Source organism: Lynx rufus, unplaced genomic scaffold (assembly GCF_022079265.1).
Source record: "Lynx rufus isolate CCGP_SWC_20201006 ecotype Redwood Valley unplaced genomic scaffold, mLynRuf1.p SCAF_5, whole genome shotgun sequence".
NCBI classification, from domain to species: domain Eukaryota; kingdom Metazoa; phylum Chordata; class Mammalia; order Carnivora; family Felidae; genus Lynx; species Lynx rufus.
Window position 1 is genome coordinate 45,059,961 of NW_025814867.1, and position 72,089 is coordinate 45,132,049.

At 37.8% G+C, this 72,089-nt stretch overlaps 3 protein-coding genes across 4 annotated transcripts in view; 2 read left to right on the top strand and 1 right to left on the bottom strand.

Annotated features, from left to right (window-relative positions):
- Positions 1-20,165: 20,165 nt before the first annotated feature.
- Positions 20,166-24,167, bottom strand: SERP1 (stress associated endoplasmic reticulum protein 1). The gene is made up of 3 exons (XM_047099584.1): positions 23,730-24,167; positions 23,372-23,447; positions 20,166-22,174 (listed from the first exon to the last, which is right to left on the bottom strand). The coding sequence occupies exons 1-3, from the start codon at positions 23,811-23,813 to the stop codon at positions 22,134-22,136; spliced, it is 201 nt and encodes a 66-aa protein (XP_046955540.1). The 5' UTR covers positions 23,814-24,167; the 3' UTR covers positions 20,166-22,133.
- Positions 24,168-24,488: 321 nt separating this feature from the next.
- Positions 24,489-55,577, top strand: EIF2A (eukaryotic translation initiation factor 2A). 2 transcript variants are annotated; one of them, XM_047099589.1, is made up of 14 exons: positions 24,489-24,541; positions 34,731-34,800; positions 38,578-38,652; positions 41,741-41,859; positions 42,861-42,960; positions 43,319-43,401; positions 44,980-45,053; positions 45,190-45,334; positions 45,528-45,644; positions 47,781-48,352; positions 51,721-51,834; positions 53,354-53,482; positions 54,512-54,577; positions 55,179-55,577. In XM_047099589.1, exons 1-14 carry the CDS (start codon positions 24,490-24,492, stop codon positions 55,242-55,244), a joined length of 1,782 nt encoding a protein of 593 aa, XP_046955545.1. In that variant the 5' UTR covers position 24,489; the 3' UTR covers positions 55,245-55,577. The 2 variants fall into 2 exon arrangements, with proteins under 2 accessions (XP_046955545.1, XP_046955546.1); XM_047099590.1 differs by lacking the exon at positions 54,512-54,577.
- Positions 55,578-69,731: 14,154 nt separating this feature from the next.
- Positions 69,732-72,089, top strand: part of SELENOT (selenoprotein T) — a 22,721-nt gene continuing 20,363 nt past the window's right edge. Inside the window, exon 1 of the mRNA XM_047099433.1 lies at positions 69,732-69,938. Within this exon, the coding sequence (XP_046955389.1) occupies positions 69,802-69,938 (137 nt within the window). The 5' untranslated portion in view covers positions 69,732-69,801. The remainder of the gene's footprint in view (positions 69,939-72,089) is intronic.

Here is a 72,089-nt window from a genome sequence, read left to right on the forward strand (position 1 = left end):
AGAAAAGAAAAAGACCTGTGGCCTATGGGAGGGAGAGTGATGTACTCGTTGCAGAGCATGGCCCCGAGAAGCAGGGATCACAAGGAGACCCCTCTGGGAACAAAGAAACTGGCAAGTGTCATTTCCTCCCTCTGCCCTTCAACATGAGCACAGGGCCACCTGTGGGAACCAGTTGAGCATCAACATTTGCTGCCTAACTTGCTTATACCACGCCCTGTCCCCCTGCACTTTGGCAGGTCTGCCCTTACCAGTCATGCTTGCCTCAGTCCCAGCACTGTAGGCCCCCTCCCCCAGAAGACTGGCACAAACTTCACCGGCCCTGGGTTTTCCGACATGCCTTGTGCATGGCCTCTCTTCTGGCAGCAGTGGTGGCAGGTTTCGTTTCACAAGCGTACCAGTGCACACCTTGTTAAAATGTGCCCTACCTGTCAGGGACCAAACACTGCCCACAACAGGCAAAGACAGCCTCAGCAGATGATTGGACTGAAGGAAAAAGAGGCTAGGACTCAACAGCAGAGTACACACAACACACATAGGACACACTCCCTAAAGTGTCACGTCCTGGGGAACAGGAAACACTGTACTACACGACTCTATAGTGTCTCTTTTTCATAAGGCCATTACCTTTGAGAGCAAGAGACATAGCTAACTTTCTTAACACAGAGAAAGAGACATAGAGAGGTAGAGAAAATGAAAAGACAGAGGAATATGTCCAAAATGAAAGAAGAGGACCAAATCATAGCAAGAGACCTAAGTGAAACAGATATAAATAATGTGTCCCACAGAGAATTTAAAGGAATGATCATAAAGATACTCACAGGACTTGAGAAAACAGTGGAGGACATTAGTGAGACCCTTAACAAAGAGATAAAAAAAGAACCAATCTGTGATGAAAAACACAATACGTGAAATTAAAAATACATCTGATGGAATAAATAGCAGGCTAGAGGAAGTAGAGAAACAAATTGAGACCTAGAAGACAGAGTGATGGAAAGTAACCAAGCTGAGCAAATGAAAGAAAAAAAATGAGGGGCGCCTGGGTGGCGCAGTCGGTTAAGTGTCCGACTTCAGCCAGGTCACGATCTCGCGGTCTGGGAGTTCGAGCCCCGCGTCGGGCTCTGGGCTGACGGCTCAGAGCCTGGAGCCTGTTTCCGTTTCTGTGTCTCCCTCTCTCTCTGCCCCTCCCCCGTTCATGCTCTGTCTCTCTCTGTCCCAAAAATAAATAAACTTTGAAAAAAAAAAATTTAAAAAAAAAAAAAAGAAAAAAAAAAGAAAAAAAATGATAAAAATTGAGAATAGTCTTAGGAAATTCAGTGACTCCATCAAATGTAATAATATTCATATCATGGAGATCACAGAAGAGAGACAAAAGGGAGCTGAAAACTTATTTGAAGAAATACTAGCTGAAAACTTCCCTAATCTGGGGAAGGAAACAGATATCCAGATCCAGGAGGCACAAGGATTCCCTCCACTCCCAAATCAACCCAAGGTCTATACCAACACATAGTAATTAAAATGCAAAAAGCAGAGATAAAGAAATAAATTTTAAAGGAGCAAGAGAAAAGAAGCTAGTTACATACAAGGGGAAACCCCATAAGGCTATCAGAGGATTTTTCAGCAGAAACCTTGCAAGCCTGAAGGAAGTGACATGATATATTCAAAGTGCTGAAAGAGTAAAATATGTAGCCATAATACTCTATCCAGAAAGCTTATCATTCAGAATAGAAGGTGAGATAGAGTTTCTCAAACAAAACCTAAAGGAGTTCATGACCATTAAACCAGCCCTACAAGAAAAATTAAAGGTGATCCTTTAAGTGGAAAAGAGAGACCATAAGTGAGAGTATTAAAGGAAAAAGCATAAAAACAGTAAAAAAAAAAAATAAGTATTTCTGTAAAAGTCAGTCAAGGAATTCATAAAATAGAAGGATATAAAATATGACACCATATACCTAAAACATGGGAGGGGAGAGGAGTAAAGAATGGATTCAAACTTAAGCAACTATCAACTTAATATACATTGCTATATGCAGAAGATGTTATATACAAACCTAATGGTAACAACAAACCAAAAACCAGTAACAGATATTCAAACAATAAAAAGAAAAGAATCCAAGTATATCACTAAAGAAAACCAACAGACCACAAGAAAGAAAAAAAAAAAAAAAACAAGAGAAGGAAGTATCAGGGGAAAATTGCAAAAACAACCACAAAACAAGTAACAAAATGGCAATAAATACATACGTATCAATAATTACTTTGAATGCAAATGGAATAAATGCTCCAATCAAGACATAGTATGACAGAGTGGATTAAGAAACAAGACCCATCTATATGCTGCCTACAAGAGACTCACTTCAGACCTAAAGACATCTACAGATTGAAAGTGAAGGGATGGAGATACATTTATCATGCAAATGGATATCAAAATAAAGCCAGAGTAGCAATCCTTACATAGAACAAAATAGACTTTAAAACAAAGACTGTAACAAGAGATAAAGAAGGGCACTATACAATAATAAAGAGGATAGCCTAACAAGAAGATATCTATGCACCCAACATGAGAGCACTCAAATACATAAAAGAGTTAATAACAAACATAAAGGAACTAATCAATGGTAAAACAATAATAGTTGTAGGGGACTTTAACACCTCACTTACATCAATGGACAGATCATTCAAACAGAAAATCAACAAGGAAACAATGGCTTTGAATGACACACTGGATCAGATGGATTTAACAGACATATTCAGAACATTCTACCCTAAAACAGTAGAGTACACATCCTTTTCAAGTGCACATAGAACATTCTCCAGAACAAATCACGTATTAGGCCACAAAACAAGCCTCAACAAACTAAAAAAGATTGAAGTCATACCATGCGTCTCTTCTGACCACAATATATGAAACTAGAAATAAATCATAAGAAAAAATCGGGAAAGGGGCACCTGGGTGGCTCAATCATTTAAGCATCCAACTCTTAATTTCAGCTTATGTCATGATCTCATGGTTCATGAGTTCGAGCCTCACATCAGGCTCTGTGCATACAGCAAAGAGCCTGATTGCAATTCTCTCTCTCTGCCCCTCCCCCACTATCTAAAAAAAAAGTGAACATTTTTAAAAAAGAAAATAAAGAAAAAATCTGGAAAGAGCAAAAATACATGGAGGTTAAGTAACATGTTACTAAATAATGAATGGATGGGCAAGACAAAATATCAAAGAAGAAATTTAAAATATACATGAAAACAAATGAAAATGAAAACACATAGGTCCAAAAGCTTCGGGATGCAGCAAAAGTGGTTCTGGGAGGGAAGTTTATAACAACACAAGCCTACCTCAAGAAGCAAGAAAAATCTCAAATAAACAATCTAATCTTACACCTAAAGAAGCTAGGAAAAAAAAAAAGAACAAACAAAACCAAAGCCAGCAGAAGAAAGGAAATAATAAATATTAGACAGAAATAAATGATATAGAAACTAAAAAAAAAAGAAGAACAGATCAATGAAACCAGGAGCTAGTTTTTTGGAAAGATCAACAAAATTGATGAACTTCTAGTCAGACTCATCAGAAACAAAAGGTGACAGAGACAGAGAGAGAGAGCCAAATAAAATCACAAATGAAAGGGGAGAAATAAAAAAACAATAAATACTACAGACATAAAAACAATTGTAACAGAATATTATGAAAAACTATATGCCAACAAATTGGACAACCTAGAGGAAATGGATAAATTCCTAGAAACATATAACCTACCAAAACTGAAACAAGAAGAAATAGAAAATTTGAACAGACTGGTTACCAGCAATGAAATTGAATAAGTAATAATAATAATGATGATGATGATAATAATAATAAAACCTCCCAACAAACAAGCTTTGCAGGTGCATTTTACCAAACATTTAAAGAAGAGTTAATATCTGTTCTTCTCATACTATTCCAAAAAATAAAAGAGGAAGGAAAGCTTCCAAATTTATTCTATGAGGCCAGTATCACCTTGATACCAAAACCAGATAAAGAACCACAAAAAAGGAGAACTACAGACCAATATCTCTGATGAACGTAGATGCAAAAAATCCTTAACAAAATACTAGTAAATTGAATCCAACAGTACATATTAAAAATTATTTCACCACAGTCAAGTGGGATTTATTCTCAGGATGCAAGTGTGGTTCAATATTTGCAAGTCAATGTGATACAGCACATCAATAAGAGAAAGGATAAAACCCATACGATCATTTCAATAGATGCAGAAAAAGCCTTTGACATAGTGCAACATCCATCAGGATAAAACCCTAAACAAAGCAGGTCTAGAGGGAACATACCTCAACATAATAAAGGCTATATGTGAAAAACCCACAGCAATCATCACACTCAATGGGGGAAAAACAGAGCTTTTTCCCTAAGGTCAGGATCAAGACGAAGATGTCCCCTCTCACCATTTTTATTCAAGATAGCACTGGAAGTTCTAGCCACAGCAATTAGACAACAAAAAGAAATAAAAGGCATCCAAATTGTTAAGGAAGAATTAAAGGTTTCACTATGTGCAGATGACGTGATACTATATATAGAAAACCCTAAAAACCCCACCCAAAAACCACTAGAACTGATAAATGAATGCAGTAAAGTCACAGGATACAAAATTAATGTACAGAAATCTGTTGCATTTCTGTACCCTAATAATGAAGCGGAATACAATGAAATTAAGAAAACAATCTCATTTATAATTGTACCAAAAACAATAAAATATGTATGAATAAACTTAACCAAAGAGATGAAAGACCTGTATGGTGGAAACTATAAAACACTGATAAAGAAATTGAAGATGACTCAAAGAAATGGAAAAACATTCCATGCTCATGGATTGGAAGAACAAATATTGTTACAATGTCTATACTACCCAAATTAGTCTACGCATTTAATGCAATACTTATCAAAATATCCACAGCATTTTTCACAGAGCTGGATCATACAATCCTAAGATTTGTACACAACCGCAAAAGACCACGAATAGCCAAAGCAAGCTTGAGAAAGAGAAACAAACCAATAAAACTAGTGGTATTACAATTCCAGGCTTCAAGTATATTACAAAGCTGTAATAATCAAAACAGTATGGCACTGACCTAAAAATAAACACATAGATCAATGGAACAGAACAGAAAACCCAGGAATAAATCCATCATTATATGTCAATTAATCTCTGACAAAGGAGGAAATAATATATAATGGGAAAGACAGTCTCTTCAATAAACTGTGTTGGGAAAACTAAACAGCCACATGCAAAAGAATGAAGCTGGACCACTTTCTTACACCAGACACAAAAATAAACTCAAAATGGACTAAAGATCAAAATATAAAATCTGAAACCATACAGATCCCAGAAGAGGGCACAGGGAGTAATTTCTTTGACATTGGCTGTAGCAGCATTTTTCTAGATATGTCTCCCAAGGCAAGGGAAATAAAAACAAAAATAAACTATTAGGACTACATCAAAATAAAAAGCTTCTGAACATAGGGCACCTGAGTGGCTCAGTCAACTGAGTCTCCAACCCTTGATTTCAGCTCAGGTCATGATCCCAGGATCTTGGGATCAAGCCCTGCACCAGGCTCCACTGAGCATGGAGCCTGCTTTGGATTCTCTTTCTCTCTCCCCTTCTCCCCCACTCTCATGCACTTGCTCTCTCCTTAAAATAAAATAAGAAATCTTCTGAACGGTGCAGGAAACAGCAAAACTAAAAGGCAATCTAGTGAATGGGAGAAGATATTTACAAATAACATCCAATAAAGCATTGGTATCCAAAATCTCTAAAGAACTTAAAACATTCAACACCCAAAAAACAACCCAATTAAAATTGGGCAGAATACATGAATAGACATTTCTCTAAAGACATACAGTTGGCCAAGAGACAAATGAAAAGACATTCAACATCACTCATCATCAGAGAAATGCAAATCAAAAGTACAATGAGGTAGCACCTCATACCTGTCAGAATGGCTAAAATCAAAAACACAAGAAACGACAAGTGTTGGCAAAGACATGGAGAAAAAGGAAAGCTCTTGCACTGTTGGTGGGAATGCTGATACAGCCACTGTGGCATGGAAAACAATATGGAGGAAAACAATATGGAGGAAAACAATATGGAGGTTCCTCAAAAAGTTAAAAATAGAGCTACCCCGTGATCTAGCAATTGCAGTACTAAATATTTACCCAAAGAATACAAAAATACTAATTCAAAGGGATACACACACACTGATGTTTATAGTAGCATTATCTACAGTAGCCAAATTATGGAAGCAGCCCAAGTGTCCACTGATTGATGAATGGATAATGAAGATGTAGTAGATAGATACACTGAGATATTATTCAGCCATAAAAAGAATGAAATCTTGCCATTTGCGATAGCATAGATGGAGCTAGAGAGTATTATGCTAAGCAAAATAAGTCAAAAACAAATACCATATGATGTCACTCATATGTAGAATTCAAGAAACAATACAAGCAAGGGAAGAAAAGAGAGAGAGGCAAACCAAGAAATAGACTCTTAACTATAGAGAACAAACTATGGTCGCCAGAGCAGAGGTGGGAGAGGGGATGGGTAAGATAAGTGATGGAGTTAAAGACTACACTTATCATGACGAGCACTGGGTAATGTATACAGTTGTTGACTCACTATATTGTACACCTGAAATTAGTATAACACTGTATGTTAACTATACTGGGATTAAAATGAAAAACAATGAAAAAATAAATTTGCAAAAAACATATCCATAAGGCAATTTATTCCAGTTCAGTTTGTAATAGCAAGAGAATGTAAGACAAATATCCATGAATAGGTTACTGGCTGAAGTTAAATAAATCACGGCACATCCTGATCATTCAGCTGTAAAATGAAGTGAGGAATATCTCTACATATGGATAGGGACTGAGGCCCAACATGTGTATTATTTTAATTTAATTTAATTTTTTTAGTTTATTTATTTTGAGAGAGAGAGAGAGCAGGGGAGGGGCAGATAAGGAAGGAGAGAGAGATTCCCAAGCAGGCTCCGTGCTGTCAGCACAGAGCCCAACACAGGGCTTGATCCCACAAATGGTGAGATCATGACCTGAGCTGAAACCAAGAGTTGGACGCTTAACCAACTGAGCCACCCAGGCACCCCGCACCCCGGCCCCAGCACATGTATTTTTTATTTTGTTTTCCTGGATATATTTTAAATGAAAAGAGGAAAGTGAAGAAAAGTGTATGTGCACGATCTACCATTTATCTAAGAAAGTGGTTGTGATATATCTCTAGATAAGATAGATGGACAAAAGAACTAATGGAATAAAACAAAAACTCTTTTTAAAAGGTTGTTTATACTCCTAGGCATACACCCAAGAGAAAAGAACACCCATATGCCCACACATAAACTTGAATATGAATGTTCATAGCAGAATTATTCATAATAGCCAAAAATAGAAACAACCCAACTCTCCATCAACTGATGAATGAATAAACAAACTGCATTACCTGCATACAATGGAATGTTATTCAGCCATGAAGAAGAAACTCTGAATACATTATGCTAAGTGAGATAAGTCTCTCACAAAAGGCAACATACCATATTATTCCACTCTTATGAAACATTCAGGATAGACAAACAAAGAAACAAAGTAGATTGGTGGTTGCCAGGGCTGGGAGGAGTGGGGAATTGGGGGTGACTGCTAACAGAGGTTTCTTTTGGAAGAGATGAAATATTCTGAAATAAGATAGTAATTGCTGCATAACTTTTAAAATATACTAAAAACCACTGGGGGCGCCTGGGTGGCTCAGTCGGTTAAGCGGCCGACTTCGGCTCAGGTCATGATCTCGCGGTCCGGTCCGTGAGTTCGAGCCCCGCGTCAAGCTCTGTGCTGACAGCTTGGAGCCTGGAGCCTGTTTCAGATTCTGTGTCTCCCTCTCTCTCTGACCCTCCCCCGTTCATGCTCTGTCTCTCTGTCTCAAAAATAAATAAACGTTAAAAAAAATTAAAAAAAAATAAATAAATAAAAACCACTGAATTTGTGCTCTTTAAAAGGGTAAATGTTAAAGTATGTTAATTATATGTCAATAAAAAAATTTAACTTTATCAATAGAGGCAACACAGTGGAAAGAGCAGTAATAGGAATGGATTTCTCTGAATATATCTTCTTCAGTGGATTTAAGTTTAGAATTGTGTGAATATGTTACATAGTTGTACAATCAATTTGAAAAAAATTAAAAAGCAACCCTTAAGGGTGTACTTCTGGCATGGCAATGTTAGGACCTCTGTGTTCCCTCTCCACAGTGAAATTGGTGAAAATCACTTTTAAATATTCATTCTCTAGAAATGCTCTTCAGGCCATATAGCAAATGAAGAAACATTTATTCAAGAAAACCTATTAAAACTTAGTAAGAACAATGAGAATTGGTGGCATCTGACCACCCTCTCCCTCTCCTTCCCAACTCGACGTGATAAAAACCCCACTCCAGACAGATGCAGCCAGGAACATAGGGTTCCCTTTTTTCACCCAGCTCCCACTTGTGGGACAGAGACTCTATGCTGGGTCTGGCACACCGAAAGTACTGGGATCTGATTCACCCTGCCCCAGTTCATTCATAAAGCAGAGTTTCCATGCCCAGACAAGGAAGCCAAGAATACCAATGGTTACAGAACAGAGATGAAAGAAATAAAGAATACAAAAATAATAGAGAAAATTAATAAACTGAAAAGTTGGTTATTTGAAAAGAACAGCAAAGTTGACAAACCTGTAGCTTGATTGATCAAGGAAAAGAGAAAGAAGGTTCAGATAAAAGGGGGGACATTACTATTCACCTTACAGAAATAAAAGGATTCTAAAAGAATATGATAAACACTTACATGCTAATAAATTAGATAACTTAGATAAAATGGACAATTTCCTAAAAAGACACAGGCTGAATCAAGAAAAAAATAGAAAATCTGAATAGCCTTAAATAAGTAAACAGATTGAATTTGTCATTTTAAAACTATCTGCAAAGAAAGGTCCAGACCCAGATGACTTCACTGGTGACTTCCTTTTTTTCTCCCCCAGTTTTATTGAGATACAATTGACATATAAGATTATGTAAGTTAAAGGTATACAACATAATGATTTGAGGTAGGTACATACTGCAAAATGATTACCATTCACTGGAGAATTCTACCAAATATTTAAAGAATAATACACAATTCTTCATAAACGCTTCCACGAAATAGAAGAGGGAAGAACTGTTCCCATTTTATCTTCTGAGGCCGCTATTACCCTGATACCAAGACCAGACAAGTACATCTCAAAAAATGAAAACCATACCAAGATCTCTTATGGACATCAGTGCAGAAAATTTTTTTAAATGTTTATTTGTTTTTGAGAGAGACAGGGAGCACAAGCAAGTTAGGGGCGGGACACAGAGGATCTAAAGCAGTCTCTCTGCTGACAGCAGCTAGCCCGATATGGGGCTCAAACTCATGAACTGCAAGTTCATGACGTGAGCCAGAGTCACGCACTTAACCAACTGAGCCACCCAGTCACCCCTGAATGCAATGTAGAAAATTTTAACAAAATAGTAGCAAACTAAAATCTCTACCTGAAAAAGTCATCTGCAAAAAACCCACAGCTAACATCCTACTTAATGGTGAAAGGCTGAATGCCTTCCTCCTAAGATCAGGAATAAGACAAAGATATCTGCTGTTGCCACTTCTAGTCAATATTATATTAGAGGTTCCAGCCAGAGTAATTAATTAGTCAAGAAAAAGAAATTAAAGGCATACAGATTGGAAAAGAAAGAGTAAAACTATCTCTATTTGCAGATAACATAATCTTGTATGTAAAAAATCCTAAGGAATCTACTAAAAACTATTGGGACTAATGAATGTGTTCAGTAAGATTGTAGGACACAAAGTCAACATAAAGACACAAATTGTACTTTTATATAGTAGCATTGAGCAAATAAAAAATGAAACTTAGAAAACAGTTCCATTTATGATGAAATCAAAAAGAATAATACTTAGGAATAAATTTAACAAAAGTTTAAAACATATACTCTGAAAACTAAAAATCATTGTTGAAAGAAATGTAAATACTGTATATAGAAAGATATCCCATGTTTACAGATTGGAAGGCTTGATATTGTTAAAATGACAATGCTCCCCAAATTGATCTACAGATTCAACATCATACCTACCTGAATGTAAGTTGGCTTCTTTGTAGAAATTGACAAGCAGACCCTAAAATTCATATGGAAACTTAAGGGAACCAAAATGGCAAAATAATCTTGAAAAAGAACAAAGTTGGATGACTCACCTCCTGATTTCAAAACTTACTACAAAGCAAGAGTGATCAAGACATTGTGTTACTGACCTAAATCTAGCCAAATAGATCAGTGGAATAGGATTGAAAGTCCAAAAATAAACTCATGTAGAGTCAATTGAGTTTTCAACAATGATGCCAAGACAATTCAAAGGGGAAACAGTAGCCTTTTCAACAAATGGTGCTGGGACAACTGGATAGCCACACACAAAAGAATAAAATTAGACGCTTTCCTTATACCATATACAAAAAATTAACTCAAAATTGATCAAAGACCTAAATGTAAAAGCCAAAACTATGACACCTGAAGGAAAAAACAGCAGTAAATCTTCATGACCTTAGATCTGGCAGTGGATTCTTGGAAATGACAACAAAAGTACAAGCAACTAAAGAAATAGATAAATTGAGCTTCATCTAAATTGAAAATTTTGTGCTTCAAAAGACTCAATCAAGAAAGTTAAAAAGACAACACATTGATTGGGAGAATATATTTGCAAATCATAATCATATATATCTGATAAAGGACTTGTATCTAGAATTACACAAAGACCTCTTACAACTCAATAACAAGAAATAAATAACTCAGTTTTTAAATGGACAAAAGAGATCTTACATCGAGTGTTCTTATTAAATTTAACTAAGCAAAGGACCTCCAAACATATTTCACTAAAGAAGATACGCACATGGTTAATAAACATATGAAAATCATCAGCCATCAGGGAAATGCAAATCAAAGCCACGATGAGCTACCTCTTCATACCCACCAGGATGGCTAGAATAAAAAAGACAATAATAACAAAGGATGCTGACATCCTTTGACAAGTGTTGACAAGGATATAGAGAAATTAGAACCCTCCTACACTGCTGGAATATAAAATGGGGCAGCCACTTTGGAAAACAATCCAGTGGTCCTCAAAAAAGTTAAAACATCGAGTTCCCATTTGACCAAGCAATTCTACTCGTAAGTATCTATCCAAGAGAAATGTAAGTATATGTCCACACAACAACTTGTACACAAATGTACAGTAGCAGCATTATTCCTAATAATCAAAGGTGGAAAAAAACCTCAATCTCCACTAAATGATCCACCAAATCTGGTATATCCATATAATGGAATATTATTTAGCCATAAAAAAATGAAGTGCTGTTACACACTACAATATGGATGAAGCTAGTCACAAAATACCACATATTAAATGATTCCATTTGTATTAAATGTCCAGAATAGGTCAATAGAGAGAGAGAAAATAAGTTAGTGGTTGCATTAGGCTATGGAGTGGGGGTGGGGGAGAATAGTTGAGTGTTCATAGCCAAAAAGTACTAGATTTCTTTTTGAGGTTATGCAAACGTGACTGTAGGTGATCATCACACAACTCTGAATATACTGAAAACCATTTAAATGCATACTTTAAAGGGGTGAATTGTATAGCGTGTGATTCGTATCTCAATAAAGCTGTTTAAAAAAAAAATCCTGAAAATCAAAGTCAAATGGAACAAATGATCCTAACTCAATGTCAAGTTAGTGGCATCATCACACAGAGAAATTTCAGATGATTTAGAAGCTTCTAATTTGGTTCTGTATCCCTCATGAAATATCACCTAAGGACAAAAAGAACTGCAAAGAAAACTGTTTTCAATAACCATATTGTTAATAAAATGGTTATTATATTTTGAAACTATTATATATTTAGTAGGATAAAACAACTAAATAATTGCATTAATGTTGTTAGGAACCAAGATTTTCAAACTTAAGGAAAAAAAGGATACAAATACAAAATTCAAGAAACAAGTGAAAACCTGTCATCTTAAGTTTAAACTGGAAACACCAATATAAAATCATGATGTACTTTCCCTTAAAAATACATATTTTGGGGGCACTTGGGTGGCTCGGTCAGTTAAACATCTGACCCTTGATTTCAGGTCATGATCTCATGGTTTGTGTGTTCAAGCCCCACATCAAACTCTGCACTGAAAGTGTAGAGCCTGCTTGGGATTCTCCCTCTCCCACTCTCTCTGCCCCTCCCCCATTCATGTGTGCATGCTCCCTCTCTCTCTCTCTCAAAATAAATAAATAAACTTTAAAAAATACAACATAAAAATACATATTTTTTTAGTTTTGTTCACTAAAAGTCTTAGAGGCAATGACAACACAGTTGTAATAAGCTCCTGTAGAATTCAGGTTGTAATCTCTAAATACCATATCCTGGTAAAAAGAACCATGGCTGATGGTTCCAAGTCTAGGGAAAGAGATATCTCAGGTGAATTTGGGGCATCTTGTTCTACCAGGCTCTTTTCTGTGTGCTTTACCTGTGTTTGTTCATTTAATTCATTTGTAATTGAAAAAGCAGAATTAAACAGATTGCCCAAGGTCACATAGGTACAGAGTGTAAAAAAAAGATACAAATCCAGGCTTCAGAGCCAGCACTTGAAAAGTGGCTCAACCTTGCTAGTAATCAGAGAGAGGCATATTAAAACAGCACCGAGACAAGTTTACCCTCTTATTAGAAGGGCAAAAGTTAATGTCTCATCAAATAAAACTTTAGTGAACTCTCCAAGGAAATAAAAACTCTTACACATTGCTGATGGAAACTCAGAATCTTTTCTAGATAGTTAATTTACCATCCCTAATACATTTGAAGATGCACCTGCCTCACGCTCAGATGTTCTACTTCTAGACTAGATTCTCTATATATTTATACAAGGAAAAATGTATAAACATCCACTTCCATTACAGCCCAGAGTACAACAGTGAGCCAGCAGAAACAGCCTCAGCATCTCTCTAGAGTCTAGATGCAAAAGTGTGGCTTATTCATAAAGAGTATACTCCATATTGCAATTCAAATGAATGAATCAGATACACTGGAGAAACCTCAAAATTATGTGGAGTGAAAAGTAAAATTGCATATAAAATGTATGGTTTGACACTACCTGTGTCAATCTTAAAATTTCACAAAGCAAGAGTATGTATTATTTGTGAATTTGTATATGTGTAGTAAAGGTACAAAAATGTCTAGGAGCTCCTGGGCGGCTCTATCGGGTAAGCATTAGACTGTGGCTCAGGTCATGATCTCACAGCCCGTGGGTTCGAGCCCCGTGTTGGGCTCTGCCCTGACAGCTTAGAGCCTGGATCCCGCTTTGGATTCTGTGTCTCCCTCTCTCTCTCTGCCCCTCCCTCACTTGCGTTCTGTCTCTTTCTCTTAAAAATAAATAAACATTAAAAAAAAATTTTAATGATTTAAAATATTAATGGCTTAAACTGACTTCAGAAGGCAAAAAAGGGGTATTTTTGTTATATCCTTAACATTTTAATTATATTTCAAAAAAGAGATTTAAGGGGCGCCTGGGTGGCGCAGTCGGTTAAGCGTCCGACTTCAGCCAGGTCACGATCTCACGGTCTGTGAGTTCGAGCCCCGCGTCAGGCTCTGGGCTGATGGCTCGGAGCCTGGAGCCTGTCTCCGATTCTGTGTCTCCCTCTCTCTCTGCCCCTCCCCCGTTCATGCTCTGTCCCTGTCCCAAAAATAAATAAAAAAACGTTGAAAAAAAAAATTAAAAAAAAAAAAAAGATTTAAAGCAAATATGGCAACATTTTAACAACTGTTAAATATTGGCATATTGGTGGTAGCATGTAGGCATCTCATATATTTTGTGTATATATCCAAAGCACAATATCCTATATGAGGCACAATTAAAAAAAGGCTCATTAAAAAAAGAAAAAAAGATGGGGGTGAAGGCTAAAGTACAATGTGGTAGCAGCTTGGACTAGATTCTAAAACAGAAAAGGGACATAGTGGGAAAACTGGTGAAATCCAAAGAGTTGCAATTTAGTTAATAGTATTGCTTCAGTGTTAATTTCTTAGTTTTAACAAGTGTATCATGGTTATGTAAGATATTTACAATAGGGGAAGCTGAGTGAAGGGCGTAAAGGAAATTTCTGTACTATCTTTGTAACTTTCCTGTAAAAATGTAGATTTATGATTTTTTTTTTCATTTGACTTATTTATTTTGAGAGAGACAGAGACAGCATGAGTAGGGGAGGGGCAGAGAGAGAGAGAGAGAGAATCCCAAGCAGGCTCCTTGCTGTTAGCGAATCACGAAACCATGAGATCATGACCTGAGCTGAAACCAAGAGTGGGACGTTCAACTGACTGAGCTACCAAGGTGCCCTAAATTTCTTTTTTTTAAATGTTCATTTATTTATTTTGAGAGAGAGAGAGAGAGAGAGAGCGCGCACAAGCAGGGGAGAGGCAGAGAGGGAGAGAGAGAGAGAGAGGGAGATGGGGGGGGAGGGAGAGAGAGAATCCTAAGCAACTTTATGCTCAGAATGGAGCCCGATGCAGGGGTCAATCCCACAACCATGGGATCATGACTTGAGCCAAAATCGAGAGTTGGACACTTAACTGAGAGCCACCCAGGCTACCCTAAGTTTATCTTTAAAATGAGTGAAGGTAGGGACACCTGGGTGGCTTAGCTGGCTAAGTGACTGACTTCAGCTCAGGTCATGATCTCATGGTTCGTGAGTTCAAGCCCCATGTCAGGCTCTGTGCTGACAGCTCAGAGCCTGGAGCCTGCGTTGGATTCTGTGTTCCCCTCTGTCTCCGCCCCTTCCCACTCCCACTCTGTCTCTCTCTCAGAAATAAACATTAAAAAATATTTTAAAATATTTTCTTAATGAGTGAAGGTATCAAATCAAAGTCCATATATCTTTTTCTAAACGTTTTTCTGTTTTCTCTTTACATGGACTCAAGTCTTTTTTAAGGACAAATTTCAGAGTCTATATATTTACCAAGCGCCCTTTTCACACTGGAGGTACCATTACCTGCAAGTTTGCCCTCTGTACTTCCCCAGAAATGGCAATTTTGATGTGGGATGATAAAAGGGATGTCACAAGAGCCTCGAAAGCAGGATACCTGTGTGGACAAGTGGTCTTTGAGACCAGGGTACATTCTGGATTCTCTTCAAGTTTCCAAATGCGATCGATCTTATCACATTCCTAATTAGCTGGATAGGATTCACAGTCCCATAAGTTTTAAGAGACTGTTCAGAAGGCAGAATTTTGGGAAAGTAAAATTATAGTTCAAAATGCATAAATAGCAAGTGATCCTAAGAAACAGGTGATTTCCTGCCAAGTCAAATACAGAGGCTACTGTTACTTTCTGTTTTCAGTGAGGAAGGCCCCTCACCCTATCAGAGATGGCTTCTGTTTGCAGTTCACAAAGCTAGTGAATCTTATTTACATAGAGTATTTTAGCTATTCAAAGTACTTTTACTATCATGGGGTTTCATAACAGTTGCATGAAACGGGAGGGTTAAGTGGTTCCTTTTCGGTAGGCAAAGAGAATGAAGCCCAAGGAGATTGGGTATTTGTTTATGGCCAGGGAACCAGAACTCTGAGATCTCTTCAACACTTGTCAAAGTTTAATTTGTATATGAATTTCCTAAGGATCCTGTGACAATGAAAATTCTGATTCAGTGGGCCTTGGGTGGGGCCCAAGAGTCTGTATTCCTAATAGGCTTCCAGGTTTCTGTGGGTCCCCCTGCCACACTGTAATAGATTAGACCATTGACCTAGGCTGGCTATTAAACTCTGCTGGTCCACTTTCCTTGTGTGTACTTGGAAAGTGCAGATGGACTTTCACATAATGTTCAGCGAAGAAAGGGATCTGGCCTTGAAAAGCATTCTTTTTTTTTTTTTTTTTTTTTTTTTTTTAGATCTTATTTTTAAGTAATTTCTACACCCAGTGTGGGGCTTGAACCCACAACCCCATGATCAAGAGTGGCACAGTCCACTGACGGAGCCAGCTTTTCCCTTGAAAAGCAATCTGATGCTGTTCTCAGTCAAGCAGAAATGACTATTACACCTCCCTTCTCCATGTAATCCACCTGTAATTAACAGGAGGTTGTGTATAAGCAACCAGGACTGGAGCTAGGTAGAAATACGCTTGGATACTGCCAGGGTTTCTTTATCTTTGTCATTTGGGCTTTGTCAGAAATTATAATCTGTCTGAACCCCAGATGCATTCGTGCCTTGGCATCTACAGTTGTTCATTAAATGGTGCAAGTGTCAGGCAGAAAACAAACTCGCAGCGTCTTCGTGGTTCACCCTGGTCCCATGGCACAACTGGGTGTCAAGAGTTAAGTGGTTGTCCAGAGCTCCACATGGCTGCATGGATGGCCTTTTCCCAGATGGGCCCCGAGAGTCTCCTTTGCCCAATGGATGAGATCTGGTTTGGTGACCACATGACATAAATGCTAGTCTGTGTGGTGTGGCCTTGCTGGAGGGAATTTCCTTGCGAAGAGAACAAGCTATCCCTTTCATGGACTGGATCTGGTTTGGGAGAAGCAAAGCCTTCTGGGTTTGTGGTCTGATTTGGAGAAAGGCACACCTCCTGTGACATCCTTGTTCCTTCCTATGCTCTGGGATGGGGCCCAGGACAGAGGGCAGCTGACAGCCCCCAGGCACCTTCTCTGAACAGCATGGTTGTCTGACTCTTTCCTTATAACTGGACAGACTGGTGTGGTGAGGTGTCAGCTTTCTTTATACAGCACTTTTTATGGTTTTCTCAAGGACACTCATAACGAGCGGTTCTCAAATATGCCCGAAGGACAAATACCACTGTTGACTTATTTCTTAATATCAAGCGTATCCTGAGAGAGTCCGTTTCAAAGGTGGACTGTACTCTGGTGCTAAGCCCAGCCGTTAAGCAGAGGTGGCCAAGACTGGAAGTAGTTGGGGTGACTGTTGTATCAGGAAGATTATTTCACAAGACATGTTCTTACTTTAAAGATTATTCTGATATGATAGGGCCTCCAGTGCTCTCTTTTATCACTCACCTAAGGGGCACGTGGGTGGCTCAGTTGGTTATGCATTCGACTTTGGCTCAGGTCATGATCTCACAGTTCATGAGTTCGAGCCCCCCATTAGGCTCTGGGCTGACAGCTCAGAGCCTGGAGCCTGCTTCGGATTCTGTGTCTCCCTCTCTCTCAAGAATAAACACTAAAATTTTTTTTTTTTAAATGTTGAACGCCCTCTATGTGTGTAAAGTTGCATATTCACCTTGAGGGTGGTGATAGGAGATGAAAAAAGAATGAAAAAGAAATAAAAATATTGTTTCTCTTAAGGATTCTATATTCTAGCTGAGAAACTAAGCAAACAAAACTAATAAACATGGCAACATAATAAATGCTAACTGGTTCAGAGTCAACAATCCCAAAGAAAGTGTTTCTAATTTCCATAAGAGAAGACTTCATGGTGGGGGAGGGGGGGAATTTAAGCTAGACTTTGTGAAGAATAGGTAGTATTGTAATGTAGGGGAAATGAGCAAAAACAGAGCACAAGGTATCTGAAAAACGAAAGCAGACTTTGGGGGTTAACTTGGCCATGGAGAGAAGTGGGAGAGTGAGGGGGCCAAAGCTGAAAAGGTAGGTTGGACCATGTTGTGAAGTCTCCCGAAAATCAGAGCTTAAAGAGTTATTTGATTCCAATGGCAGTGGGAAGCCATTGAAGTTTAGTAAATATTCAGATTTTGCCTTCACAGTACACTTACGGGGTTTTCTGAGATTAACATGTAATCTAAAATAAAATAAGATATTCCTAAAGAATCAGAATTACTTTCTAATCCTTGTTCTGCTACTGATTCATTATTGGTGATGGGAAAGAGAACTTCTCTAGGCCATAATTTCCTCAAATGTAAAATAAAGGGGCTACTAATCAAGATAATTTCTAAAGTTCCTTTCTGGCTCTAAAATCAATTATTTTCATTCTCCTGGTCCAGACTTTCTTCACAACAGTGAGAAAAGAAGAAAAACCTGTTACTAAAGCTTTTAATGACCTTGAAATCATAGTTTTATTTAAATTTGCAGATTTTTTCTATCTACATCCCAAAGTAGAAGTTTGTACATGGTAAAAAAAAAAAAAAAAAAAAAAAGTCACACATGGTTTATTCACTGAAATTTTGTAATAAAAAGAATCTATGGAGGGCACATGGCTGCATTTATTTTTGGCTACCAGACTATCAAGTAAGATTTTTCAACATCACAGATGAAAATTTTAAAACAAAATACAGAAGAATATATAGCAAAATTCTGTTAAAAATGTACTCTTGAATATGTTACAGTGGATAACATTACTGATTTGATCTATTTTTGTGCTATACAGGAAACATCATAGTAAAATTGTCACTTAAATTCATTTTCAAAAGAAATTGCATCTATAAAAGGACAAGTTATTTTCTTCTTTGAATTGGCAACATGCAAAAACATTTTTTTTCATTAAGATTTTTTTCTAAATGCAGAAGTAAAGAGCTCATGAAAACAGAAGTGCTCTGTATAGACGTTTTGCAATCATTCCTATGGTTTCTCTAGGGTACAGTTGAGTCTGGAAACCTTGGTTCTAGTTTCTGCTCTGCCTCAGCTAGCTTTGTGAGAGCAGACACCATTTATCTGGTTTTACTTTTCCTTTGAAATACTGACCACAATTATGGTTTTCACTTTGTCTTTTCTCCCACTACTGGACTGAAAAATACCTGAGTGCTGGGACTGTTTTCACAGCTCTAACTCGATATCTGGCACATAAGTTACTCAATATTCATTGAATAAATGCGATTGGACTAAATTGTTCATGTCCTTTCCATTTATGATTCTGTAATATCCAAGTCCTGACAGTTGAGTTTTCCCCTTCAGCTTGACTTCTAGCCTTTTACTGCTCATTCGTACTCTTTTCAAATTAGGACATTTTTCTCCTAATTCAACTTGAAGATAAAGCAGTACAAGTAGCTACAGAGGGGTGAAGTTTAGGTAGGAAAGGGTTCTCTAAGGGAGTTACAAAGCATTTGCTGTTGAGCCCAACTCCTGCTTCTTGAAGTTCTGGTTTGCATCTAAAACAGTAAGTTAAAGGTAGGTAAAGACAAATCAAATTTCAAAAGAATTTCTAATTAGAAAATTTGATGTTCTAAATTTCAGATGCTCTAAGAGCAATAAAATTTTGATGAACCTCCCAAGAACATAATCCACCTCTACAGGGTCCTCCTTTATGCCAGCAAAACACCACAAACCTCAGTAAGAGCGACCACCCTGCAGTTGAGCACACACACTTCTTCCAAGTAAGTCAAAGCCCATTAGAAAACATCCTGTTACAATGAAAATCTTTCCACATTCTGGAAGCCCACTTGGTTATTCTGAGCAACATTACATACAACCCAACAGATACAGTGAAATCCTGAACAACTCCTTGAAATGTTATACCTAAGTTACAAAGCGTAATTGGACACAATGTAGACAACCCCCAACAAAGCATCATCATACTATGTTCAACACTGGATGACACCAAATTCAATTGGGAAAGGGAGATCAAAAGAACTGTGATTTTTCCTTGAATGAGACTTCTTGAATGACAATGAGATGAGGGTAAATCTTAGGTGGAGAAGTATTTAATTCACTGTGCTTTTCACATTTTCCTTTTTTTAAAATTTACTTTTATTTTGAGGGCAGGCCAGCGCAAGTGTGCAAGCAGGGAAGGGGGCAGAGAGAAAGGGAAAGAGAGAATCCCAAGCAGGCTCTGCATTGTCGGTATGGAGCCCAAGACAGGGCTGGATCTCATGAACCATAAGATAATGACCTGAGCTGCTATCAAGAGTCAGCCGCTTAATTCACCAAGCCACTCAGGCACCCCTATACTTTTAATGTTTTTCTTGCTACCTATTTCCAGTTATAAATTTTTAATCTGAGTCTCTGGGTACCAGTTCTTTTAACTCAAGTACAACATAATACTAGGCATTCTTTAATTTTCTATTAACTATAAAAAGTACACTCAGATAAGAAATCTGTAAAATCATTTCCTTTCAGAAGGAATCAAATATTCTGGGAACTTTATTTTTAAAGGATAAATCAAGACATAGCTTTCATTGACCCAAACATGCATAATCCATCCTTAATATAAAATGTACTCAATTAGGAAATCACACATGAAATACAAAAGGAATGCAACTTTACATATGTAAAATGATTGCTAGCTGTAGCAATTTAACAGTCAAATCAATAAAGACATTGTACAACTTAAAAAAACAAAAAACAAAAAAAAACCCCTAACATCTTAAAGCCAATTATTTATAGTAAACCAAGGGAAATTTTTATATGGAATGGTTTGACTCAAAGCAAAGAATAAGGCACCTGCTATAAATTTAGAACAGTAACTTTCATTTTTAACGTTATAATAAAATAGAATTAGTCAATCAAGACACTTGCTTCATAGGGAAACAAGTGTTTATTTCCTGGGTGAGAAAGGCAGGTAACTGCAGATAAAAACCTGCTGGCCCAAGGTCAGCTGATTCCTTCCTTTCCTGTTTTAGAGTAGTCAAGTTCCTAAGCATCCTTAACTACTCCTCTCCCTCACTCGTCCCCTATATTGAGGGGTATCAGAAACTCTGAGGTTCACAATGTGTATGACTAGGTAGATTTCCCTTCTGTTCCTCTTAAAACAGCTTATTTTAAAAGAGATATCCTGAGGCAATTAACAAAGCAAACAAGCAGCTTTCTTTCCAATTCATTGATACATAGACACCTCTCAGGCTTTTTTTTTTTTTTTAAACAAGTTATGGCTAAGTAAACAGCCAAAACTTACAATTTTCAACAGTATCAGAAAACCTAAAACCTGCCTTCTCACCCTTACCATTAGTAAAAAGAAACTTTGATCAATCATAACCTATAAAATTATACAACAAAGGGAAGACTAAAGACTGATCCTTATCAGCAAATCCATTTAATTCCAGATGGCACTTTAGTCTGATGTATCTAGTGCCCTACCAAAATTTTAATCATAAACCCAGAAAATTATTTCCAAACTAAGTAACTTTTTAGTTGATGTGCCTTTTTGGTATTAAAAGTGCTATTAACGTGCTAAGATGTCTTATGGCACATTAGACTCATCAGGATGTCCTGATGAAACATCCATTTTTAGTAGTATTTTTCCCCAAAATATTGTCTAGCATAGTAGACCCCTTTGATATATTAATTATGGTAAAATCAACGGTGACATAAACAAACTTTCCCTGACTTTACTCCACATGGTAGCTTTTAGTGAAACTGAAGTTACTGATTAAGTTACAAAATGCTCAACCAAGTTTTCTTATGGCATTTTACATTAGTATAACTACTCATGCAAAATCCAAGGTAGTGTAATAGAAATAATATTGTTAAAATAGATATTGTAGCTATAAGCATCTCCTTTTATATTAGGCATTTAGAAGCTTTTAAAAAATTTTAGGTGCTAAAGATTATGGGAAAACGAGGCTAACTGTGTAGTTGTTCCATTTATAAGCACTTTATTACAGGACAGTGACATTACCCTATATGGGAGTGTGCTTTCAATTCAAGATATAGTAATAAAGTGCCTAACTATATAAAAACCAGGACTCCAAATTTTAAATTAAACTAATTGCATATACACATTAGGATTAACAAAATCTAGACTCTGTCTACATAGATTTAATCTAATTATCTATCTATACTGGATAGGGTTTTAACAACCACATTAAGAAAACTTACTCTTTACTGACTGAATAAGTAGGGTCCACTACTATAGCTTAACAATCAAATTTTATTGCTTTATTCATGTGGTGCTTTTGCAAGGCACTGTGGTATGGACTAGAAAACTTGGAATGACTCATGGAGAAACCTTGGAATGACAAATGAAGGATGATATGAAAAGTCATTCTGAGGCAGGATGCTTTACTGAATTGTTTTTAACCAGGGTATCAAACATCAGGAATGAGTTCAAGTTAAAATTCACAGGAGAATGGAAACATCTTAAGGTCAGTCACTTCACATGCCCATCCTGATACTTTGAATAATCTGGAAAATTGCTGTAAAAAGAAAGAACAAATGTTTTAGTAAGCATGCTTTGAATAAAATAGGAATGACAACTGGCAAATATTTATTAAGGTACTTCATGAGAATCCAAGAGCACCCTTAAAATTACTTGCAAATGCTATGTAACTTCATTGAAGAAGTGACGACAAGCCTACCCTAATAAACCAATTCAATGTCCATAAGTTATTTTTTTCAGCTTTTCTGAATTCTGCGTCTAACTGTCCAAGAGATTTTGCAATACACAATCATTTTAGAAAAAGCTTAAAGCACCAAAGCAAACAGGTTTTTCTAGCATAGAATTATTTTGATTTATCCCCAAAATATTAAGTGTCCTTCTAAGGCCTGGCCTATAATATAACCATGTTTCCTCATTCTCACAAAGCTGAAATTGAATAATCTTTAGGTTACATAAATTGCTTGGCTCTTGGCCAACTAGTAAGTTTAGGAAGCAGGCGAAGTGAAACGTTTAAGAGAAACCTCAGTAACTTTAGAATGTCAGAATATAAAAAACAGAAACAATATAAACAGTTTGCATATTGAAATAATAAATGAAAAGAAGAAAAATATTCTGTAATCCATTTGCAAAGGCAGGAATCTATTACTTTAATAGTAGGCTGACCTGATAACTTATTTTTCCTCCCATATGTCAAACGTTTCTTTAATTAATCTGAAAACATTTGTCTCCTACACTAAGTTACCAATCAGGTACATTTCCTCTATACCCAACCAATTCTTCGCACGAGCTTTACTTTGCAAAATATACCCAATTTTGCCATAAAAACATTAGATTTTGGGACACGTTAAATTCAGTTCAACGTCCATATATACATCATGTTCCTAAGTTTTTTGCAAATACATTCATAATATGCTTGCAAAACATTCTAAATTCTCATTCCGTGAGGTTTTTTTGTTTTGGTCTAAATTTCTTCCAACTTGATCATTACTAACTGAAGACCTGACCTCCTTTTCTGATCTCCTGTGAGCACAAATCAAGCTATGAGAAGTTTCTGGAGCACCACCCTCTGTGCATATGTGGGACAAGTAATTCGGTTCAGACGAGAGACACTTATGTGGAGCTCCCAGCAGGTGGGTTGAGAACTACGCGGGTAGGATTCACCACTGATGGGTCACCACGTCATCCCAAACCCGACATCCAATACCCTACCCGATGGTAGCCCCAAAACACTTACCAGAACCACAAACGACAAAAATGAAGAGAGCCAATAACCAGGGTCCTACAGACGCCTTCTCTTCGGGAGCATTTCTCTGCAAAAACGGAAAGTCCCATTTCAAATGCAAAAACCCAATCCGATCCCGGGCTCCTGCAGCCTACACCGCGGGCCAGGTTTCCAGGTCCCCTCACAGGTTTGCCCTCCGTTCCCGAACCGCCTAGCTTTCAAGCACCCACCTACCCGAACCACCCTCCCCCCTGCCCCGCCCCGCCAACTTAGCGTCCAGCTCGTGGCCTCGGGCCTGCGGAGAACTCGATCCTAGGACCCGGGCCTGAACCCCGGCTGCGGGACGGACGGGCGCCTGGTCTTTCCTTACCGAAGTCTTGGCGACGTTGCCCCGCTGGGTGATGTTCTTGCTGTGCTTCTCGTTGGCCATACGGATTCGCTGCTTGGCGACCATCTTCACGGCGCCACCACCTGCCTCAGCCACCCCTTAGACTCGCTAGCTCGCCTCCCTTCGGGCCGCTGCGACGCTCTGGTCCCGGTGCCTGCGCTGCCGGAGCTAGAAGGCTCTCAGGCGGGGCGCTAGCTCCGGCCGCTGGGCCTGAGCGAGGCGAACTCGGGTGCCGAGCGCTAGCGGGGCGTCGGGCCGCCGACTGACTGACGACGCCGGACTGGCCGGCCGAGAAGCGGGCACGCGGGACGACAAGCAGGCCGCCGGGATATTCTCGCGCCGCCGCTCTGGCCGCCGCCGGGAGCGTGGAGTGAAAGAGGAAGGAAACGCAACGCAACAACCGAGCAGCACTGCCCGTAGCCTCGAACTACTTCGGGTTCGGCTGCCAACGTCAGCACTGGACGGACTCCGCCCCGCGGAAGTGCGGACTCCGCCTGCTGTAAAAGAGGGAGAGGGGAGGGCAAAGGCTGGCGCACGAGCACTAGTCCCGCCCCGCGGTGCTCTTTAAAGTGTCTCCCCAGAGCTGCGCGTGCGCGTTCAGACTCCTTTTTCTACTGCCGTCTCCCACCGGAAGTGAATTGGCCCCGAGGCTCGTGATACCGGAAACAGCTATGCGCTGTCTCCACGCCTGTGGAGACGTGTAGGGGCCGGGTTTGGCCCTCGTGAACTCTGACCCCAGCGCATGGGTTTCTCTTTCCGGGACAAGATGGCGCCGTCCACGCCACTACTGACAGGTGAGTCCTGAACGAGTAAGAGATTTTTTCAGAGCATTTTCCTCTTGTGTCTTTGCTCTTGGGGATTACCCGAGAAGCACTGGCGTCTGCTCCACCTTTCCTTGTGGACTATGGAAGAGCCAGAGGGTCTTGTGGGTTGCTTGGTGTAGCGTGGCAATCGGAAGTGAGGCCCCAGCCTCTGGGCTTCAGCATTCCCCTCCCTTTTGCCCGTCCATCATTCCTCCCTGTCGCTTCAGATTCCACTGGAGTTGCGGACGAGAGATAAGAACAGAAAGTGCGGGTTGAATTTGTTACCCCGGGTCTGCAAACACGGGTTTTATACGTACTCTTATATGGTGACAGATCTTGTTGACAGAAGTCATTGAGTTCTGTAATAAAGAACAAACATAAACAAATGGCTAGAATGCGCACACACATTAAATACACCTGAATTTAAGTAGTACCAAATTCTGTGCTCTTTGCTTTAATGAAACTAGTAGGATCAAATAGAGTGGAGCTGTGGTAGCGTAGGTTTAAAGTGATGAAAGTGTGCTCTGGGGTCGTGGCAGTGAGCATTATGGAAATGATGGCAACGTTTGATGTTGAAGTGTTTATGAGTATTTTAGAATCTGATTATTACCGGATTCCTGAGATTTTGGATTGGAGGCAGCGTTTACAATTTTATAAAAGATAGTTAACTTAGTCTTGGACTGTGTCCGGGAAGACTCCGGGTTAGGGTAATGGCTGGGGTTCTCATATGAGTATCAAATAGAGGGGAATTGGGAGAGAAAAGAACAGAGGCTTTGATTAAGCCATGGATAGCTTATAGAGAAGGAGAAACACCATTAACAGAAAGGTCGTTTACTTTTGAGGAAGGGTGTTATGTCCCCAAACTTGAAAGGAACATTAGAAAGCTTTTGCACTTTTTGCCATTCTACATTTTAAGATCTTTGTTATTAAGCACGATGACTGCTCATATCAATCTGGCTACCGCAGTTCAGTCATCAAATATTTATCAAATAATGAGTATAATTTGTAAGATAATATGCCAGACATACTATTTAAAAGGCATAATTACATAACTAAGTGAATTTTTTTCTCTGGCTTCTTAAAAGTAACTAGTATGTTATTCACAGTTTGGGAACACTGAATGCTTATTTGTACTCTAAAAAAACAGTACATTTAAAAATCTGATAAATTTTCTATCTGAAAGTAATGTAATATTGTGTGTTAATTATATACAAGTAAAAAATTTAATTTGAAAAAAATCTTTACAGGGGCTGCTCAGTGTTTACAGGGTAAATTCCATCCTGTTTAGCATAGCATGTGGAACCCTTCATAATCCTTGAAAAGCTCTTTGCATTCATTTCTTTGCTCCCCACCCTATTGTGCTCCATCAATATTGGACTGCTTACAAAACCCTTGAAAAATCTACTTCAGTCTAGGACTCCTGGTCCTCTTGATTTGGCTTACTTTTCATCTTTTAAAATTCATTTCTGGGGCGCCTGTGTGGCTCTGTCAGTTGAACGTCTGACTTGGAGTCAGGTCATGATCTTGGGGATTCGTAAGTTCCCCAAGAACTTGGGCTCGCTGCTGTCAGCACAGAGCCTGCTTTGGATACTCTTGTCCTCACTCTTCTCAGACGATCAGTCACTCCCAGGCTATTTTTGTACTTCATATATACTTGAATTTTTTTTTTTTCACGTATCACATAGGTTAATTATCTAGTTGTTTAGATGCTTTTCTGCCTTTCTAGACTAAACTCCTTGGTGGCAGGGCACAGTTTTCCTCATCTCCATCTTCTCAATACCAGGTACAGTGTGTACTAAACAATAGACATTCTAAATGTTTGATGGAGGAATAAATTAATGAAGCATAACCACTTCATTTATAGTCATATTAACAAAGTGACAGTTTTCTTACAATGCTTAAAATTAAGGACATGGTAAGAGCTTAAAGGTTAGCTAGTCAGTCTATCCCTCATAGTCTCATATTCATAGAAGCCCTGAAAGATTAGGTGGTCAGATTCACATTGCAAATTGGCAGAATTAGAATTATATTGAATCATTCAACTCCGTGGTCCATTTTTCTTTTACTTGAACACACTAATTTTTAAAAATTGTTAGTATAGGTATTTCAATCAATAATAGATTTTTAGTTGCAAATTTTTTTTTTAAACTTAGACTTACAGGATTTTGGAGTTTGGAATAATTTGGACATTGTCCAGTAAGTTTTGTCAGTTGCAACTTTTTTTTTTAATTTTTTTTACATTTATTTATTTGAGAGAGACAGAGCACAAGTGGGGGAGGGTAAGAGAGAGAATGAGACACAGAATCCAAAGCAGGCTCCAGGCTCTGAGCTGTCAGCACAGAGCCTGATGTGGGGCTCGAAGTCACAAACCGTGAGATCATGACCTGAGCTGAAGTCGGATGCCCAAACAACTGAGCCACCCGGGCACCCCTGTCAGTCTTAACTTTTCACTGAAAATGACAAAAAGCCAGAGTAGGTGATAAAGGGAGTTTTCTTTTTTTTGAAACTCATGTAATTGTAAAGCTTCAGTACTGCTACACCCAGGTACTCACTTGACTCCAAAAATGTTTTTCTTTATCCCTAGGCTCTTGCTTTCTTTTCAATTAAATTCATTCTTAGGCTAACATTCTCCAGGTTTACATTCAGCTAGCTCACAGCCCCAAAGGAAAGCACATTTTTTTGCTACTCTCAATGCTGGCTGTTTTTGGCTTGGCTTGGCTGGATCTTGTTCATCTTTGAATCAATATTTAATCAAATCACCAGGACCAAATTATAGTCTCAGTCTTGGATAGTTTCCCCTGGAAAATTAGAGTCTCCTAGAAGGTAGGACCTGTGTCCATGCCAGGCATGTAAAACAGTGGCCCTTACATGAAACCCATATGTCTAATCAGCTTGCCTGGTTGAGGCCACCATTGAGATAATTGATTCAAAATGGAATCATTTTCCTACACTGATAGGTACTTCAGTGAATGTAAGGGTTGGAAAAAGTATCCCATTGTAATGATCACCATATCCCTGGTACGGGATCCTTGTTGTTGAAGCCTAGTAGTTTTCTCATATTGAGTCAGCCCTAGAGCAGTAAATGGCATATGAGTATCTATAAAGGCTAGTAATCTTTAAAGTTTTTATTTATTTATTTTGAGAGAGAGTGAGCAGGGGAAGGGCAGAGAGAGAGGAGGAGAAAGGATCCCAAGCAGGCCCCGTGCTGTGCAGAGCCTAATGCAGGATCTAACTAAAGAACGGTGAGATCATGACCTGAGTTGAAACCAAGAGTCAGACGCTTAACTGACTGAGCCACCCAGGCACCCCAAGGCTAGTAATTTTTTAAAAGATATTATTTAAGTGCAATATTTAATGTGATTGTTTTAAAATAGTTTTTCTTGGGGCGCCTGGGTGGCGCAGTCGGTTAAGCGTCCGACTTCAGCCAGGTCACGATCTCGCGGTCCGGGAGTTCGAGCCCCGCGTCAGACTCTGGGCTGATGGCTCAGAGCCTGGAGCCTGTTTCCGATTCTGTGTCTCCCTCTCTCTCTGCCCCTCCCCCGTTCATGCTCTGTCTCTCTCTGTCCCAAAAATAAATAAAAAACGTTGAAAAAAAAAATAGTTTTTCTTTGTGAAACTCTGGCATTTATTTGTTGCTTTACTGAAAAGAACTGTTCATATTCTAGATTTTTCTTTCTAATAGAACATATTTCCAGATCCCCTTTGATTAACAGGGGAAAGTCATTAAAAACAGGGGATCATATCAACTCTCAGTACACTATATTAAACTATCTCTACATCGTATTCACTGTTTCATATTTAGTCACTTCTAATTAAAATGAATTTCTCATTAGAAAGTAATATGTAGAAAAGTTGTTTTAGTTACTGAAAAGAACTTTTGAATCCATATTTATTTTGCCTTTATTAACTCAAAATACAGTTTATGTTGTTAAGAATCTGATTTTGTGTGTCTTCTAATAAACTTTGTATACCCATTTATTCTTGTAGAAGTTACTCAAACTGATTAAATCCAGTAAAATACCTTAGTGGTTCCAAAACGTCTTGCAACACTTTGTCCTAGTTCTGCTTCTGTGTAAGGAGGTGTGAAATGAATATAAATATAAGTAGGGATTTACATGTGCGAACAAGACTGTAGTGACTCATTATGATTTTTATGATGAATTCAATTGATAATTAGTTCCCCTAAAATAGACATATCTATTATAAAGCATCATGTACAAAGAAGGATTGTCTAATTGAATGGGGACCAACAGTATCACCAGTTTTAAAGTAGCCCTGGTTTGTACTTTTGTCTCATGGAATTTGTTTTTACCTTAGTACATAAGTCGTGGTCTCTTCAATTTTTTATTTTAATGTAACACTTTTGCCTGGTATTCGCAAGCAAATCCATTCTTGAGAAATGTTGGAAAACGTTTTTTCCAAACTTTTGATTGGTTTAATTTCTTGCCATATTGTGAACAAGCACTACCAAAAATGATGGTCTTATAAAACACCTTATATCTTGATATAGTTTAAGACTTACAAGAAGTTGCAAAACAGTAAAAGGAGTTCCCCTGTATCCTTCACTTAGCTTTGTATATTATCTTACATAACCATACTACGTTATCAAAACTAGGAAATTAGTGCTGGCACAGTAGTATTTACTAACTTAAAATCCTTATTTGGATTTCACCAGTTTGTGCACGTATATCACACTAAGAAATTTTGTCACATATATAGATTTCTGTAACCTCCACTATCGGAATATAGAACTACTCTATCATAAAGAAGATGCTGCTACCCTTTTATAGTCAGAATCTCCTTCGAGCTCTAAACTTTGGCAACCACTGATCTGTCCTTTATCATGATAATTTTGTCATTTCAAGAATGTTAAATAAATGGAATCATAGAACATGAAGCCTGCGGATTTGTGTTTTAAAACTGTTTTGGGGACACCTGGGTGGTTCATCTGGTTCATCATCTGACTCTTGATTTCAGCTTAGGTCACGATCTCACTGTTTTATAAGTTTGAGCCCCATGTAGGGCTCTGTGCTGACAGTGTGGAGTCTGCTTGAGATTCTCCCTCTCTTTCCGCCCCTTCCCCACTCTGACTCTGTCTCTCCCAAAATAAATAAACTTAAAAAAAAAGAAGAAAACTGTTCTTTATTTAGAATGTGAACATGTGCATAATGAAAGCACTTGATTAATTTGACTCAAGATTTTGCTTCTCCAGAAACATAACTAAAACCAGGAAGTAAAAACCACATGAGACTGCATGCTACTTGAGCAGGAAAGAGTGACACTTTTCACACTGACATTTCTGTCAGGTGTTGCCTTTTAAGATTTTGAGTTAACAATCTATATGAAAGAATGTGGATTAAGTAGTTTTTGTTCCTTGCTCCTGTTCCTGTCTTAGTCCATTCAAGCTACAATAGCAAAAATACCCAAGTGGTTGGCTTAAACACTTATTTCCCACACTTCTGGAATCTGGGAAGTCCAAGATCAAGATACTGGCAGATTTGGTGTCTGGTGAGAGCCTACTTCCTGGTTCATAGATAGCCATTGTCTGCTGGGCAGAAAGGGCAAAAGAGCTCTCTGGGATCTCTTTCATAAGGGTGCTAATCCCATTCTTGAGGGCTCTGTTGTCCTGACCTAATTACCTTCCAAAGGCCTACCTCCAAGTACCATTACTTTAAGGATTAAGATTCAACATATGAATGAGGGGGGTGGTAATCATTCAGTCTATAGTAGATCCTTTGGGGTTTTCCACCTGTCTTAGTTTGGTATGTAGGTATGAAATAGAAATTTTAGAAAAGGAAAACCTTGTACTGATTTCCCTGAATATCCTGAAAATTCCCACTGCTACCTTCATGGGTTTGGCAATATAGTTGCCACTTTAGTCCAATTGACCCTTGAGTAACATGGGTTTGCACCATGCAGGTCCACTTAAACATTATTTTTATTTTTATTTATTTTTAATGTTTATTTATTTTTGAGAGAGAGCAAGCACAAGCAGGAAAGGGGCAGAAAGAGAGGGAGACACAGAATCTGAAGCAGGCTCTAGGCTCCGAGCTATCAGCATTGAGCCTAATGCAGGACTTGAACCCACGAACCATGAGATCATGACCTGAGCCAAAGTCAGGCGCTTAAGCAACTGAGCCACCCAGGCACCTCTGCTTATGATTTTCTTTTTTTTTTTTTTAATTTTTTTTTCAACGTTTATTTATTTTTGGGACAGAGAGAGACAGAGCATGAACGGGGGAGGGGCAGAGAGAGAGGGAGACACAGAATCGGAAACAGGCTCCAGGCTCCGAGCCATCAGCCCAGAGCCTGACGCGGGGCTCGAACTCACGGACCGCGAGATCGTGACCTGGCTGAAGTCGGACGCTTAACCGACTGCGCCACCCAGGCGCCCCTCTGCTTATGATTTTCTTAATAACACTTTCTTTTCTGTAGCTTACTTACTGTATTGTAAGAATATAGTATATATGCATATATAACAAAATATGTGTTAATTGACCATTTATGTTATCAGTAAGACTTCTGGTCAGCTATAGGCTATTAATAGTTAAATATTTTGGAGAGTCAGGTTATTCACAGATTTTCAGTTGTGCGGGATTCAATACCCCTAACCCCTATGTTGTTCAAGAGTCAACTGTATAATGTACAAAAACTTTGAATTTTACCCCAAGTAAACATTGTGGTTGTTGATAACAGCAAAGTCAACAAATACAGAGGACCAAGGTCACTAGTTGCAAGTTCATGAGAACACAAAAAGCTGAGATGAGTTCGATAAAGCTTTTTTTTTTTTTTCCTTTTTTCTTTTTTGCCAGTCACCTCAGGCATATTTTCTAAGGGCCGGCAGTTAAGGCAATAGAACATGGTTTGATTGCATCATCATATAGCACATTCTCTAATTACACTTCAGCTTCAGTGGGACTTCAGTGATGATATGCAGTTTTATTTTCCTAGGCCTATATGTGAGTTCTGTAAGAGGGTCCTTAATGTGTTAAGTTGCCACAGCAGCTTGTGGGAGGACTTCATTAGGCTGACAAAGCTTTATGTAACCCTTATAATAAAGTGTAATCTGGTAACTAACTCCCTAGTTTGGTAAAATCATTTTTGATTAATTCCTCAAATAAAGATTTATTAAAACCATTATTATAGTATTAAGAAAAGAATGGCCTGTTTTCTTCTAAATCAGAATGTGTCATACATGATATTGCAGCAGATGATTTGATAATGAGAAATAGCATCGTTTTGCCTGTGTAGTATATTGGTGCTGCATTTGATCTTAACCAAAAAACCGAGAAGCAAGTGAGAATTTTCATGTTAAAGGATTATACTTCATAGTTTTAAAATCTTGTAGGAAAACATTTTCTGGCACAAAATTTTCTAATGTCATTAGAGATTTTTAAAATAGATAACTTCAGTGTTTCATTCAAGGCATAGCCACAGACTGAGCTCCTTTGACATCATTACCTTGAGTGCAGTGATGGATTCATTTTTTTAAATCCCTAATACCTAGCCCATAGAACTGTGAAGGGGCCAAATCTTATAGAAGTTTATAGGCCGTAGTATAAGGAGTTTAGATTTTAATATATGCACAGGCACCTGAATGGGTCAGTTGGTTAAGTGTCTGACTCTTGGTTTCAGCCCAGGTCATGATCTCATGGTTTGTGGGATCGAGCCCTTGTCAGGCTCTGTGCTGACAGCACGGAGTCTGCTTGGGATTCTCTCTCCCTGTCTCTCTGCCCCTCCGCGACTCTAGAGCATGCGTACACACGCTCTCTCAAAATAAATAAACTTAAAAAAGATTGTGATACATGTAGAACACTTTGCTAGAATTCATTCCATTCAAGGCCAAAGGACCTATAACAGTTTGACAGTTCAGTCTGGTGCTCTGCATATGAAGAAACATGGTAGCTACTTGTATACTTTTGGATCTCTAACTGGAAACTTCATTTAGTTGTATGTTTGCTTATTTTCCATCCCTCCATTAGAATGGAGGCTCCACTAAGACATCAATTTTTGTCTTGTTCATCAGTGGTTCTTTTCCTTTCATGCTAACTTTATTTACTTTGGGTCTATAAATTATATTACTTTCAGTATCTGAAAACTGAGCTAGTAATTCTCAGGTAGAAAATCAGTGTTAATGAGAACCGTCCCTCGACAAGGGAGCTGAGAGTGGCCCCTATTTACCAACTTTGCTGCCTTCTCAGTAAAGAGAGGAAGGGGATATTTGTGAACAGCTGGCAGAAAAGGAAGCAGATATAATTATAACCATGAACCTCAGTAAAAGTTTTTCTGCTCTTCAGCTCTTAAACTGTTGCTGCTAGCAAGAATTTTAGCTGATAAAATAGTAACTCATCACCAAGCCCTGCTAATTTTATCTCCCAAAATTAAACACACTCGTTCTCCATTTCCACTGCCCACCCCAGTCCAAGTTTCTATGCTCTTCTGTAGGATTCCTGCAGAACTGTCTTGAATAGTCTTTTCTTATCCACTCTTAACTCTCTTCCAGTTTATTCTCTACCTTGTACCAGATTGACCTTTACAAAATGCAAATGTGGTTCTCAAAATTTGCCTAAAACCCTTCTGAAGTTCCCCACCATTTTTTTTAAATGTTTATTTATTTTTGAAAGAGGGAGAGACAGAGAGCCAGTGAGGGAGGGGCAGAGAGAGAGGGAGACACAGAATCCCAAGCAGGCTCCAGGCTCTGAGCTGTCAGCACAGAGCCCAACGTGGGGCTCATGAACCGCGAGATCATGACCTGAGCCAAAGTCGGACGCTTAACCGACTGAGCCACCCAGGCACCCCATGAAGTTCCCCACCATTCTTAGGCTACAGACCAACATTGCCTAACTTAGGCCATAAGATCCTGCTTGGTCTGAACCCTGTTTTCCTCTCTAACTCCAGTTCCTTCCATAAAGGCCCTCTTTCCATTTCTGTGTTGCTCTGTCATCTCTCTTGCCATGGAGGTTTTGCACTTGTTACTGTTGTCTTTGCTTGTTAACTGCCATTCATCCCTCACATCTCAGCACACAAGTCCTGTGCTCAAGGACACTTTCCCTAACTTTCCATTTTTAGATCAAAACTCACCTATTAATCACTGGATTAGCCCCATATATCTCTACTTTGTAGCACTAAGCACACTTACAGAATTCCATGTATTTGACTATTTGGTTAATAAGCTCAGGAACAAGTCTGATTTTCCTCCCTATTGTATCTCCAGTACTCAACAGAGGGTCTGGAAGGCAGTTTTTATTTTTTACTCAGTAAGCATTTGTTGAATGAACGAATCAGTTTATTTGATTCAGCTTTAGAAACTTCTAATTCGGCCATTTAAAAATATATAATTAATTGTATAGATGTTCTTAATCTTGGACTTTATTCCCACTTAATTTTTTAGGATATTACTGTCCTTGGGAACTTTGTAATGAATGTGTCTCGTCCCACTTGTTCTCTTAGTTTGAGAATTGTATTAATAATGCCTAGTTTTCTTTAAGAACTTTGAATATATTCTATATTTTTAGGTTATTGTTTTGCATAAAGCACACAGCCACCCTGTGTTCTAATATTTCCTCTCTTTCAGGTTGCAGACTGCCAACTCTTTATTGTATCTTTACACGGCAGAAGGAAAGCTGGCTAGGTCTGGGACTGTTCTTCTAAGGGCACTAATCCCACTCATGAGGGCCCTACCCTCATGATCTAATTATTTCTCAAAGTCCCCAATTCCAAATACTATCACATTGGGATTAGAGTTTCAACATGAGGATTTGGGGGAGACATAAACATTCCATGACATTACCTATTGGTTTCCCAGCAATAGGGTTACATAATTTCATGCAATAGGGTTAAGAAAAATTTACCTTTGTAATGCCAACATTGTATAGTTTTATGAAATGTTTAATAGCTTCATTGATACTTTGACTGAAAGCTTTTTGTTTTTTAAAATATTTGTGGGGTGCCTGGATGGCTCAGTCAGTTGAGCGTCCAGCTTTGGGTCAGGTTGTGATCTTGTGGTTTGTGAATTGGGCTTGCTGCTGTCAGTGCAGAGCCTGCTTCAGATCCTCTGTCCCTCTCTCTCTCTGCCCTTCCTCTGCTCACGCTTTCTCTCTCAGAAAGAAAAGAAATAAAATATTTGTGATTACTGAGTATTTATTAACAAACTAATGGTGGTTCTGTTTTGTTTTTTTAGTCCGAGGATCAGAAGGACTTTACATGGTAAATGGACCACCACATTTTACAGAAAGCACATTGTTTCCAAGGTATGGTTTATTTTGTTAAGTGATGTTATAGGGAACTATATAATAATTCTAAATTATTTTTGTTGTTGTTATATTCTGAACAAGAAAGAAAGAGCAGATAAGCAAGTTTCCTGGGGTATGTTATATAATATTAACAGAAGATGGAAAGAATGTATGTTCTCTATCAAGAAAAATGATCAATCTTTAGATTTGAAACCAATAGCTTCAGCATGTTTAAAAGAAAAAGTGTAGACACGAGTATAATTGTGTTGAAGCCTTTGACTTAGAAGAATTTTATCTTAGGGGATGAAGAAAAACTTGCAAATGTGATAGTCAAACCTCTGCCTACAGTCTTCGTAAAATCAGAGAATGACAAACGTATAAGAAAGGAAGGAAATACGATCGATAGATGTAGATATATTTTTTTCTTAAAAAGAATAAAAAGGCTAAACCAAAAACGAATAAAAGTATTAAGTTGGTGGCATAACTATATGATGTCATTCAAAATTCTTAAATGCATTCAGTAGCTTTATTGGCAACAGAAAATTGATATTGTCATTTTAAATCTATTACAGGATAAAACAATTATATTAACATCCTCAGAAACCAAGATTTTCAGCCTGAGGGTGAAGGGATAGACTTGCATATGTCAGTATGAACTCATGATTTCTTTTCATAAAAACGCTTCTATTTTTTAGTAATGTCCACTGAAAAAGGTTAAGGGGCGGTGATAAGGTAGTAGCAGTGAATACCCCTGTCTCACAGATTATGATCTCTAAACACCATTCTTCAGTAACAGGAACTCGTTCCTTGAAGAAGCGACTGATTCCAGGTCTAGTACAGAAGACAGTATGAGTTGAGCTAGAGACATTTTGGTCCAGAAAGCAAGGAAGCTATAAAAGACTACCAGGGCTTTGTTGAAGAGTCACAAGAGTCAACTTCAGGGCATTCACAGCAACTTAAGATGAGGCAATTTGAGCATTGGAAAGAACCATGACTAAAAGGATTGAGACATTCAAGTATGTAAACACTCGCCCCCAAATTCCTCTCTCTCCAAATCTTATTGGTCAGCATTGGAGGTTGATGGGGTCCTTGCGCATTATTTTGAAAATTGACAAATCAAGAGAAGAAATCACGCATTTATTTTGTCTTTCCCATACAGACGGTTTTTCAAAGTATCCAGATTGTTGATGAGGAAAACTTATTTAGAGGAGAATTCTAGTGGATAAATACAGAAGTAACATTGGGGTTAGATAATCATTGTAATCTTAAAGAAATCTTTGTCAGTTCTCAGACTTTAGCATACATCAGAGTGATCTGAAGAGCTTGTTAAAACACAGATTGCTGCTTCCTCTCCAGATATTCTGACTCATTAGATCTGGGGTGGGGCCCAAGAACTAGAATTTTTAACAGTTCCCCAGTAATGCCAAAGCTGCAAGTTTAGGGACCCTGCTTTGAGAACCACTGATCTGGGCAAATGATCATCAAAAGATGCTGAGCCTGTTAGAAGAACTATGGATGGGGAACTTTATAATCAGGCTGACATCACCTAAGTCTGTCGACCAATTTTTTACTAGACCCAGTTCTTTAGAACCATGATACAGGAAGTATCAAGACCAGCTATATTGCCATCACCTTGAACCAGTGTAACATCTCAGTCCCTGATTCAGCTTACTGAATCAGAATCTGTGTTTTAACCAGACCCTCAGGTGATTTGTATGCATATTAATATTTGAAAAGCACTACTCTAGCAAACAAGTCTGTGTCAGAGCTTTTGTGCTGCAAGCACTTCAGTGGGGTGTACAATCCCAAGGCAGCAGGAATGAGGGGTAAAGGGAATAAGGCAAGGAAGAAGTGAAAGTAAATCTAACATGGAGTGCACTGAGCTGACCACAGATTCATAAAATATAGCCAGGTTTCTTGGTCATGCAGAATGTCTCCGGAGAGGCTATAAGGAACCACTGTGCCTCAGAACAGTCGTGGAGAGGAAGGGTAAGAAATGTATGTACAGCCAGAGCCTTTTTTGGTCTATTCAGGTTGAATCTGAATGTCACCTCCTCTTCCTGCTGCTGCAGTAGGCATAGTGGAAGCCATGCTGAAATGTGGCCCTCACTCCTAGAGAGTCTGAGACAACCAGTGGTGTTAGGGCATGAGGTGGCCAGGTTTCTTCATTGAATAGCTGATGACTGGGAGCAGGAAAGGTAGGGTGAATCTGAGGAGGCACTTGAAGAGTCCAGTACAGCCTCAGCATCACTAAGGGTAGAACAAGGAGACATTATGTACCCCCTGGTGGGTAGTAATGGGAACTACATGATACTTAACTTCTAGGAAGGTCCAAAACCAAAACCAAAACAAACAAAAAACAAACCTATGGCCAGTCAAGCTTTTAGATGAGTAGTTCTCAAATTTGGCCACACATTAGGATGACCTGAGGAGCTTTTCAAAACCTAGATATCCAAGGACTGGGTATTAAATGATAGTAAGGATTATTGTTATTATTTATGTGAGACGAAGTGGCATGGTGGTAAAGTCAGCTGATTAATGAATTGATTTTAGTTTGAGGGAAGGACTATATTGGTGAGCCATATGATCTTGTCCAAAGCTCATTCAACATTCTTACCATGAATTTAGAGGATAGCTAAGAATGAAGTTTTATAATTTATACATTACATAAGTCTGTAAGAAATGACTAATGTTTTGTAAGAGAAAATGAAGATGTAAATAGATCTCAGTAGGCTGAACTAATTAATAGGCCAAAGCCTGGGTGGAATTAATAAGGATAACTGCACATTCTGCCCTTAGGTTCAGAAATAAGTTGCGGTACAAGTGTAGGATGGGGGACATCTTGGTCTAGTTGTTTATGTGAAAAGAGGGCAAAAAAGGATATTTCAGTAACTACAAGCTGAGTACAAGCTACCATTATTATGTGATGCAGAAACACAAAGGTCATCTTCGGATGAATTAATGTAAAGATAGTATCCAGTTTAAGGGGGACGTACTGGTCAGTTCTCAGTGCTTGTTACATAATAATTCAGATGTTCATTAGCTATGAAGTTCTGGTTTTATGTGACTACACTTACGGACATTTACATGTTCCCACATACACATTTCTGTTTGGGTGTTGATTGTCACTGCGAGATATACTCGTAGTAGCCTTCTCCTGTATCTTGAGAGATAACAGTACTTAGAGTACTGACCACTGGATAGAATATTGGCCAATATTGCCAAGAAGTCTGATTTCCCCAGGTCTGTTTTTGTAGAGAATCCTGCATCCACACTTATTTAATGTGAAGATCCTCTTACCGTTGTTATACTTTCTGTCTCTGCACATCAGAAATCGATGGAAGATCTTTTTCCTTCAAATCCAGGACACTTCTTGTCTACTTCAGGATATTGTAGCCACACTTGTTTTGTTATGCAGGTGGTCTGGGACATTCTTCACAAAGTCTCTATATTGAAATCTGTCAGCCCTCAAGATCACAGTTGATAGCTCGTAACTTCCATGTTCACCTACATTTTTGGGTTTTTCACACAAACCAGTTATTCACCTAAAAGGGCTCTGTTTTCTCCTTAAGATTGATCTGTTGTTGTAACATCGATTTCCACCTTACTTTGCAGTGGTTGTTGGTACTGCGTTTTAAGAGATAAGGTATTTTGGTAGACTAAAGCATTATGGAATTACTTTCTTAAATTTATGTAAGCTCATAATCATTAAATTAGTGATAAGATTGTAAATTTTTAATCAGATTTTTTAAAAAGTATTCATGCTTATTAAACTGTTTTTCTTGTCATTTTCAGGGAATCTGGGAAAAATTGCAAAGTCTATACCTTTAGTAAGGATGGCACCTTGTTTGCGTGGGGCAACGGAGAAAAGTTAGTGTTTATTTATATAACATATTTTATGTGTCATCAGTTTAAACATAACTGGCATTATTTGAATAACACATGTTTGGGTGTCATTAATAAAGTCCATCTTTTAATGTCATGATGTAGTTAGGTATTGTCTGAAATGCAGCTTCCATAGAACACCTCCGAAGTTGTTAGCTTCTGTTTATAAGCCATGACTTGACTTATCTAGTTTCTTAGAATTAAAAAGTAATGTGTGGTAAGGGGCAATTAATTTAATGCTAGAGAAGCTGAAAGGTTTTTTTACATAGTGCTCTAAGTTATCAGTTAGGATTTCTTAAGTTCTGTGCTAACACTTAGAGAATAACTCTCTTTGCTTATTTACCTTAGATTTAGATACTTTATTATATCTTTGGTATTAAATTAGTAGCAACTGCTTGCTTATTACTGTGAGTTTTATTGTATATACAAGTATTATTTAAATATTTTATAAATTATTCAAAAGTGTGTCTAGGATAGTCTATATTACATAAAATAATCAGATCACAAAATTGGTTTTGCAAAAAAAATAGGTATTTTGATTAAGTACTCATAATTGTATTAAGAAAACCACTCATTTTTAATTTTTCTGTAGGCACTACAACATTTCAGGCAAAGAACCAGGAAAATGCCTGAATATTTGTAATTTGGTTTAAAGTTATTTTTGTTGTTTCTTATCAGATGTAATATGTTAGGTTTTTTAAAAGGGAAAAATGCATACATTAATACAAAAAGTACATTTTATTTTTAATTTTTTTTTTAACGTTTTATTTAATTTTGAGACAGGGAGAGACAGAGCATGAACAGGGGAGGGTCAGAGAGAGGGAAACACAGAATCTGAAACAGGCTCCAGGCTCTGAGCTGTCAGCACAGAGCCCGACGCGGGGCTCGAACTCACGGACCGCGAGATCATGACCTGAGCCGAAGTCGGTCGCTTAACTGACTGAGCCACCCAGGTGCCCCCAAAAAATACATTTTAAATGTTGGTTTTTACACAGTGGTAATATAAGCTGAAGTCTTTCAACTGTCAGGTCAGATGGGATTAAACACGTGATTTTTTTAAATTAATGCTAAAAAGATTGTGCTGAATTAGATGATTCACTTTTTATGACTGTAAGTACCTGGCAGAATTAGCTTTTGTAATTTTATGTTAATCAGTTTTTGACTTCTTTTTTTTAAGTTTTTGAATCCAATAAGCATACTACTACTCATAAATTATTAGGAATATAATCGTATTGGGTCCTTATCCACAATGTTAACAGACAGTCTTAATCTCAGTCTCAAAGAACATACTCTCAAATTTTCTTATTTTTGGTGTAACTGATTGTGGGTATTTGACTTTTATTTTTTAAAATTTATCTTGTAATTTATACTATGAGTAATGAGCTCATAGAAATTCACTATTTAATGGGACATACCATACTTCTTGTCTATTATCTTTTTGAAGTATCCCTTGTTTTGCTAGCTTACTGTTTTTACCTTCACAGTTATTAATTATTTTTTAAACTTCGTATCCTTACTTGGCTTTCTATTGGATTCAACTCTGAACCTTTTTTTGTTTTTTTAAGCTTGTTTATTTTGAGAGAGAAAGAAGAGATGGCATGAAAGCTGGGCGGAGGCAGAGAGAGAGAGAATGAGAATCCCAATGGGGCTCTGTGCTGATAGCGCACCTGATCTTATGAACTGTGAGATCATGACCTGAGCCAAAATCGAGTCTGACAGTTAACCGACTGAGCCCCACCCAGGTGCCCCTGTACCCTTTGTTATGCCCATTTGTTGTGTCCATCTTTTTAATAGATATTTTCTATACCTGGTTCTAGCATTTATTTCCTTAAACTGCTATGGCCACAACAACATACAATGTTCCTGAGGTCAAGAGAAACAGATGTAGTGTATTGATTGTGGCTTTGCTGAGGTCATAGTTAATTAATCAAAAACTATAACGGATTTTTCTTTAAATATGCGAGGTTTTTAGTTAAAATAAATACTCTTTATTTTTAACTAAGAATAACTCTTAAAGGCTATCAATAACCAAAAAAAAAGTTTCATGTAATTCTAAAATACGTAATTTACAGTAAGTTTTAAAGAATCTTGTATATTTGTGTGTGTGTGTGTGTGTGTGTTGTGTTTAAACAATATGCAGTAATCGTTCACTCTTAGCAATTTCTGCTTATCCTAAACCAGTGTCCCAAACTTGAATAGAACAAAGTAACTTTAAGCAATTTTTTTTTTTTCTTAGCAATTTCTAAAATAAGATGGAATATATTTTTCCCCCCAAAGAGTACATAAGACAAGTCAGGCAAAACTGGTTTTAGAACTTGGGAAACTTTAGAACTTGGCTCTGGCATTTATCAGTCGTATGATCTTGGACAAATCATAAATCATTTACTTTTTCTAAGCTTCACTTTTAACATTTGTAAAATGGAGATGATAATACCTATTTTACAAATCTCTTGTGAGGATTAAATGAGAAAATGTACATAAAGTGGTCAGAGCAAAACATGGTTCATAGAAAGCATCCAAAAAATGGAAACTGCTTTTATTATACAATTGCTGTAATTTTCATCATTATCGTATTATGACGATTCATAGTTTTACCTTTATCTTTTGAAGATGGCTTCTGATATTTTGATAGACATCGAAAGCGTCCTTATTGATCTCACAACTGCTACAGCTTCCATTTAGTCAAATTGAAAAATATACTTTTGGCCTAGCACTTCTATTTTGCTTTAGTCTAATACACCTCAGCTTATATGTAGGTTAGCTCTGCGTCCACTTAAAGGCCTGTTGTTTTCTTTTCAGCTAAAAGTAGAATCATGTGTTATATCCTTCTGCTAATTCTGTATTCCCCAGTACCAGCCTTACATAGGGGCCTTTTGGCAAAACATACACTTGGTTTTTGTTGTTGTTGTTAAGGTGTTTATTGGATGTTTTCTAGAACTTACCTGAAAATTGATTTTTATGAAAACAACCACTTTACAGTGATCTGTATTTGAAAAGAGGTATGAATGTTTTGGATAGTGCTGGCTATTTTAAAACAGTATTTCATTGCTGAAGTAATTTCTTTTGAAACCAGAATAAATATTATCAATGTCACTAACAAGGGACTACGGCACTCCTTCGACCTCCCAAAGGCAGTTTGCCTTGAGTTCTCGCCAAAAAACACTGTCCTGGCAACGTGGCAGCCTTACACTAGTAAGTATTTTCCAATTGTAAGAATATTGACAAGATCAGTTCAATTCAGGGGGGAAAAAGAGACAGTTTACAACCTTTTAAGAAAGCAATTAATCTTTAGATAGTAAGTAGTGTTTGTGAAAATCTTTACTCAACAATGAATCTTGTATTCCCCCAATACAATGTACGTTAAGTAATTTCAAGGTACAGTAAGTTAGTGAAAAGGTTTATTGTGAGATAGAGGAAAAGAAAAAGCTCAAGGGGAATTTTAGAAAGTGAATCATCAGTGGTTACTTATGGAGAAGATCTCAAAAATTAAGAATAATAATGACCTTTAAATGGAAAACATTTTAAATAATCATTGTAAATCAAAGAGGAAGTTCAATAGACGCAACATGTAAGAAATGTGTAAGGTATGACAAAGAATAGGCAGATGGTGTGCCATTTTTTTTTAACACATTTAACTATATGATGGTATGTTGTATGAACATTTTATACAGCTGCACTTCATAGATGAATAAGAAAACACTCGGGGTAGAGGGGCTTTTAAAAAAATGTTTTAATAGTGTGGGCATTGTTGAGTTAAATATATGATAATAGTTCGTTGTTTGGTTATAAACCTTCTAGCTTGCTTCTTCCAAGAGGCAGACTTGAATGAATCTTCTTTTTCCAAGTAAATAAATGGGAAATTGAGACTCATGAATAGTTTGTGTAACTTTGTGTGTGTGTGAAATAGAGACACACGATTGATTTCATAATAAGATAATTTAATCCATTTAACATGTCACACTTAATAAACAAATCTTTTAAGTATTCTTAAAATCTATAGTAATCAACTCATTTCAGAAATGCTGAACTTTTGTCATGGCTTTAGGAATAGAGATTAAACCCAAAAGGGAAAGTTGCTTTAAAGCAACTCTTTTACTTGATCTTTATAATCTTGTTCAAAGTTGTTTTAAGAATAAATTCTTTTTACTAACGTTAGGAGACAATTATTGCAAAGACATCTGTGTTTCTTTTAGCTTCTAAAGATGGCACAGCTGGGGTACCCAACCTACAACTTTACGATGTGAAAACTGGTACATGTTTGAAGTCTTTCATTCAGAAAAAAATGCAAAATTGGTAAATAAATGCTTTAAAATGCTAACTATTTACAAAATGTTCTAAATATCTTCATTGTATAATATTGTTTCTCAGGTACTAGTTTAGAAAATAACTTGTTAGGCTAAAATCTAGATCTTTAAGGATCTGGAATATGTGGGAATGTAATAGAGTAAAAACTTGATCTTTCTTTTGTTTAATATTTGGATGAAAACGAACAATACCTTTCTTTTACAAATGCTTAACTAAAACTATTAGGAACTGACTTGACATCATATTTATAAGTATTTTTCTTAAATAGTAAGCGTATCACAGACTTTAACAGGTTAACATGTGAGGTTACACGTGTCTAAATTTTTTTCATATTCTTTCAACGTAGGTGTCCATCATGGTCAGAAGATGAAACTATCTGTGCCCGAAATGTTAACAATGAAGTTCACTTCTTTGAAAACAACAATTTTAGTATGGAAAGATTTATGAAATCAATTTATCACTTACTATAAATGTATATACAGTTTTGTTGCCTTATATGGCATCATAGGGTTTTCCTAAATACTGTTAATATGTTAATAATTGCTGTTTTATTAATTCATTTGAATAACTCTTGTAAATCTAAATACTGAAGAAATTCTAACAGATTTCTTTTTATAATAAGTTTTTATTATCTAATAATTGCTATTAAGGCATTTGCATACCTCTTTCGGAGTTTAGTTACTATTGAAATTCTTTGATACAAATTTTTTAAATGTCTTATTGTGTGGAATTTCAAACATAAAAGTAGACACCTAGTCCCAGTAACTTTCAGCCCATTGCCAATCCTACCTCATCCACACATCTCTCCACCTAACATCTCTCTTACTGTGCTAAAGCAAATCCTAGGCATCATATAATTTTACCTGTACATCTCAGTATGTATCTCTGAAGACTAGGGCTTTTTAATTGTTTAATAGCCACAATACCATTATCACAAATATAAAGTATCTGGTCAGTGTTCAAATTTCTGATAATTGCAAATGTTTTAATTTTTTGTTATTGTTTTTTTTAAAGCTTATTTATTTATTTATTTAGAGGGAGAGAGTGTGTGTGAGCAGGGGAGAGGTAGAGGAGAGGGAGAGAGAGAATCTTAGGTTTCTTTCTTTTTCTTTTTCTTTTTCTTTTTTTTTTTTTTTTAAGTTTATTTACTTATTTTTGAGAGAGAGAAAGAGATAATTCCAAGCAGGCACTGCACGGTCAGTGCCAAGCCTGATGCAGGGCTCGAACTCATGAACTGTGAGCTCGTGATCTGAGCTGAAATCAAGAGTTGGATGCTTAACCAACTGAGCCACCCAGGCACCCCTCTTTTAAGTTTCTTTTAAGCTATAGGCTCCCTGTCCATCTCTTCTACCCCCACCTTGAGATTTATTATTTAAGAAACAAGGTTACTTGTCATATATTTTCTCATAGTTGAATTTTGCTATTGTATCTTGTCCTATAGTTTAACATGTTCATCTGTCCCCTAAATAGCTATTTGCATCTAGAACTGGTCAGCTTCAGATTCTCTTTTTTGGGGAGATGAGGACAAGTCTGCCTCACAAGCAGTGTTCAGTTCTTTTATCAAGAAGCACATAGTGTCTTCTTGTCTGTAATTTTGTAGGATTAGCTGATCTGTTATTTCATGACTGGTTGCACATTGGTGATTTTCCTCCTCCCTACGCTCTCATTTATAAGCTATACTACTTCTATAAAGAGAAATTCCCCCATCTACTATTTGATTACCTAGTGGCACCATTTATATAAGAAAGAGCACTGTGTTTTTATAATCAATCAGTGGGATTAGATGTATAATCTCATTACTTGCCCAAGGTCACCCAGCTACTAAATGACTGGGTAGAAATTAAAATGTAGGTCTGTGTTGTTCACACTCCACATGAGTCTACTCATGAGACTACAATGAGCAGTATTACTATATCATTACATTAATCGTTTATAATACATTCAGAATTTATCATGTTCCTATTAGTTTCATTCTTCCAACACCGTTTGCTTTTTGTTTTTTTTTAGACACAATTGCAAACAAATTGCATTTGCAAAAAATTAATGATTTTGTGTTATCACCTGGACCCCAACCATACAAGGTAATTTCTATGTCTTTGTTCATATGGAATTTTAGGAAATTAAACCTTTTCCTAGTGCTTAGTGACTATAAAAACATGTCCATGTTAATTTATATGCCTCAGAAAATTAAGTGACGATGATATATGTGTATTTCAGGTGGCTGTCTATGTTCCAGGAAGTAAGGGTGCACCTTCATTTGTTAGATTATATCAGTACCCCAATTTTGATGGACCTCATGCAGCCTTAGCTAATAAAAGTTTCTTTAAAGCTGATAAAGTTACAATGCTATGGAATAAAAAAGGTATGATAAATACATTTTATCTCATTTATCAAGTATTCATTGAGGCTTATATTCCTATATGTATATAGAAAAAAAGAATATCAATGCTTATTTAATGAAAATTTACATGTGCTGTGTTAAATTAAAAAAATTTTTCTTATCAGCATCAGGTTAAATTGTGTTTTAAATCTAATGAAAGTTTTTTCCGTTCTAGCTACTGCTGTGTTAGTAATAGCTAGTACAGACGTTGACAAGACAGGGGCGTCCTACTACGGGGAACAAACGCTGCACTACATTGCAGTGAACGGAGAAAGCGCTGTCGTGCAGCTGCGTGAGTATTCCCATAGTCTTCTTATGCTAAAACGATGGAAAAAATACTGGGCCATAAAGATGATGCAATCTAAATTCTTGTTCAAGTGATAAAACTCACATATTTTAATAACCTTTCAGGTAAAATTCCTCTTGATTAATAAACTTAAAGTCATCCCCAGACATACATTATTTTGACAGAATCCAATTAATTTAGTTATGCCAGCACTTTAGTGGGGAACTTGCTGAGTGAGGTTAATTTCATTGCAGTAGCTCTTTGGGGACTTATTTAACTTATAATGACAGGGAGTTGGTCTTGTGAGTGTAGCACTCCTTCCGAACTGAGTGTGAGGAATGTCACCATTTTATCTTTTGTTTTGATGAGCTAAATTAACTGTAGAATAAGACAGTTTTAAAACTCTGGCAACTCCCTGGTTTTTCATTTTGAATTGAACATGTAGGAGTAGGATAAACTTCCTTACAAAAAACTGTGTATTCCCTCTGAAGTCAGAAAGGAAACAAGGATGTCCTCTTTCCGCTATAATTTAACATCCTGAAAGACCTCGTCAGTGTAACATATCAAAAGAATAAATGTACACTTTTGAAGGAGGAAAAACAGAATCATCTCTGTACATATAGATGAAGTCACAGTATAAATAGCCACTTAAAAAACATAATAGAAGGAAATGCATAGCAACAAAAGGCAAGAAATCTATAGGACTAATAGGAAGAAAACTTTAAAACTTCTAAGGGACAAAATGTGACCTTTATAAGGAGAAATTTATAAAGATGTCATTTCTCTCCAAATTAACCTAAAAATTAAAATGCCGGTAGGTTTTTATAAACTAGGTAAACTGCTTCTAAAGTTGATTTTTTTCTAATCTTAAAAAAGTGAAAAAAGATTTTCTAACAAGGCAGAACTAATAAAGGAAAAGTGATTAATTTGAATATATAAAATACAGAGTTTCACATAGGAGGAAGAAAATTCCATAAAATAAGCCAAACAAAAGATTGGGGAAAATTTATTTAGATGGAAAAGGGATGAGTATGAGAAAGGTGAATTTTGTTGCTATATCAAGTAAATCAATAAAAGGCCAATAATTGGGGAGAAAAATAGGCATGGGACAGTAAAAAATAGTCCACAAAACCAGAAATAAGATTGTGTAAGTATATTAAAATGTGCTCAGTTTATAATAAAAGAACAGAAAGGAAGGCGAGACAACAATTTTTGTCTCAGCAGCTTGACAAAGATAAAAGTATGAAACTACACAGTGTGAATGAGAATGAGGAGAAAATCTGTACTCTCACACACTGTTGAGGCTCCTGGCTAACTCAGGCAGAGGAACATGTGACTCTTGTTCTTGGGGTTGTGAGTTCGAGCCCCACATTGGGTGTAGAGATTACTAAAAAAATAAGTAAATAAACTTCAAAAAAAACCTGTTGATAATATAAAATGGTACAGCTTCTCTGAAGGGCAGTCTGGTAGCACATTACCAACTAAATGTATGTACCTTTGAGCAGCCAGTTTCACTCCTATAGATGTGTTTGTGTACACTCACAGTTGAGAATATATAGGAATACAGTACCATTGGAAAAGAGTGAGGCAGATCTTAGTGTGCTTATATGGAAACATCTCCAAGATAGAATACTAACTGTAACAACAAAGAACTGTGTGTGTGTGTGTGTGTGTGTGTGTGTGTGTGTGTGTGTGTGTGTATGGTTAAGAGAGATGCTTAATTTCAACAAAACTATTCTGAAAGTATATACAGGGAATAGAGGGTTGCCTTTGTGTGGGGGAACTTATTGTGTGGTGTATCATTTTATATAATGTGTATTTTTATTCCTGTGTGCCCACATTACCTCTTCCAGTGAAAACTAGTTTGGTAATAGTAATAATAACGTGTGTCTTTGAGCCTACATTGCCAAAATGTTTAAACGAAATTTAGATTCCCTAGAGGTTCTTAAATAAATTTATGGTTATACATCAATATCCATAGTATATCATATAAAAATATTTTAATTGTAACGTATCTTGAAATTGTTGGATTTTTTTTACTGTTTGACATGTTTATGAGTATTATACAATTGTAATTCACTAATAAATATTGTATTCATGTTATTCTTTATTGCTAATTTCGGTTTTATATTCTTTTTCTAGCAAAAAATGGCCCCATTTATGATGTCGTTTGGAATTCTAGTTCTACTGAGTTTTGTGCTGTTTATGGTTTTATGCCTGCCAAAGCGACAATTTTCAACTTGAAATGTGATCCTGTTTTTGACTTCGGAACTGGTCCTCGTAATGCAGCCTACTATAGCCCGCATGGACATATATTAGTACTAGCTGGGTTTGGAAATCTGAGGGGACAAATGGAAGTGTGGGATGTTAAAAACTACAAACTTATTTCTAAACCAGTGGCCTCTGATTCTACATATTTTGCTTGGTGCCCTGATGGTGAGCATATTTTAACAGCCACATGTGCTCCCAGGTTACGTGTCAATAATGGGTACAAGATTTGGCATTATACTGGCTCTGTCTTGCACAAGCATGATGTGCCATCAAATGCAGAATTATGGCAGGTTTCTTGGCAGCCATTTTTAGATGGAATATTTCCAGCAAAAACGATAACTTACCAAGCAGTTCCAAGTGACGTACCCAGTGAAGAACCTAAAGTTTCAACAGCTTATAGACCACCGGCTTTAAGAAATAAACCAATCACCAATTCCAAACTAGTAAGTAAAGTTTTTTACTACTTTGGTAGGAAAAGGTTTTTTAGTGTGTGGAATTCTCGAGACCTTTTTCTCATGTATGTTCTTGTGTTACTTAGCACCTGATTAGAATATAAATTCTAGAAATCATGGAGGACCTACCACTGAAGATGGGGAACAGCTGACATTGTTAACAGAGTAGTCCATTTAAAACAGTTCACATTTTACATTTGTGAGAAAGATAATGGAGTATGACATGCTGCCTTTGTAGACATCATGGGCTCGAATTCACATGCCTGTCAGGCTAGGCTGGTAATGTAAGGCTTTGGTGACTGGGAGAGAATGGGGGAAGGAAGAGATCATGCCCTCTTTAAAGGCCATAGCAACCGCACAGCAGTAGCTGATTGTTTCCATAGGAGATTTAGGCCCAGTTTGCCAAAATAATTTTTCAAGACAAAACCAGTCTGGATGCTTATGTAAAATTGCTCGATTTTTAAAACACTGTTGGTCAAACAAAACATGTTTATTTTCCTTAGGCTGTCATTTCCCATCTGTATTGTAAAGTTATGACTAGAGCATTGGTCACATTCTGATCTTTAAAATGTGAGCATTTCAGAGCTCAGGGGAAACATTTATTAGTGATCTGAGTCTCTGTGATGATGTTAAGAAATAAAGTTGTTCTATAAGAATGAACAACAATATTATTGGTGTTATAAAGGTGGCCATACAGTAGGTGTAAACTGGTTCAAGTAAATGAGGATATTCAGTCACTTAATTATTAGCCACTCAGGGAAGTCAACACTTGTTCAAAGGATAAATATTCCTATGCCTCCCTTGTACCACTCCTAACCCTCTCAAAAACAAAAACAGAGGAACCCTTCCTCCTCCACAAAATCTAGCAGTGGTCTGTAATGACTTCATTGAAATGTTTTGTTTAAACATTTCTGTTGTATCATTTACTAAAAACATAAAAACTTATGAACAAATTAAGCCCATTTATGATATTTGTATATAGATTAAAACAGAAAGGATAGAGTAGACTTTGGATTGTCTTCCCTCTATATTGAAATTTTCCTTACCTAAGATAAAAACAGAAGTGACCTCAACATACCTGGCTTTCTAAATATCTGTAAGCACAAGAGGACTAAATTCCGAATCACTGTATATTTTTATTCTCTGATCCATAAAACTCATTTGTTTTGATAGGGGGAGGAAGAGAAAGATATACTTTGAAAATAGTGATAAAACTTAGTAAGAATATTTAAAACCAAAATTGTTTTACCATTTAAGATTTCCACTAAATTTTTGCTTTTGTACGTAACATGACGATTATGTGATTTTATCAAATGATTTTAAATGGAGGAATCACAGGCTAATGAGAATTTTTTGCTTGTATCAAATTCTAAAAATGAGCTAAATGGCAAAAAAAAATACTGCTAAGAAATTAGTAGAAACAAAGACATTCTAGTAAATAACTTCACAAAGGAGGATGGTTATGTATCACAAGGGGAAAAAAATGATGAGATTCTCTCTCTGAAGAAAAAACTTTTTTTATAAATAAAAACTCACCTATAAATTATACTTAAGTATTTCTTGGCTTCCAAAATCACCCTTCAGTGTTGTAATGTGTTCATTAAAACAGTCCCATTATAATTGACATAGATGAAAAAAATATATTAATATGGATGAAATTGTATGCGATAGGCACAGTACTAAAGCCAGAAAAGCTCATGATCCGTAGTAGCTGTGTGGATATTTTTTTCTTTTTGTCTAAAACGAAAGCCTGTCGATGGCTACGTTATGTTCATAACGTAGAAGAGCCTTGTAACTTATCCTTTGTGGATAAGAGCCTTGTGGAATAGCCTTGTAACTTATCCTTTCTATATCATTTGTAATTGCTTTGTCATTTCCCTGGAGTTCTCATGAATAGAAACTTTTTTATCCAAAGCAAAGTACTATAGGAGAGCCCACTATTGAGAGAATTTTGATGTGTAAAACAAATGTTCGGCAAATAAAGCCATGTCTCAACTAACATTGTATGCTGTGTAGATAAGAAAGTGAAAGAGACGTGCCATCAAATCTGTTCTACAATTGTGGGTTCTCATATATTCAGTTGCTTCAGGTAGAACATGTATGCACACACAACTTTGATGACCTGTTACGGTTCATGCAGCTAAGATGAAGTCACGGTATGATTTCTTATTTATTCCTCCGTCATCTTAAATGTTTGACCCTGCCCATTTCCTTATAGCACTTTTAAGTACAACATGGATCTGAGAGCTAGTCCTTAAGAACCTTCATGGAGATCTGGTTCTTTTGATGTGCTGAGAATGATAAGAGTCCAAGAGACAGTTACCACTAAGATAACAGCAGTTTAGAGGGAAATCACTGAGTAGATGAACCTGATAAGAAGTTGTAGTACTGTCATGTATCCTGTATGTTGCCTGAAGCAGCTCCGGAGATAACGTAAACCTGTATGTGTATATTCTTTTATTGAAATTAACTGACATGTGAAATTGTAAGATATTTAAAGTGTCTGTCATGGTGATTTGTTAGATGTATTCATTGTGAGAGGATTCCTCCCATCTAGTTAATTAATGAATCTCTCACCTCACTGTGGGGTGTGTGTGTGTGTGGTGAGAACATTTGAGTTTCCACAAATTTCAATTATCAACCATAGTCACTGTGTTTTATATTAGAACCTCCTTGATCCACTCCTTAATTCACCCTCTTTCTGTTGTAGAATATAGTTGATGGATGGCTATATAAATATCTCATGATGGAAATGATGATGTGTTTTTATTGTATAGTCTGACAGGTCATTGAGTTTTTTGTATGCCTCTTCATTATGTTAATACTGGATTTATAAGTATGCGGTTAGTCACCCCTCTTGTTTTGTTTTCTTCTAGTCTGTTTTTGTTTTTCAATTTGCTTTTATTTTTAATCTTCTAATCTCTGATTTTGCATATAAAGATCTAGCAAGTAATTCTTTGTGCAGAGAAAACAAATGAGGCAACTAGGTTTCTGTTGGCAGTAGTCCGATCCAAAAAGACTCTGGAAGGAGCTACCGTTAGTATCTACTTTCAGAAGAATCATGTGTCATAGTGGTACTAAGAAAAGTTCCATTGTTGAAGCAAAACTGAAGTGAATTTTGCCAGATCTTGTATAAATGAAAGACACCATATATCAGTTAATAGGAAGATCCTTATTAAATCCATCCTGACAGTTGGAGTGTGCCTGTTACTAATAAGAATTTTGAAATATTCTTTGCCAGTGATTGTAAAACAAATTTAATAAGTTTATTCCACACTAGCAAAATTATATGATTTGTGATGCCTGTTTTTAAAAACATGGACTGCATTTCACACTCATTTATTTTACATTTTCCACAGCATGAGGAGGAACCACCTCAGAATATGAAACCACAAGCAGGAAATGATAAGCCATTATCAAAAACAGCCCTGAAAAATCAAAGGAAGCATGAGGCTAAGAAAGCTGCAAAACAGGTATTTGGGGCACTAATCTTTTCAAAACAAACAAAACCAGTTAAATTAGCTTAGTTTAAGCCTCAAGTTTAAAGATTCTAGTCCTAAAAACTTGACTATTCCATTATAAAATGTAGTTGGAGTTAGATATAAATAGCCAGAATGTCTTTCTTTTTGTTTGCCTGTGATTTTCTGAATAGTTCCATAAAATAAAATGAGGAAGCGAGGAAACGACCTGATCTTAAAACCTGAAACCCTGATAAGATTGTGTAGTAACGTTACTTGTCGTAGACCCTTTTGGTGGAGCCTGTGTGAAGTGGTGCAGTTTGCTCCCTGAAAGCATACGTTTGTTAAGAGAGATCAGAAATGACACGATACTAAAGCCACTTTGTTTCTCAGTATTACATTACTATAGGAAATTATTCAGCTGGGAATCTCAACACCAGAAGTACCCAAAACGGTGGATTGTTATATGATTTTATAGTTGAAAAAACACAGCAGTGTAATAATTGACAGATTATGATTGTGTGTGTCTTATAGTGATGGTGAGATCAGCTAAGCTAGGAGTATCTGTTCGTGAAGTCATGGCGATCATAGTTTTTTGTTTTTTTTTTTTTTTTTTTTTTTAATTTTTTTTTCAACGTTTATTTATTTTTGGGACAGAGAGAGACAGAGCATGAACGGGGGAGGGGCAGAGAGAGAGGGAGACACAGAATCGGAAACAGGCTCCAGGCTCTGAGCCATCAGCCCAGAGCCTGACGCGGGGCTCGAACTCACGGACCACGAGATCGTGACCTGGCTGAAGTCGGACGCTTAACCGACTGCGCCACCCAGGCGCCCCATGGCGATCATAGTTTTGAGATTCGGACAATGCGGTCTTGCTGGCAATGCTTGAATTTTGACAGCTCTAGGTTGCTTACATGTTTTGACAGGCAATTACTATTTTAAGGTATAGAATTGCATTATGCAGCCATAGTCTGCTAAAATCTGAGCTTCAAAAAAATCAGTGTGCTCTTCTGTAGTTAATATATTTCATCTCCAGAAATATCTTTTTTTTTAAATATAACTTTTTATTTAAGTGTATTTATTTTGAGAGAGAGAGAAAGAGGGACCGAGTGTGCATGCTCATGAGCATGGGAGCGGGGCAGGGGGGTGGGAGGAGCAAAGAAAGAGGGAGAGAGAAAATTCCATAGTGCAGAGTTAGGCTCTGCACTAACAGTGCTCAACATGGGTCTCAAATTATTATGCTACTTTAAATTTTAGATCTAGCAAAGTAGTCTCTATGACAATTACATAGTAAAAACCTTCTGGGTGTCTTCCTTATACTGTGATTTTTTTTTTTTAAGCTGCATTGTATCTTTCTGTTATGGGACAATGTGGCATATTTCATGAGACTTTCAATTCAGATCAATGACAAAATGTAGTATAAAAGATAAAATCACATTTTAGCTTTAGCATTTTATATATCAAGGCTATGTTGGTTGGCGTACTTTAATGTTTTGATTTTAAAAAATTGATTTTTTGAAAATATTTCCTGCAGGAAGCAAGGAATGAAAAGAGTCCTGATTTGGCACCTACTCCTGCCCCACAGAGCACACCACGAAATACTATCTCGCAGTCAACATCTGGAGACCCTGAAGTAGACAAAAAAATCAAGAACCTAAAGAAAGTAAGAGACTTAAGTAAAAAAGCAGATATGTTTATTAAAAGACATACATGAGAAATATATAAAGATAGGCATCTAAGAAGTTAGAAGCAGCTCTGATTATTGCTTTCTCATTATGAAATACTATAATTTAGGAATGGCACTGGTTTTAGTTCTATTCATAAATGTCTAAAGGGTGTAAGTCTTTTTATTATTGATTTTTGGAGCAGTAAAAAAGGTCCATTTGTACAGAAGTATGCTGAACTGTTTTATACTCAGTATTTCATTAGACATTTACGAGATCAGTGGGAACAGCTATTTATCCCAGTTTTAAAGGTGAAGAAACGGAAACAAAAAGAAGTTTATTAATTTGCCAAATTGCAGCCAGTTTGTGGTGATGGCCCTGGTATAAAATCGGGTTTCTGGGGGCGCCTGGGTGGCGCAGTCGGTTAAGCGTCCAACTTCAGCCAGGTCACGATCTCGCGGTCCGTGAGTTCGAGCCCCGCGTCAGGCTCTGGGCTGATGGCTCAGAGCCTGGAGCCTGTTTCCGATTCTGTGTCTCCCTCTCTCTCTGCCCCTCCCCCGTTCATGCTCTGTCTCTCTCTGTCCCAAAAATAAATAAACGTTGAAAAAAAAAAAAAAATTTAAAATCGGGTTTCTGGAGCCTCCCCAGGCTGCATTATGAAGGGTCTCTTAAAGCCACAGACATTGTCTAGGTACAGTGGAGTGCTAGAGAAAACAGTGAAGTTAGTGATATACTTACCTACGAATACATGTATGTGTATACATACATGTACATATATAATACCGTTACTTGAAAATTTGAAAATTTGCCAAATCCCGTGTTCTTAACATGTTTAGTTTTACATCTAAGTTTAAAAGACGAGTTTACCTTAGCATTTTACCAGACTATCCTTGATCCGAAGGTGAGATAATTGATTCTCCTTACTCAGTTTTCCCATTTATGTGATTGAGTTGATACTAAAAAAATTTGCATTCTGAAATTACTTATTCTTCCTTCCTCTTGACTCATAATATATTTGATGTTTGCAGAAACTGAAAGCAATCGAACAACTGAAAGAACAAGCCGCAGCTGGAAAACAGCTAGAAAAAAATCAGGTCATTTTTACGTGTTTCATTCGCACGTGTAGTCACTACCACTCTTCCCTTTTTATTATACACAATCATTTAATCAAGTAAGAGCACATGAGTTTAAAAACTTCTTTTGAAAACCATATATTTTGTAAAACCCTTTTATACTTAAACGGAGAAGCACAGGGGAAGACCGGATGTAGACCATGGTAAATGAGAGAATCGTGATTTCTAAGAGGCATAGTAAGGCCATTGCTGCTGAAGATAAAGGCGATGTATTATAGTAGGTAAACACAAGATTCTCTTCCTTCCTATATCTCAGGTTGCACTGCCCTGTTTTTATTCCTTTCTCGCCTTCTGAGGGATGCCGAAGTATAGAATGAAAATTTATTGGACCCTCAGAGTTGCAGTAAGGCGGCATTTGTGCTTTGCCCCCTTGATTTATACCACGCAACAAATTAAAGCTTGTTACTCTGTATTTTTAAATCTGTATTTACCAGTGGATCTGTTAAAATGTCAGAAATACACCTTTTACAAATTTTTTCTGCTTTGTTGTTTTGGGTAAAGATCCAATAATTACTTTATTTCATTTCCTATTTAATAACTTTGTTGTTTGAAACTTTTCTAGTTGGAGAAGATTCAGAAAGAGAAAGCCCTTCTCCAGGAGCTGGAAGATTTGGAATTGGGTATTTAAACATTCACAGAAAGCCAATTGTTACCAGAAATCAGTGCAAACACATTTTCTGATAAACCCATTGGTGTACATGAAATACCCATGTACCCACATTTAATGTTCATCTATAATTTTAACCATTTATCCAAGATTCTGCATATGTATAAAATTATTTAATAATGTCTATTAAATTGATTTTTACATCCTGCATCCTATGCCATGTCAACACATGATGTAGAAAAGAAATACATGAATTTCTTTAGTAAGCCTGACAGATTGAAAGATGATGTCATTGCTTTTTTTAGTAGAGGATAGTATTTACCATATATGTGAATAAAAACAATTTAAATTTGATCATTGTTGGCTTTGTTATAAGTTGCTAAGTTAACAGATCCTTTATTAATTTACAAGACAAGTTTGGGAAATTTTTCCTTTGAAGATGTAATATGGCTTTTTTCTTATCCTAAAGCATTCTTATACTGTCCAAACTTGAAAGAAACGCCTTAAATATCAGATTTTACTAAATATATTAAATTGATTATATTATTTGTAGTATTTGGAATAGTTTTTCTGGTTCTAAATACAGACTTTAAAAATGGAAAATAGTAAAACATTTTATTTTGGTATTTCAAATAATAAATCTAGTGATTTAAGGATGAGGTAAATATTTTCCAAACATGAACTATGATTATTTTGTTGTAGTCGAGTCTTGATTATTTTGATTGTTTATTTATATGATGAAAAAAAAAGATGTAATGATAATGCCAGACTCTCATGTATCAAAACTAATTTAGATTTGGTTTCAGAGTCTATTGCAATTAATTTTTTTAATCAGGTTTACATTTGAAATTACTTTTCTTTTTTTAAGCTTGATTACTTTAAGTAATCTCTACACCCAACATAGGGCTGGCATTCACAACCCCCAAAGATCAAGAGTTTCACACCCTTCCAGTGAGCCAGCCAGGCACCCCAACATTTGAAATTACTTTTCATTTGCATTGATGACCCGTTTTCCAAGAGGTAATATTTAAACTGATAGGTAAAGGAATCTAGAAACACCTTGAGAAACAAAAACAGATAACTGAGTTTACTGACACCCCAGAACTTCTAATAAGATTTGGTAAAGACCTAATTCATTAAAATTTGAGTGTTATTTTAAATATTTTGTGTGGAGAGAGAGAGAGAGAGAGTGTATGTGAGTGAGTGAGTGAGTGAGTGTGAGTGTGAACGCACATACATATAATTGCTTTCAACATTAATTCATTTCTGATAATAAAAACTTAAGGAGATAGATTACTTTTACAGTGTATTACCTTAAAAATCGTTTTTCTAATAAAATATTAACTAATGCACCCTGAGACAGTGTAATTTTTTTTGACCTGGCAGTCTATTTATAAAAAATTAATTACCCATTTACTGGGGCGCCTGGGTGGCTCAGTAGGTTAAGCGTCCGACTTCGGCTCAGGTCATGATCTCACAGTCCGTGAGTTCGAGCCCCGCATCAGGCTCTGTGCTGACAGCTCAGAGCCTGGAGCCTGCTTCAGATTCTGTGTCTCCCTCTCTCTCTGCCCCTCCCCTGCTCATGATCTGTCTCTCTCTGTCTCAAAAATAAATAAAAACATTAAAAATTTAAAAAGAAAATTTTAACAAAAGTTTTACACCAAAAACTAAAAAAAAGATGATGAAAGAAATAGAGGAAGATATAAATAAATGGTGACATATACCATGGATAGAGAAATACATCATGGGTTGCAAGATTTGATATTATTAAGATATCACGTGTGCCCTATCAAAATCCCAACAGGTTTTTTTTTTTTTATAGAGAATGACAAGTTTATTTAAAAATCTATATGGAGGGGTGCCTGGGTGGTTCAGTCAGTTAAGCGTCCGACTTCAGCTCAGGTCACGATCTCGCGGTCCGTGAGTTCGAGCCCCGCGTCGGGCTCTGTGCTGACAGCTCGGAGCCTGGAGCCTGTTTCAGATTCTGTGTCTCCCTCTCTCTCTGCCCCTCCCCTGCTCATGCTCTGTCTCTCTCTGTCTCAAAAATAAATAAAAACATTTAAAAAATTACCCATTTATAACACAATTTACGGTAACCATTAATAATTATCTTTAAAATGTTTATCTCAGAGGTAGTATCTTTGACTTTTGTTTTAGTCAGATGCTTTTAAATTGTTCCAGGCTAACTGTTCTTACCAAAATTCTTAGGCTCATTTTTTAGAATTGTCTTTATTTCTGTAGTCATCTAATCCATTCAACTTTTTCCAAGGAAATGTTTCATTTCTGAGCACATGTCAATATAAAAATCACTAATAGGTTCTTTGACTACACATTTTGTTTGATTTTTAGTTTAAACATTATCCTCTGGGAGTAAGAGTAAGGTGATGGGAAAAAAAGGGTAAGGTTATAAAAGTCTGCTTGAAAATGAGATTTTAAATACATTGGTATTCGGGGCGCCTGGGTGGCGCAGTCGGTTAAGCGTCCGACTTCAGCCAGGTCACGATCTTGCTGTCCGTGAGTTCGAGCCCCGCGTCAGGCTCTGGGCTGATGGCTCAGAGCCTGGAGCCTGTTTCCGATTCTGTGTGTGTCTCTCTCTCTCTGCCCCTCCCCCGTTCATGCTCTGTCTCTCTCTGTCCCAAAAAATAAATAAACGTTGAAAAAAAAAATTAAAAAAAAAAAAATACATTGGTATTCATTATAAAGGAAAATCTATAAATCCTTGATTCTCATAAAAATCTCCCTTGCTCAGAGTGTCTCAAAAATGCATTTGGCGTTTGCCATAAACATCTCTGGAGAGCATTATAATCTTGAGGGGAAGCACTTCAGTAGACACAAAGGCTCTCCTTATCTTTTCATGAGTTAAGCAAGCTTCCCAGTGAGGGAAGAGAAAAAGAGCAAAACCCAACACCATCACTTGAAAAAAAGGAATTCTTTTCTCAGAAAAGAAATAGATAATCTGCGTCAAAACATGCTCTGTATGTTACCAAAAAAGTAATACTGAATATTGTCAAACTAACACTATATTTTCCATGTACATTTAAAAATACGTAAACTTAATGGAAAAAGTCTAGCGTAAACTGAGGACATTGACTATGAGGATGGAGGGCGGTCAGAAGGAATGTTAGCCTTATTTGCTGTGCTTATTTTTTTTATATAAAGGAGATTATAGTTTTGTACAGTTAAAAAATCATAATCAGCTGAGACTAGACTTCAGAATAAGAAATAAGAACTGTTCTTGCAGTTCAGTTTGTGACTGCCATACACCTTTCATTTCTAAGATGCGGACTCAGTGTTAAGGAGGTTGAGTGGAATTCATTTACTCTTTGGTAGCATATCTGATTTCCGAGGTAGCATGAGAGGGAAGTAAATGTCTGCAAAACTGTGTGATGTTTAGGACAGTGAAAAATTTTAATAAGAAAATGGAACGCTATGCAACCTTATGAAAATGATGCTGCAGCCCATAGCTTCACAACTACAGCCCGTGGGCTAAATCCCGTGCAGCACGGCGTAGTTTGTGCATTTTTAAATGATTGGAAAATCACAAGATAATTTGGTGACGTGAAAATTACATGAAATTTAGATTTCTGTATCCTTAAAGTTTTTTCAGAATACAGCCATATATGCTTTCATGCTACAACTGCAGTTGAGTAGGTGGAACAGACTGTATGGCTCGCAGAGTCTAAAACATTTCTCCTCTGGCCCTTTCTAAAAAAGTTTGCTGACTTCTACTTTACAAGAATACAGGATAAATGAAAATAATTATAGTGCAGCATACACTTATTTTGCTTCTTATAGTCTCCACTATATAAATTCCCAGCAGTAGCCTTGCTGGGTCACATCATATTTAAAAACTTAAATGCCCCCTTACTGTTTTTTTCTTCACCAATCTCACCTCTTTGGGGTTTTTTTAGTCAATCTGTGTTCATCCTGGGCATTGCTATCTCTCTGAGACTATTGTTTTTATTTGATGAAAGTATGATCGAGTTACTTGAGTGAATATCATGAATGATTACAAATTGGCATCTTAACACCTAATTTTTTTTTAAGAAACATGACAATGGACCAGATTGATTTTGATGAGGATCGAACCATTTAAACCTTTATTATTCAAAGGGTTAATGAAAAGACTTCATGGGCCACCAATCTGCTTCAGATAAACTGTTATATTACTTTTTTAAACTAAATACTTCCTGAATTTATACACCCTTGGCAAGTAAAAATATTTGGATATTTGGATAAATTCCAAAAGAAATTTCATATCAGAAAGTCTGTGAAACGTGAAAAAAGTAAGATGTTGAGTTTTCCCAAAGTAAATTGTAAGGTAAACATTTTAATCTTGGTCCCTTCGCTGTCTAAAGACTTAAAGACACGTCTATTGACAGCCATAGTCCTGCTGAGACTGTCTAACCCCTCCATCGCATGAGGGGTCAGCCACAGGCCCCAGCAACATTACCAACCACTGTACAGGGACAACCTAGCCACATTAGAATCAGTAAGGTTAGGTGTCAGGCATGGGAGCCCTGCTGCAGTTGTGGGGACCTATTTGCACTGAAGGCTTCTTAACGCAGAAATGACTGCCTACTCAAATTAGCTGCTCGATTTGCTGTCTCACCGTGCACTCCTTCCCTTTCTATTGCTCTACCTGGTTCCTGGAGCCTCCCTGGGGCTCGGACAGCTCCTGTCTTTACTTCACCCTTTTCTTGGTATGTTGCGGAGATGACAGGTAAGCCAAATAGTATTTCTAGAGTTTTTTTACAGTTTCTAGGCCATTGCCATCTTCCCGGTGTTACCATAGATTTGCTGCTTTACCCCGTTCCTGGCATTTCTCAAGGAGAGTGGCAAATTCAGTGCTTTATTTTTCTCTCTTGAATTAGGAGTCAGAAAAGCACACTTCTAAAAGTTTTTATGGTATGTCTAATATCTTTATCTTTTAGGTGTATTTGAAAATTCGTTTTAGCTAAAACAATTCCTGATGTGGCCACTAGAGGGTCCCCCAAATCAGAGCACTGTGTATGGAAATTAAAGAATTAGAAATTTAACAACAATCTAGAAAATATGTTCACTCACTTAAAAGTTGCAATCTCATAGACTGGTTTGACAGAGAAAAAGATCTACAGGAGATGCACAGAGCAAGAAGGAAAATGGAGTTGTGAAGGCATGACATTGGAAGTGGGTCAGAGCCATCACACCCAAGAAACCTCTTAGTTTCTTATTTGAGCTGAGGAGGGATGGAGGGATAGTGAGCACACTAGGAAGAGGAAATAAGTACTGTGTAACCCTGAAATGGTTGCAAATCAAGCACTATATGACTTGGGAATACCTTCAGAAATCTCATAGTAATTTAATGCCTTTTCAAAGAAAAGGGAGCTGTATTCTTAGAGTCCTGAAAGACTTAGCAAAACAGAGCTGCTTACATTTTACACTCTGAGGCAAAATTACTTCCAGGCACACTTTTGTTTATTTTTCTTTTTTTGTTTTTGTTTTGTTTTTTAGTTATTTATTTTTAATTTACATCCAAGTTAGCATATAGTGCAACAATGATTTCAGGAGTAGATTCCTTAGTGCCCCTTACCCATTTGGCCGATCCCCCCTCCCACAACCCCCCCAGTAACCCTCTGTTCTCCATATTTAAGAGTCTCTTATGTTTTGTCCCCCTCCCTCTTTTTCTATTATTTTTGCTTCCCTTCCCTTATGTTCATCTGTTTTGTCTCTTAAAGTCCTCATATAAGTGAAGTCATATGATATTTGTCTTTCTCTGACTAATTTTGCTTAGCATAATACCCTCTAGTTCCCCCATGTAGTTGCAAATGGCAATATTTCATTCTTTTTGATTGCCAAGTAATACTCCATTGTATATGTATACCACATCTTTTAAAAAACATCTTTTTTAATGTTTATTTATTATTGAGAGACAGAGCATGAGCATGGGAGGAGCAGAGAGAGGAGATGACAGAATTCGAAGCAGGCTTCAGGCTCCGAGTCATCAGCACAGAGCCTGACACAGGGCTCGAACCCACAAACCGCGAGATCACAATCTGAGCCGAAGCCAGATGCTTAACCCACTGAGCCACCCAGGCGCCTCTATACCACATCTTCTTTATCCATTCATCGATTGGTGGTAATTTGAGTTCTTTCCATACTTTGGCTATTGTTGATAGTGCTGCTCTAGACATTGGGGTGCATGTGGCCCTTTGAAACAGCACACCTGTATCCCTTGGATGAATACCTGGTAGTGCAATTGCTGGGTCCTAGGGTAGTTCTATTTTTAATTTTTTGAGGAACCTGCATACTGTTTTCCAGAGTGGCTGCACCAGTTTGCATTCCCACCAGCAGTGCAAAAGAGATCCTCTTTCTCCGCATCCTTGCCAACATCTGTCATTGCCTGAGTTGTTAATGTTAGCCATTCTGACCGGTGTGAGGTGGTATCTCATTGTGGTTTTGATTTGTATTTCCGTGATGATGAGTGATGTTGAGCATTTTTTCATGTGTCAGTTGGCCATCTGGATGTCTTCTTTGGAGAAGTGTCTATTCATGTCTTTTGCCCATTTCTTCATTAGGTTATTTGTTTTTTGGGTGTTGAGTTTGATAAGTTCTTTATAAATTTTGGATACTAACCTTTTATCTGATAATGTCATTTGCAAATATCTTCTCCCATTCTTTAGGTCACCTTTCAGTTTTGCTGATTGTTTCCTTCACCATGCAGAAGCTTTTTATTTTGATGAGGTCCCAATAGTTCATTTTTGCTTTTGTTTCCCTTGCCTCCAGAGACGTGTTGAGTAAGAAGCTGCTGTGGACAACGTCAAAGAGGTTTTTGCCTACTTTCTCCTCAAGGATTTTGATGACTTCCCAAGTTTTATTTTTCTATGTTCAATTGAAGCTAAACAGGTCAAATCCTAGAATTGTGACATCACCAGAGACAATCTTTTATGGTGCCCAGCCTGTTTTGTTTTTGCATCCTTCCCTCACCCCATTAGACATCTGGCACCCACTTAAAGGACCTGAAGTTTCTAGCTTGTGCTTCCTCTCCCAATCCCCTACTCGTATAATGGAGACAGTCCACGCATATATATTATTTTTGAAATAATATGTTTGGATTTTAAATACTGGCAATGAAAGACTTTCTCAAGGAATTTAGATAGAATTTGGTAATATTGGTGATGGTGAAGAAGTGATACTCCCAGGGCATAGAAGTAATGGGCCCCAGTGCAAAATAAAAATGTATTCTTCATTCAAAAATAAGAATTACAAGACCGTGATGGTAAAGTGTTAAGCCAAGTGCAGTCCCCCCAGTTTTTTAAGTAAAGTTCTGCCCCCAGCGTGGGATGAACTTAACAACCCTAAGATCAAGAGACACGTGTTCTATCGACTGAGCCAGCCAGGTGCCCCATGTACAGGCCCTTGTAAGCACTGAGTCCTGTGAAATGGACTCACCCATGAAGCCAGCCTTCCATAGAAGCTACTGGATTCCAACTCTGTCTGATCTGAAGAGTCTACTCTGTTCACAAATATCCTCCTGCTCCCTGAAGGAGGAAGAGGTAATGTCTGACCCTAGCAAGAGTGCTATGGTATTTGGATTGACAGCTGTTGAAGAAAGGAAGATTTTTTTGGAAACATTTTTTAGAACAGTTTTAGGTTCACATCAAAGTTGTGCTGAAGGTACAGAGATTTCCCACATACACCCTGCCCCCACACATCCATAGCCGCCCCCACTGTTAACATCCCCCACCAGAGTAGTATACTTCTTACAACTGATGAATACGTTGACACATGATCACCCAAAGTCCACAGTTTATGTGAGGTTTCACTCTTGGTGTTGTGCATTCTATGGGTTTGGACAAATGTATAATGACATGATCCATCATTATAGTCTCATACAGAATTTCACTGTTCTAAAAGTCTTCTGTGCTCTGCCTATGCATCTCCCCACTCATGCACCTGACAATTGGTGATCCTACTGTCTCCATACTTTTGACTTTTGCAGAATGCCATATATTGGAATCATACAGTATACAGCCTTTTTAGATTGGCTTAATTCCCTCAGTAATATGCATTGAAGTTTCCTCCATGTTTTTCATGGCTTGATAGTTACTGCTGAATAATATTCAACTCTCTGGATGTACCACAGTTTATTTATCCATTCACCTACTGGAGAACATCTTGGTTATCTCCCAAGTTTTAGCAATTGTGAATAAATCTGCTATAAACATTAGCATGCAGGTTTTGTGTGGACCTAAGTTTTATCCTAGGCCTCTTGCTATCACCCCTCCCTGGTACTGAGGACTGGCCTTGATTCCCAACTTGCTGGCCTGAACAGCTTGCTAGCCAGGATTATTCCAACCATCTAATGGCCTCCCAGACACTGATAGTCTATTATCTGAACTTCCATGTAATGTCTGTGAATACTTCTTTTTTTTTTTTAATGTTCATTTACTTAATGTCTGTATTTTTAAATGTTTTATTTATTGGGCGTGCTCACGCGAGTAGGGGAAGGGCAGATAGGGAGAGAATCTCAAGCAGGCTCTGTGCCACCAGTGCCGGAGCCCAAAGCGGGGCTCAAACTAACAAACCATGAGATCATGGCCTGAGCCAAAGCCGAGGTGGATGCTTAACTGACTCAGCCACCCAGGCAGTCCTGTCTATATTTCTATGGTTAAGACTTGAGGTTAGAAAATCTGAGCCAGGCTTAGGGAGAGAAAGAAGATACATGGCTCTCAGAGTTCTTGACTTGCAAGCAAGAGGAATGGACTCTAACTTAGGGGGAAGTAAATAGTGGCAAAGTATGTAATAACTCACAGATTCAAGTGAAAAAATATAGAATGAGGCCCTGGAGGTGAGAGAAACCTGAATAGTTTGGGGTCTAGAACTGTTCTCAGGGTTCTGTTATCAGAATTAATCAACTTCAGTAGTTTTGGGCTTTGGATATTGGCACAGCTCTGGCTGGGGAAGCTTTGGGGCATCTTAATTGACAAGACTGTGTACAGTGGGGTCAAGCTAGTCCCCTGAAGAGAAACAAGTACTTTTACCAGAAGAAGAGGAGTCAATGTTCGGGAGCATTTCAACAATATATCCACGTTATTAATATTATGAAGAAGCCCCCACAAGATAACTTGCTGATCAAGTAAATTTTGTACAGGGTACTTTATTTCTTACTTACCTTTGACCTTGAAATGGATACATTTGGTCCAAATACTGTTTCTCCATACAAGCTATGTTCTCTAGCTAATTTTTTTTTTTAAGTTTATTCATTTATTCTGAGAGACACAGAGACAGTGCGATTTGGGAGCGGGGGGGGGGGGGGGGGGAGGGGGGAGATAGAGAATCCCAAGCAGGCTCCGTGCTGTCAGCACAGAGCCCAATGCAAGGCACAAACTCACTAAACAGATAATGACCTGAGCTGAAACCAAGGTTTGGATGCTTAAACAACTGAGCCACCCAGGCACCCCCCGCAGCTAATGTTTTTAAATTCAATTTTAGCTGGTTATATTAATTTACCTTGCATCTAATGCTTTTAATTGAGGCCTCAAGAATTTGATATATTAACCATACATTTGCCTGCCACATGCATTTAAATGATTCCCAAATACATATGTGCACATTCTCTCCAGTCCCGTGCTACCAGTTACCTCCAGCATGATTTCACTTGGACATCCAGCCAAAAGTTGAAATTTAACATGTTGACAACCAAATTCTTTTACTGCTTGCCAATTTCCCCATTACTATTCATTGCAATAAAAGCTCAAGTAACTTCCATGCTCAGAGCAATTTTCTGGGCTCTCTGAGGAATTGAAGACATGTAAGACCTCCCTTTGAACTCTTAAGAGACCTCAAGTCTAATGCACTGGACTTGGCTGCATGGTGGATTCATGGTGGATTCTTCCTGAAGAAACTTAAATATACGGATGCTCAGGCCCCATCCTAGACCAACTAAATCAAGAGCACCTGAGGGGCATCTGGGTGGCTCAATTGGTTAAACATCCGATCCTTGATTTGGGCTCAGGTCATGATCTCACAGTTTGTGAGATCCAGCCACTGTACTGACAGTGCAGAGCCTGCTTGGGATTGTCTCTCTCTGCCTCTGTCTGTCCCTCCCCTGCTTGCACACTCTCTCTCTCTCTCTTTCTCTCAAAATAAATAAAGAAACATTTAAAAAAGAAAGAAAAGAACCTGAGCTAGAGATGTAATTATTGAATCTTCACGGTCTTAGCTTGGGCTGCTATAACAACATACCGTAGACTGGGGTAAACAGCTGATATTTATTTCTCAGAGTTCTGGAGGCTGGGAAGTCTAAGATCAAGGTGCCAGCAGACTTGGTTCTTGATGAGGACCCTCTTCTGGGCTAGCAGACCACAGCCATCTTACTAAGTGCTCACATGACCCCTTTTTGTGTGTGCATGTTGGGGGGGGTCCCACTGTCATGACCCAACCTAAACCTGGTTACCTTGCAAAGGCTCCACCTTCAAATACCATTACTTTGGGGGTTAGGACTTCCATATATACATTTTAGGAGGAACACTGAACATTTGGTCCATAATATTTACTCTAGACCACACGTTGGCAGTCAATCACCAAATAAGCCAATATTTCCTCTGGAAAAAATCTCTTCCTTTTTCTTGACATTTATCATCCCCTATTCAAAGCCCTTACTACTTTAGAGAAACAACAATAACTATCACTACCTGAGGAACCAGGCTACAGATTTTACATATATCGTTGTATTTGCTCTAATCCTTATTAAAACTGTAGGGAAACACACAACGATACAGTTAGCAAGAGAGAAGGAGGATCAGGCTCCAAAACCAGCGACAGCCATCACCTTTATGCTCTACTTTCTCCATCCTTTCTTTTTTCCAGTCCATCTTGTACTAAATCCCCCAAATGATGTTCCTCAGAAACCTGCAGCGCTTTCCTACTCTGCTGAAGAACCTGTATTACCTGCGGCTGCTGAATTTGCTCTCTGGTTTTCAGTGTGGCTTTCAAGGGCATCAATCTTCAGACCCTTCCTCATACTGCTAATTGTATTAATTGTATTCTCCAAGCAAACTCCCTCAGGCCAGCTATACTGAACTTTTTATGGATGTAGGCTACTTGTTTGAAATAGAAGAGTAAGAAAAATTCATAACCTGAACTACCAGCCTCTGAGAATAAATGGAGTACATTATTAATACCAACTCATTCATATATTACAGACTCATTGGTCCTACATGCAGATCCATATAATGCCTGCCTCCCACTCCAAGTACAGCCTAGGCCCCAAGTGATGTCTGACTTCTGTTTGGTAAAGGAATTCACTCTTATCAGGTGTTGCCATTTCCTTCACTCACACCACAGGTCTTCTAATGAACATGGCCTCTGCTCTGCTCTGCTGGACACCCACGCCCCCTGCTGGCACACCTAGGCTACTCCACTGTGCCCGAGTTTGTCAATATCTGGACACATTCAGCATAGCACACCCCTGATGTGCTAAAGCCCTTAAAGTGCCTTTAGTCTGTGTCCCTGGATAAGATGGAGAATGCCTCTCTTCTGTGCATTACATTCTTTTGTTGGAGAACTTCTGGGGTTCCAATGTTGCGCTTCATTTTAAGACTCTTCCGCCTGTCAATTTTTTGAGTCTAGTTGAGTTGGGATGAGGAGGCAATATGAGTGCCAGTCACTATGCTCGAGTTGGGATCATCTTTCCTCCAGAGACCACTGCTCTGTTGCGGACTGGGCTCTTGTTCTTTGCCTCTTCTCTTAAAATGCGTGTTTTCCGGGAGCATTCATTCCATGTTCCCCCAACCTCCACCCAGGTATACATCTGTCTGCCCACCACACCCACCTATCTGAGCTGGAAACCTTCTAGGCTTAATGAGAGTCCCCACTTACCTAATTTGCATATATTTTTTTAAGTTTTACTTTTATTTAAGTAGATCTCTATACCCAATGTGGGGCGCAAACTCACAACCCCGAGATCGAGAGTCACATGCTCTTCTGACTGAGCCAGCCAGGTGCCTCTACTTTTGAACATCTTATTGGTCCCATTTGAAATATTTTCTTACCCAATAATGATCTTCATTATGACCAAGAACCCACCAAGTCTAATTATTCCTTGTGCCCTGGTTTTGCACTATTCCTGGTGGTTTACAGTAACTGTTCTGTGGTAACTTTCTCATTGTTGTAGATGACTCCCTCCCTTTTAGACATTTCTTACTTCAATCTATTCACATACAGTTATTACATCAGTCTTCTGAAGATAATTCTTTGATAATGCCAGCAATCTTTAATTGCTCCCATTATTTATTATTTATTTGTTTTTTTGAAATTTATAGTTTGAGAGAGAGAGAGAGAGAGAGAGAGAGAGAGAGAATCCCAAGCAGGCTTTGCACTGTCAGCACAGAACCCAATGCAGGGCTGGATCTCACAAACCATGAGATCATGACCTGACCCCAAACCAAGAGTCAGATGCTTAACCCACTGAGCCACTCAGTTGCCCCAAGGAAATTTCCTTCTAAGTCACTGAGAATTTTTATAAGTGAATTGAATTTTTACCAAATTCTATTGAAATGATCATATGATGTATCTTCTCTAATCCATTATTGCAAAGGATTCCAATAGATTTCTTAATTAAAAAAAAATTTTGTACTCTGAAATTGTCTCCACTTTCTCACGATTTATTTCTTAACACATGAATTTAAATCTATTTCTTTCTCCTATTGCAAAATTTCCATTCTCATTGATACCAATATAATCACTCACTTGCTTTTTCCACATTACATGCAACAGTCTTAGAATCATAATATGAACAAAATAGTATCACCATCAATGTAATTACTGAAAAAAGTTTATGATTTTGTTTTTGCAGTTCCTTTTGTCCTAAGATATATAAAATTCACAATTGTCACTTAAAGCCTGAGTAAGCTGAAATTGACAGCTGTGAAATGTTTTCAGACTTTCATTGCACCCTTAGATTAAAAAAATTTTTTGATCATGTGCTACATTTGAGCTATTGGATATAAGAAACTATGGGCACACATTTATTGAGAACTTCCTATTTCACTGTTTCTCAAACTCATATCTGATGTATTTCATTAATGAAATGTCTGGGATAAATGATCCAGAATGACCCATATTTATGAATACTGAGACTTTAAAAAGTATGACCAGGAGACTGTTATGCTAAGTGAAATAAGTCAGGCAGAGAAAGACAGATACCATATGTTTTCACTCTTATGTGGATCCTGAGAAACTTAATAGAAGACCATGGGGGAGGGGAAGGAAGGAAAAAAAAAAGAGAGGGAGAGAGCAAAACCATAAAAGACTCTTAAAAACTGAGAATAAACTGGGGGTTGATGGGAGGTGGGAGGCAGAGGAGGTGGGGGATGGGCACTGAGGATGTCACCTGTTGGGATGAGCACTGGGTGTTGTACGGAAACCAATTTGACAATAAATTTCATATTAAAAACTAAATAAATAAAATAAAAAGTATGACCAAATTTTCCACTGCTACCCCAACAATTTTCCCCAAATCATCCAATCAAAGAACATATACTATAATAGAGTCTTTCTAAGACCATTTTTCTGAGACTCCCTTTAGCTCCCCGTGGTGTGTGTTCCCTTTTGCTGCAATAAATGGTAAATGAAACTTCTCAATTCTTGGTATATTCTTGGTTTTAAACGTTCTGACAGAAACTAAAAGATGTATCAACCAATGGCAATGGATTATATTTTGGTCCTGATTTTAGGAAAATTAATATCTATTAAGACAGAAGAAATTTGAACACTGGATATTTGGTATTAAGGAATTGCTTTTTTTTTTTTTAAGGTTAAATAACGTTATTGTGGCCAGTGTTTTTCTTTTTTCCCCCAAAGACTAGTTGTTGTTGTTTTTTTCCTAGAGATACATGCTTAAATACCTACAAATGAAATAAATATTATGTCTGATATTTGCATCCCTGGGGGAAGAAGAGGTTAGAGCTATAGACAATCGAGACTGTCAAAATGCCACCAATTGTTAAAGGTTGTTAATGAGTAAGGTAATTATTCTACTCCTCTACATGATGGAAATTTTACAAAAGTCTTTTAAAAAAATAAATTTTTTTAGGAGTGTGCAATATTGTAAGATCAAAGAAAAAGCCATGGCATGGCACCCCAAGGGTGAAGCATTAACTGTTCAGAAAGCTCGGGCTTTCTCTTTTATCCTCCACACCAGCATTGAGGCTGCTAAATAGGTGCTCCTAAGAGTCTCAGGCAGATTAATGTCTGAATTAAGTGAAATTGTATGTAGAACCCACACGTGCAGGGAGCTATGATTAACAGGCGCCTTTGACATCATCCCATCAGCTACTTCGTTCCCTCCCTACTCATCGAACTCCATCCCCGAGTCTCAGCACACATCCAAGATGGTGGGTCATGACAGTGAAACAGGTCAGCGATGCCTCCCAGAGCGTGAGTTGGCGCCGCGCTGCGCAGGCGCATTTCTGCTTCCCTCCCCGACCTTGGCGGATCGCGCCTGCGCGGTGGGGAGCTGCTCGCGGCTCCCGCTCGGCCTTGGGCTGGCTGCAGTCTCAGTTTGAGGGCGGCCGAAGTGGCTGGCTCGATTAAGATGAGGTTTCTGCTAGTTCTCCTGGTGGCGGCGTCGGCGGTGATCCGGAGCGATGCCTCGGCCAACCTGGGCGGCGTGCCTAGCAAAAGATTAAAGATGCAGTACGCCACGGGGCCGCTGCTCAAGTTCCAGATTTGGTGAGTATGTGCGCCGGGCCCCGGCAGTGCCGCCGCGCCTCTGCTCGGCCTCTGTCGCCAGGCGAGGCCCCGGCTCTGCGGCCTAGCGGGCTGAACCTCCCCCTTGGCCCAGAAGAACGGCGCCAGCAGCCTTCCGCAGCTTGCCTTCTCAGAGGGCCTTTCCTGGGACTGTCAGGCTGCCCTTCTTTTCTCCAAGTATAACCGCTCACTTCGCTCAGTTCTTTTTTGCCTCCTAGAATGGTGGGAGTGGGGAAGGAGGGCAAGGGAAGGTTAAATACTGAAAGGCGAAGAGGTGGGGACAGTTGTCAGTACGGAGGACCGGTTGGCGGCGTCACGCCATGGCCACCCTGGCTGCTTGCGGAGGTGGCACGAGTTGGCGCAGCGTCGGTGGAGGAGCTCCAGCGTTTGCCACCCGGTTCCCTTTTCCTCTCCCGTTTCTCGGGGTTCTGCCGGGCGCCGTCGCTGCGCCGCTGGGCGAAGGTTAATTCGGGTCGTTGGAGGAGACCCACGAGGGATAGACGCCTTTTCTGCTGGACCTTCCCCGGTCGACTGTTGAGTGAGGGAGTGGGGATTCTGACAGCTGGAGGGCGAGGAGAGGTCCTGGGAGGCTGATTCTCAGTTTGCAATTTCCAAAAGGTCTTTGAAAAGGAGCACGTTGCTCTTCTGACAACGGTCACTCCCAAACAACTCTTATCTTTCTCCCCCATTCCTCTACAGCCCCCTCCCTGGAGTTGCCTGACCTGGCATGTCTTTCTACCTTTCTATCTTATGCATTCAGATAAATAGAAAAACAAAACAAAACAAAAAAACAAAAGCAAAAACAAAACCCTGAACCAGAAAAAAAACCTGGCATTTGTCGACGTTGTTCTTTCTGTGATTTTGTTGTTACCTAGTTAAGTTAGAACTTGAGCGATAATGCATGTAATAAGGTAACTGGGTTGGGGGAGACTGAAAGGCTAAACTAAAATAGTAAAATTGTAGAAATTAGAATCCTGTATCACAAAAGATTGTATTTTCTTCAGGATAGGATGGTTAGGTAAGTAAATTTTCGGAGTCATGGTACTTTGGAGTGTTGGTGTTGGCCATAATACAGTTAAAATTGGCTTTTTAAAACTTTATTAATGTAAGTGTATTAAAGGTTAGATTTTCTGCTTACCTAGCCGTTTTTTTTTTTTTTTTGCTTAATCTTTAAAGAGTACGCAAATACTTAAAATTTTAAAATTCAGTTTAAGTGAGCCATAGAGTCCGAAAGTGAGATGTTGAGACTTTATTTTGGAGTGAAAACTATAAAAACCTAGAAGTTTCTTGATTAAAAACAACAACAAACTCCTTGAACTGTTTACTGTGTGGCCAGCATATATCATTTTCTGTAATGTACTGTAAAAACTGTAAATGGAAGTTATGGCTTGACCATTCCAACTTTTTCCATAATTTTTAAAAATTAGAGAGTGGCAGTCATTTTTACTATCTGTAATTATTGTTAAGGATTAAGTGTGAAACTTTGGATGTAAGTAATTTAAAAAAGAGTGCAGTTTCCAAGTTATGTAATTTTTCTCTTTCCTACTTTTGCATCTCTTGGTTTCACTTGTACTTTTCCAAAATACTCTTCTTTTACAATTGCTTCTGTTGGGATACTTGTCACAATAATTTTAAATTTTTTTTTAAATGTTTATTTATTTTTGAGACAGAGAGAGACACAGCATGAGCAGGGAAGGGGCAGAGAGAGAGGGAGACACAGAATGTGAAGCAGGCTCCAGGCTCTGAGCTGTCAGCACAGGGCCCGACGCGGGGCTCGAACTCACGAACTGTGAGATCGTGACCTGAGCTGAAGTCAGACGCCCAACCGACTGAGCCGCCCACGCGCCCCTTTGTCACAATAATTTAACAAGTGCACCTTCCACTGAGGATGTTCATAGCAAAGTTTTCAAAATGTTCTGGGAAGGGCATCCAGTTCTTCCTCTCAACTTTTTAAAAATTTTAGGTACTTCATTTGAATTTGTGATGCATAATTTTTTTCATTCTTTTTCTTTCTTTTAAAGTACAAACTTGTCCCAAAAGTCTAATAAGAGTTTTCTTTTTCAGTAACCCAGAGCATGTTATGTATGGAAATCAGTTTTGTTTGGTTTTAGTCATACATGGGAAACAATTTTA

Bases quoted from the DNA above. Each gene is read 5' to 3' on its own strand.
- SERP1 (XM_047099584.1), bottom strand. From the start codon at position 23,813: ATGGTCGCCAAGCAGCGAATCCGTATGGCCAACGAGAAGCACAGCAAG. The intron at 23,448-23,729 runs GTAAGGAAAGAC...CCGTTTTTGCAG, and splicing joins GCAACGTCGCCAAGACTTCG to AGAAATGCTCCCGAAGAGAA. The intron at 22,175-23,371 runs GTAAGTGTTTTG...TTCTTTTTACAG, and splicing joins TTTTGTCGTTTGTGGTTCTG to CAATTTTCCAGATTATTCAA.
- EIF2A (XM_047099589.1), top strand. From the start codon at position 24,490: ATGGGTTTCTCTTTCCGGGACAAGATGGCGCCGTCCACGCCACTACTG. The intron at 43,402-44,979 runs GTATGGAAAGAT...GTTTTTTTTTAG, and splicing joins CTTTGAAAACAACAATTTTA to ACACAATTGCAAACAAATTG. The intron at 45,054-45,189 runs GTAATTTCTATG...TGTGTATTTCAG, and splicing joins CTGGACCCCAACCATACAAG to GTGGCTGTCTATGTTCCAGG.